We start from the raw sequence: 72,089 nt of genomic DNA, 5'->3' as shown, positions 1-72,089 counted from the left end.
CGAAAAAAAAATACTACCTAATTGAATCCTAGGATTATTTTGAGTGGTACGTATGCGGAAGCAACTATTATGTGATATAGTTCATACTCCATATCATTTGTATGACTTTCGTGTTTCGTCAGATAAAAATAGTATTAATACAATAACATAATAAAAAATATGTAGTGTAGAACGGGAATTTATGATTTTATTTAAATTATTATACTATATTTTATGCAACTGAATTTTACATAATATTATTATATCACACACACACAATTATACAAATTTCAAAATTAACGTGAAAAACATTTTCAATCATTCTGGTAGAATTTGTTGTTGCCAACAGTTCCAAAGTATGTAGAAATTGGAAGAAAGATGGTTTTTTTTTTAATGTCATGCCGGACAAAGTTATAGTATTTAAACATGAACTCAATTTGTATTAAATTTCACCAGACCCAATTAGTATGTATAGCTTAACCTAAGCGATCCGGGACTAAAATCGTTCTAAAAGGTTTTATTGGGACTCAGTTCGTTTGCAGCCCTTAACACATTTCACGCACCATATGCCAGACGCTGATCGGGCATTTTAGGATACTGGCTATATTTGGGAGAAAGCGGGGTAGTTGCGAACGGGGGTCAAAGTTTACGCAACATCGATTCGATGTACGAAAATGTTATCGATGTTTTTTTCAATGACCCTAATGTTATTATCATTATTACTATGTTAATTACCATCGATAATTGAAATAATACCCAATTAACCTTCTTGGTTATAAGTTACCGCTCAAATACCCACTATCACAATTTTTTTTAATATTTTGGAAGTTAAACATAAACATACTTAATTGATTTGTTTGATGTGAACGCAAACTGTTTTAATTTACCAAACATAAATGGTAGAATATTTAACTATAAATTATTTGAAGAAATATTGTTAATACTTTTCTTTCAATTACTGTTAAATATTAATGTAAACCGACTATACCGCTTACCAGTAAAGTGAAAAAACCGTTGGTGAAAAATCATATTTAATATTTTCATATTACAACATAATATTATTACATACAATTATTGTTTGATAAATTATTATATTTATTTCGAAAGTTGTTTATATTATGCAATTTAAAACAATTAAAAATGTTTTTTTTACAAATATTATGTCAATAATACAGAAACAAATCACATGTTTATTGTTTTGTTTTCATAAGTTTTCAACCTAACTTAAAGTTACAAAATAACTGTAACTATAAACAATAAGTATATTATATAATTTGAATAAATAATTACTAACATTTTTTACATTATAGTAATATACTATGCTTTGCAAGTTGTATATTGTCTGATATTTTAAAACTAATAACGTACTATACAGTTTTGGCTAGAGACTTAAAAATATCAATTTTTTTTATGCATACATACATGTAGCTATGTAGAACTAACTACAATTATTATCATGCAATATGCATTAAAATTAGAATTTTTGAAGGTCGTATTATACTTAGGAGCTATATAGTACGGTATTGTCCGGTTTTTCCCTAGGTATTATATTTTAGTGTTCGGATCATTACACGTTATAGACGATACTGACTAATATAGTAATACTAGCTGAATTACCCGACTTCGTCGTGTGTGGTTTTGTTTTTTTCATATTTACAATATATCCCCTTAACTTCTCGGAACAATTATTATCTACACGACGGCCAAAAAGGATAGGTTGCAGGCAGCTGGATACCCGGGGGCCGCCATGAGCCGGTGCCGTGCAGCACAATACGTATTGGCGATGAATAACTATAATTGTTAATTACTCCACTAAAACGCAACATTTTTGAAAATCCTTTCTCGTTACGACGGTGAAAATATGAGAAGAACCTCTATTCCAAATTTCAAGTTCGTACGTTGCGTAGTTTTTGAGTTACAGCGATCAGTGACTAAGTGGTATTTGGATTTCATATGTATAGATTTTCAATTATGGAGATAATTCGTCCTGTTGTAACGGCATAGAACCATAGTCATTTATGTCTGTCTTTTTCAGAAAAATGTTTTAAATGACGTTTGTTGAAAATAAGCGCACGTTGAGAACCACTGCTCGTAAACCGTTTATTTATCCGACGCCTTGAACCACGTACTGTATTTTATTTGTCGTATACTCGTATCATTATAATTGTAGGTATATTATATTATTATTACTATTATTGTTATATTTAATTTAGTAAACGCATGTTACTACTTGTTTAGACCTTGAGCTTTTAAAAACCATTACATCCGTAACACAATTTTGGAATTTTTAAAAGTTCAAACGCATTATAATAAATATCAGTAATCAGTAAGTGTCAAAAATGTTTTTTATTGAAATGAACATGTCAATTACAGTTACTCGAGTAATCATCGTACGGAATATAATTTGAAAACATTTAAGCATAAATGGTATTTAAACTATACAAATGATTTCGGTTCTTTGTTAATAAAATGTAAAAGTAACCTATTATTTCAGTGAGTTCGTTTTAGATATGAATTTCATGTATTTTAGTTTAGTTTTACAAAATAAAAATAGCAAAATTAATGATGTTATAAATTTGATTAAAATTTGCATTGAAATGGTAAAAGAGATATTAGTGGTTTCGTAAATTATATTGTTTTATTTGTAAGCCTTATATTATATTTGTAGATATTTTATCTAAATTAAGACAATAATTTCCGTTTTCCTGAAAAAATGTCGAATAAAAATGTCGAATATAAATTCCGAAACACTGTAAACAAATGGCGCATTCCCGCATTGGTGTTCCCCGATGGCTTGTGCACGCAATATTGTCTACAAAAGAAAATTCGACAATCAATTGTGTATTCTGATCCACTCTGTATACGACTTGTTAGTAAACTAATAATAATACAGACATGAATAGCTGTTGGTTATTTTGATAAAATCAGTCGTAATGTTAATATTGTTAATGCACTCGTCATCATATCATGAAAACTAAAAAACACTCACAGTGCATTAATTATTGATTAAATTTGACATTTTAGTACATCATGTTCTTTAAACTCGCTTTAACACATGACATTAATAATTAAATCTTATCATTATATAATTTTCATACAGCATTACAGCAGAATTATAATTATTTCAGTTTTCAAGGAAAAATAATTACTGTGGTAACAAATATGCAAATTGTTTCAACTGGTATCAATCAATTATATTGATGTAATCTAAGTACGTGATGTTTTTAAGATTTAATTATTAAATGAAATTGATGATTATTATTTTTTTTTATTATCATATCGTATTCACTCTTAATTAAATAGTATGGGTTCGTAATGTGGAATAAACAAATGAGGAATACTTTTAATATTATAATAATAAATATTTTGTTACCATTTTTTCTATAGACCTGTACAACACGTCATAAATGTTTGATATTTTTGTCTTTTTTGTTTTGAATCTCACCGATTACGTTATTGAGTACATTAGTTTTTAAATAATTCGGTATACTTTTTATAGCTACCGTCAAAAATTATTTAATAAATCAATTATTGTAATAATAGTATATATTGTGTAGTATTTAAGTGACCCATATATGGGTTATTTTCTTATAATTTCAGCAATTGCTAACGGTTCCATTATGTTATAAACAGCTGTAGTGCTTATCAGATGAATTCTGACACTTTTGATTCAGTACACCTATATCATAATATATTCGTACTTCATTTTCTAATATTTTGAATCTAAAAAGCTTTCTATTTGATTTATTATCATAAGCTCTTAGTTTATAAAAATAATGTTTTGATATTTAATGTTATCATATTTTGGTTTTTTTAATACATATAAATCCGAGCCCTAGTTATGATTTTTATTTCACACTCCTGTAGTAAATCACTTCACTAATAAATTAATTTATTAATGTAAAAAATATTATATTATTTTACATAAGAAATATTTTTTTATAAGCTAACTATAAGTAGGCTCATTACAATCATTCTACTGTTAGTTTATCAATAGTTATCAAACGACAGCGATTATATCAGTTACAAAATAACAAAATGGTGCTTATTTCTAGATTTTCAGCCTAATATATACGTTTTTGCGTGTTATTACATTTTTTTTCGTTTAGACATTCCAATTGTATTTTATTCAAATATATGGATGTTTAAATTACAAAAAATGACAATATTTTTAAGAAAATGTTACTTTATCGGCGAACAGTAAACAAATGTAAAATAATGAATAGTTTAATGACAAAACTATTCATGATAAGCCAAGTTTAAATTAGAAGTAGGATTTATATTATCTTAAAATGTATATTATGTGATGCAAATATTCTGTAAAAATACATTTTAGTAAATATAAATAAATATTTTAGTAAATTATACATTTTTCATTTAAAAACCATTTCATTAAAACTATTGATTTTTAATTGGTAATAATTATTTAAATTATTTGTAGTGAATCAATTGACTATCAACAATAATTAATGTATATATCTGTGTTTTTAAGTATAATAACTAATACATTTAACTAGATTATACAAGTATAAATTATTTTAGAATCTTCAAAAATATGATATTGTTATAATTTATGAAATATATTCTAAGCATTGCAAACAGAAATTATTGAGTAGGTGTATTAATTTGTAGAATCTTAAAGAAATTTAACTAATTTACTTTAGCTAATCAGCTTAGATGAAGCAGTAACACATAGTTTCAAATAGGTCTGTAGGTAGTAAAATAGTTGAATTATATAAAAATAAAAGTTACATTAAATTGAATTAAGATAATATTACCCTTCATGTATTTACGTGTAAAATAAATAACAGAGCTTTGAACATCGGTATGATCCCAGTCATCTGAAAGCTATAATTATTTCAACTTGTATAAATGTATTTACTAATTATATGTAGATACCTACTAAAAACTCGGTTTGGGTGACTTTATAATCATTTTTTTTATGAATCTGTATCAAAATTAATTTGGAGGTATTCAAGAATGTAGTTGTAAAATCGTCAATAAGCCTTAAGGTAATGTAGTAAAAGCATAAACTTCAAGTCACAACTAAAAATTTTCTATGATAATTTATAAAATTATACTATTTTAAAATTAATTGAAATTTTATTTTAAAAATGTAGGATTTGCAGTTGGTAATATCAATAAAAAAAATATTATTATTGAAAGCATGAGAATTGTCTACATAATCAATTTAAAACTATAATTAGAAGTATTTAATATTTAGTTATTGGATGTTTTAATTAATTCTAAGATAGATGATTAAATAAATAGTCTTAACATTTCAAGTTTGAGTTTAAAACCAAAATGTTAAAATTAAATATTTAATTTTGAAATTACTTATAATAAATTAAGTGTAGGACTTAAAATTCCATTTTCAATAAAATTAATTTGAAACTAAAAGCGATTGTCCTTAACGATTAGATGAATTTTCATTTATTAGTCTCCATTTCCTTTTGTACTTTATACCTAAACTTTTTGTTTTCCAACTTTACACGAGTGGCATGCTATTTCCGACAAGTGCTATTTCCGGAAGATTTTTATTTTTTATTTTTATACCAACTTAAAGTAGCAGTATTCCTGACAATAACATGAAACTAGTTCAGTCAATATTATCATTAGATTCCTAGCAACTATCTGTACTTGGACATAAATGTAAACATACTGCAGTGGTTTACCTTTGATAATTTAAATGAATTTCACGATGAAACCATTAATGTAATTATTGTATCTTCATAAAGTCTCCGTAATGCAAGGTATATAGCTTATAATATGTTATAATCAATAAATAATATTCTAATTATTTAAAGCGATGGTTGTTTACTTGGGAACGTAAAATGTAATCAGGAATAATAGATGCTACAAAATGATTAGCTATTTCTAAAACCACTGGGAACTGAGTGCAAATGAAGGCATTGCGTTACAAATTACATTCATATCCAAACTTAAGCACTCATCCATCAGGCCGCCACATTATTGTGAATATATAAGACAAATATCACCATCACTTCCCATCAATAAAATATCAATATTTTTTAGATACAATTTTTATATTCTGAGAATATTTTTAAGCCTGATAAATACATATGATTATGTTATTTGCCTGAAGTGTCATGATATCCATATCCATTTAATAAACATACTATTTTGTGTTACTAATAATGAATAGTAATAACATTTCCTCAGAAATTTAAAAAAAAATCTTACAATTAATTCATTCACGAACTCACTACAAATGTCATATCATTAGATTAAAAAATATTTAAAAAATGTATAAGATACATTTTAATGAAAAATCGAACAAAACAACTGCAAAAAATATATATGTTATGATGATAGTGATGATGCTTTTATTATTTTTATTGTTATTATACAGTTTTTTTTTTTTATTTTATACATTTAATAGTACAGATATTTTTAAATTCAATTAAATATTATGGATGATTTTTAATATGGTATATAAACACGTCGCATCAGGCCGGATATTGCAGCAAGAAAATAAAGTACAGTGTCTACGGCTATAGCCAGGTGTACCTAACCAAGTGGAAAGAAAAAAGATTTGTGCTTTGCTTTGGAAAAATACTATGTACACATTGTAGCTTTTAACAAGGGTTAAATAAAAAAATATTGCGTTTCAAACATGCCTTGGGTTATTACGTTAAAATACACAACATTTCACCATTGTACAATAGAAAGATTATAAGGTAAATAAAATAACTTTCCATTTATTATACATGTCGTTTAATTTGGATATTAAACGTCGTACAAAAGACTTAAACGATTTTCGTATAGATATGTAAGTAAGAGATAATGATGTATGGAAAAATAATAAAAACTATACACATGTCGTATTAAGGTAGCCCGACATGATGGAGTTATAGCTGATTGAAGATATTCAGCGATTGTTTTGAATCAATTGGTTGCCGAATTGTGGAGGGCGGTATTAATTTATATTACTAATCACTGCAATCATTTGAAGTCAGTGATAAATCATCAAATTTTGATCGATGATATTCTGATATTGGAGCTAACCCGGTTGACTATTATAATTATTTGATACAGGACTCTTATTTTTAGTTTCAAGTTACTAGTAACTAGTAAGGCACACCGACAATATTTAAACAACTTACGTGATCGTCTACTGTCTATGATTTCATAAACCATAATACTATATACTAGTATTAACCATTTAATCTAACCGTTTTTTTTCCAAATCAAATCTCAAATTAATTATTAATGTAACGAAAATTCAACAATAAATAAATAACAATAACGTATCGTATTCGTAGCCCTGCATGCTTATCAAAGATTGTGATTTTCATAATATATAAGCACTTCGTCTTACCAAAACTGTTTCCAAAAGTAATATTATAATTAATTACTTTATTTTCTATCATTAATATTATATTTAGATTTGTCAACACTGGGTACCATTCCATTCATCCTGTGACCTTTTGATGTCAGATTCGATTCCGACACCGTGCGAACTAATCAGCGTAATGTTACAACACTTGTAAAAATGGCGTATGACAACACTAATAATAAATAGACTCAATTAACAGTAAACATTAAAAACGGTGTTGGTGTAATTTATCGCCACGTTCCACGAGCAAAGAACCTTAAAAAAAATGTAAATCAAATTGCCACCCTCTCTCCCAGCTACATAATACATAACTGACTGTCTAATAGAATATAGAAAATAAATCAAAATTATTGTTTTCTTCACCAAAGCGCTTTCTTATCCGCAGGAGACGAACAAAATGTTACAGGTGAAAATAGATATTTCGACTAGACTCTCGGGTCAACTTAAATCCTTGCAGTATAGGTGTATATTAAGAATTTATTTACAATTATTCTAACCTAATCGTTTTTTTAGCACCCCCACTCACCACCCATGTATGTATAGTATATTTTATAAGCTAATGTAAACTATTAAAACTGAAGACAAATGACTGCAAATCTTTTATATTACTTATATTGTAAACAGTAGTACTAGCGTGATTGATTGTACCGAATGAATCTTACATAATAGGTATTGTTCTCCATGATGCCTTCAACATGGGCCACACTGACATTCATGTTCGATATTTTAAAACAGTTAAAAAATAGTCAGTTCACTAGCTTTTAGGTAACTTAGTGTGTGCGAAAGTATATGACACACAATAAATCACAATGTTGGAATAAGCATCAGTTCACAGTTGAGTGTGACACCTAATATTAACTGTACTTTCGTTTGATTAGTATTTTCTACAACTGTGTGATTTACATTACGCAGGTAATTTTGTCTAAAATACAAATTCTAGTGGTATTTTTTTTTTTTACCACAACTAATCAACCGATAAAGTTCAAAACGTTAGGTAAAACTGACGACAGTGTACATTTAATAAACAATCATTTACTATTACTTCTAATTCAAAACGGACATTTATTTTACTGAAAAACTTAATCATCCTCAAAACTTTAAAAAATATAAGTGTTTTGATCATTATAGCTGAAACAACACCAACCAAAAAATCCTTGTACGTTTATAACAATTAATACTTACTTAAACATGTTTATAAATTATATCAACTATTAATTAATTGCAATTAATTTGTTGATCCAGCATTATGCGTAATATACTTGCAATCCCGTTGATAGCTTATTTCCACCTTAAAGCAAACATATATTTAGTTCCGCTCTTCTTTACAAAAATATATATTTAATTTGGCCACCTTCAATTTCTTTAAAATCGTATGTCACCCTAAGGCATTGCATGGCTTGCTTGTGCTTGGGCCTGTATTTTGAGTACCTATATATTAGTTTTATATCATTTTATAAAATATTTTAGATATTTAATGAAACAAAGTTAGTGTGTTTTTATTTTTAGTTTGTTAGTTATTTATATTTGACCACTTGTTTGTGTTTAAAAAGTAATAACTAGGTAATAATAGATTGCTCTAATGTATACTTGTATTCCAATGGCCTATGTCACCGTGGGTTTTTTATTAATAATAAAAAAAAAGATTGCTGTAAAAATTGCACATAATAACATTTCAGAAAATCAGAAATTTTATATTAATAATATGCTCGTAAAACATATTTGGTCAAATTGTACATAACTACCTATATGTAGTGACACACGATCAACTAGCTTGTAATGTAAATTTAACCAACTCATGATTTGTAAGTTTTCCGAATTAAAGTTTGACATTTATCGATCTATATGAGTTTAAGTATTTGTGACTGTATCCAATTCAGATAAATTTATATTTTGTTACATTTTAAATTAATTCTCATAATGTAAAGATACAATCATACAATATTATTTTGACTTAAATTGACCAACAATAATAAAGTTATGATTACTTTAAGACCATACGAATAAATAAAATAAAGTCTTATGATTTGAATATCTCAAGACTTGCACACTGTCTAAGCAATGACTTGTATGTCATGGAACATCTACCAATAACTTATAGCGTTAAAATGTATTATTATTTTGTTATAAATCAGAAAATGATAATCCAATTGGTTTAAAATGCTATTAACCTACCTATTTGAAAAATTTTGTTTTTTTTTCTAAATTAAAACTTTTATTTTTAAGAAATGTAAGATTATAAGTAATTAGTTGTTATAAAATTAGGTCAAGAGTTATTCTAATTATAGCTTTAACGATTAAAATTGTATTAATTAATGTATGATTAGTTTAATATTTTGGATTTCATTGAAATTGATTATGATTCTACATTAGGTACTATTAATTGATATTTGTCGGTCTACTAAGAATTGTTGATCAGATATTATAATAAAATTAAAAGAGCTTTGAGTTTTAGAATAACATTTATAATTGTAAATTACTCCTAAATTTATCAATTAAAAAAAATAGTTATTATTCATATTTCATTATGATTTAATTTGCTTCTTTATCTCAGAAATTATAATAATATTACTAAAATCATAAATATAATGTGCCAATATTATTTATAAATAGAAATGTATTAGTCATAGTCCATGTAACACGTCAAATAATATTTAATTGTTTCTATAATCAAAATGGTATCCATTTAAAATAAATATGACATTTTTCCAAGAATTATTTTTATTTCGTCTGAATAATTAATAATATTACAATTAATAAACAATTAATATTAACTAACATAATTGTGTGTAACAATTCATACGTTGGTTTTGAGTTTATATATAAATATAAAATATCTACCTATTGATTTGCCCAACTTTCAAAAAATAACAATAATTTTGAAGTTCAATCGACCTTGTATCATTTATAACTCTGATTTTGTGTCAACCAATTAAAATCACAGCAAACTACACAAGGGACGGAGAATTGGCTCAGAGTCCCAGATACAATAAAATATAAATTGTACCTTTGGGATTTAGTTTGTTACGCGCATGGAAAATATATGAAATTAAATCTACCTAATGGATTGTAAAATTATTATTAGTGAAAGTTTTGTCAAACGAGTACGTCTATTATATTATACCTATCTGACGGGTAACATTTGAAAAAATGTGTACCTAAACACATTTAGTATTTAGTATTTTCTTTATTAATTAATTGAATTTGCTATATTTTATAACATCCAGAATGATTGCATTGATATTGAATTATCGTGATTTTAAATAATTAATCGCATTACCCAAACAAGTTTGTAGGTACACGTAAACAATAATAACAAGTAACACATAATAATAAACAGATTCGACATTTTAATATTCCTAGAGATACAATCATTTTTGCATTACAACTGAATTTAATTTATATTTTTTCATTAAAATATATTGTTACTAAGGACAATTGTCAATACATTATTATATTCTTTAATGACTGTAACAAGAAAGGATTTTCAACTTTTAAGTTATACAAAATCAAATAAATTAAAAAGGAAGTTATTAAAATATTTTAATCATAACAAAACTGTTTATGACGACACACAAATTTTTAGATTAGAAACGGTTAAATAATTGATTTAATTAAATCGTTTATTCGTTTATTAAATAATTAAAACAATTTCAAAATGTTCAAATCATACTTTAAAGTTTTATCGTGCAATATAAAATACAATATTATAAGTTATGAGATATTATAATATAAAATATGTACACATTGATGATTAAACACCTACAACAAATGAGTGTAGTATAAAATTAAATTAAAAACACTGGATCAATGGTGGAAACGGGAATGTAGTAAGGTTTAAACAAAATATAGAGTATACACTATACACATAAGCATTGGACATTTAGACACACAAATGTAGACTTGAGTTGATTAGGTTGAATGCACTTTAAGAGCATACCGGTTTTTGCTTATCGTTAATTTGTTAAGCTGCTATATGCCGTAAAATTATTTGAATTGTTTTACTGTATTAAAAATAAATAACGTATCATGCTTGTTTAAATCAAATAAATTATATCTATCAAATAAAGTTTAAATAACTTAAAAAACCAACATTTAATTCTCAGTTCTACCCAAAAACTAAGTCGCGACTTTATAAAATAAAATAGTTTTAACAGTGGGTACTCGGAATTCATCTATTCACTGCACAAATAATTATAAACATCACAAACTAACAGAATTCAATTAAATCATAATAATATACATAATATTATGCACATTATCCTGGTCTATTAACCAATAATCATTAATATATGCCAGAATTGGTCAACTCCATGTAAACATCGTAATACAAAGTTCATCTACATTATACATTATTGCTGTAATATACACAAATGATAAGTCCATATTATTATGCCATTATAATAACATCAAGAGTTAGTTTTTTCACACTTTGTTTACGCGCAATAAATGTTGTTAACGATACAAATTAAATCATTAAACCGAGTGTAGTACCTATATAGTACAATTATCTACACTATGACTGTAATTTTCTTCAGGGGGACCATTTGGGGTATCGCAGAGTATACTTTTGTGGCCCTATTTTACGCATACTGCATATTAGCTTGCCATCATTTTGCGGCGTATACATACAAAATAAAAGTAATTAATGTAATTTAGAAAATAGTCAACATTTTTATAAAGTATTGAGTTTTGGTAGGTCATTTAAAAATTACTTATCTCTTGCAAGGAGTGGTGTGTGTAAATACAAAAACTTATCATCCCACCAACGGCAACAACTGCCATAGTTGAATAGAAGAAAATAGTTTTAAAATGCGTTTTATTTCCTTTTTTAAAAATTTTACTATGACTTCTGTGATCTGGTGTGTAAAAAATTTGACACACGGAAAACATTTGGCAATCATAATATTTAAAAACTAAAGTGAAGACACAATAATTGTTACAAAAATAATATTCTGTTGTAACGGTTTTAAAAACGAAATAAATTATGGGATATATTGATTAGAAGATAGTATACCAGGTACATGTTCATATATTAGAATATTGAACAAGATTTTAATGGTTAAGTGTAGGTTACATTTTATACTACCTAATAACGTATTGTTCAAAATATATTACAGATTTAAAACTTGCCATCGCCTGACGTTTTGCACAACGCATATTGCATTTTAAATTAGTAATCAGTAACAAAATTTATTTTTTTAAGTACTTATCGATGTAAAAATCAATCATTGTAAAAAACATTACCAACTAAAAACTAATGACCCAGTTCGAAGTTTTTGCTCTACTTTTAAAATAAGTGTAACAAAACAAAAAAAACATTATTAAAGCACGCTGTTTATTACATAAAATCGTAAAATTACAAGTTACATTCACCTACCTGGTTACCTTTAAAATATTTATAAATTTTTTTTCTGAATTGCTTACTTATAAATTATTTAATATAAAGCCCTACAGACAATATTCCAGAATTGTGTGGAACAAAAAAAAAATACTTAAACGCGGAACTTCATACATTTTTAGATATTCATCGAGTAAAGTACCTTGAAATGCCCAGTCACCATACTTCTTATATAAACGCTTTGAAGTAAGTTACTAAAGCAAATATCTTATGCTTTTTGTATGGGTTTTTGAGTTTTACGAACAATAGGACTATTGTTTCATGTGACTCTTGACCACTAAAAAAAAGTTGTAGTTCTCAAGTTGTTTGAAAATAGGTATTAATATTCAATGTTTATAACATTTAAAAAATATAATATTAAGAATTTAAAAAAAAAAGTGATACGATTATGATAATTGAACAACCAAAGAAATTCACTGAAATGTCATCACATAAAATAAATACCTACATTGGTACAAACCTTCAATTTTCGATAGCAAGAAGCAAACCAGCTGCAAGGGTTGCAACTCATTAATGCAAAATGTAAACTTTTTTTACTTCTTTTAGGAAATATTTTTTAATCAAATGACAAATATAAAACTTATGGATAAAATAATACCAATTTGGCAATTCCCTACACATTAGTTAATCTAATTACTCGTGGTTATTCTTAAATTATAAGTTGTGTAACGTATTAATTAGATATATGTAGGTATGTATCCAAATGTAAATCGATATTGACATAGATTTAAAATATTTCCGTCAATATTTTGAGAACAGTGCATAAAGTTGCATTATCAATGTTTTCTTTTTTGAATTTAAACAGGAATTAAACTTCGGAAAGGGTTTGTCGAGTTATATGAAAAAATATATAATGAGCAAATGGATATTATTTATATAATAAACAATTTAACAGTAAATATTTTGATTCTATGTTTGAATAAATATATTAAAAATTCTAGAAATATCTAAATAAACACAACTCAATTTGACAATTTTTTAATATGTAGTTGAGCGTTTATAAGTAGTATTAACCTTAATATTTTTAACAAGTACACAATAAATAATGTAACATTAAATTTAAGTTTTGAAATAACTTCAATTGTTCAAGTATTTAAATCAACCAAGACACTTCTACAAAACGAATTATAATTTCGTGCCTTCATTTAAATAATATGTATAATAAGTTAACAGTATGATAATTTTTTTTTAGAAATGAAATTCCAATTATAGTATTGTGAACAGCTGCACTGTATACCTAACAAAATGTTCAAATGTATTACAAACCAATTATTATATTAGTGTGCATTCTTAAAGAACCTTTCAGTTACCTCAAAACAATTCAAACACTATTAATGTAAGAAAATGTTTAATATAAAACGTCGTGCACTTGATAAAACAGAAAAAACCAATGTATAAAAAGTTTTAAAAATAAATTTCTATATCAATTACCTTTTACAGTTTGTGGTTTCTTTATTTATACACCTTTTAATGTAAAACTCCCTAGTTTATTGGACAAAAATGGCAAAGGTTGTGTCTGCTTTCTAGCAAATTCATTCCTAATATAATATATACACTTCATATACATAATATTCTACATGTATATTTTTAGATTCTGAGCATAACGATGAATGTATTAGTTTTATATTGATGTGTATTTTTTTTGTGTCTGAATAACATATTTTGAGGAAATCGGCGGTTAAAGTAAAAACTTCCCGGTTGTTTTCACAATAATGTGGAAAAAAATTTTTAATATTTACTCAACATCAGTTTTTGAAATCAATTTTGTTTTTTTTTTTAACATGGTATATATTAAAAATATTTTGGGTTTCTAAGGTATTTAAAACTGTTAACTTTTTTAGTTTTTCTGCAAAATTATACTGTAATTGGCAAACGTTTTGTAATTTGTAAACTGAATGCCTATATGGTTTGAAAATGTAATACAAGATACCTCTTAAGTTGTTCTCTCTGGAATATTAAAAAGTTTAACTTAAAGAAACATTCATTTTATGAGCTTGTCAACATTTTGATAAAATTTGATATTCAAACAATTATTAAGACGTAGCTTACACTTAAAATTTTTTTTATTTCAACAAAATAACAAATATCTTTGTAACCTATAATGGTTAACTATACCAATTTATCCTTGTACAAAGATTTTTTTGTTTTGTTGTGATTATTAAAAATGTGTTAATTGTAGGAGTTATTTGACTAACTATTAGGTACTTAAATTATCATTTTCAGTGCATATCTTAACTTCCTAAACTATTAGTCTAATTATTTAAAATACTCATTTATAATAGACATTTGCAATTTTTTAAATTTTTTTTTTATAAATGTTGATGAAACAATTTTTGGTTGGTATGATTAACACCAGCAATAATGCGTAGATACATTTCCTCCAATCTAGTACGGATAATGGAAGTCACCATCATGCTTTTCGCTATTTTTCATAGTCATTATTATAGTCGCATAGACACGGTGAGCTAAACTGAATGTTTTTTGTCATCGTTTATACGCGTAACTTATAGTTTGTGGTTTGTACATTATACACCATTAGTACCCATTATATAATTTCATAACTTCAGAAAAAAAATCGAAAACAACTTCGATTTTGTTTTAACGAAAAATTAATAGTTATAAAATGATGCATTTAGAAAGAGTTCTCCCATTTTTTAATGCTTATCTTACAAAATTAATTTTAGATTCTGAGCGAATCGATAAATGTATTAATTTTCAAACTATATGTGTGTGGTTTTTGTGTGTATTTGGGTACATTAAATATAGTAAAATATAAAATATTGAATATTTCAACTGGGTGAAAAGGGGAGGGGGGTGTACCAGTAATTTACAAAATAATAAAAAAAAAACAAAAAATGTTTAAGGACATACAAACATTTTTATGCTAAACCAGTTTTTGACAGAGTCTATTTCTAATTTTGTTTTAATTCAAAAATTAATAACAATAAATTAATAACCATAGATGTCTTTGAAATTTTCACAAAATATGTATGTTAGAATTTACGATGTATGATCAAAGTATTTGTAATAATTTTGTATTCTATTACAGCTATTTTATATTTTTCTTTTTTTTTAAATGTTAATAAAAAAATTTTGTTTTTGCTCTGTTGAAAAGCTTGAAGATCGACTTCAAGTTCCTCATATATTTTTACTATAGTAATTTAAAAACATTAAAGATAGTTCTGGGATTAATTATTTTCCATCTGCGGGGAGGGCTATGAAAATATTTGGTGGGCAAGCTCCCCGCTATAGTATAGTGCCTATGGATTTATAAAATAAAGAGGTACACTCGACACTTACTATACAGCAGAACCGTAACCTATACTTTTTCCCTTTATTGTCATTATAATATCAATTGTTAAAATGATTTTACACAAAATATGTTTGACTATTTTTTATGAAAATATTTGTTTAGAAGCTATAAACATCAAACAATATTAAGAAACAGAAAAAAAAATAAAAAAATATATTCATATGCTCACACACTTTAGATAGGTTAAAAGATTGTAGACGCAAGTTCCAAAGTACGTACCATCCAATTTAAACCAATTAAAATGTTTTCCTTTAGATATTATATATCATTTTTATTTTGAAACCGTTTGAAAATGTATGTAAAGCATTAATTAAAATATAATATGATTTTTCATAATAGTAAACATAGTTTATATTTTTCTCGGAATTACATGTTTAATCGTTAAAATAATAGTCAAGTTTATTTCAAAACGATTAGATGTGAACATGAAATATTATGATAAGCATTAATAAACGGAAAATGATAATAAATGGCCAACTCCATTATATAAGGTAATGTTGTTTAAAAACTACACAAATATGTTTAACTGCAAATAGGCTGTGGTTTTTCTAGCCATATGGTTTTATCATAGCCATAATGGTATTGTTTTCAACCAAACTTGTAGGTACTCGCCATCCTTAGAATAAATGTACGATTAATCATTACTATCGAGGAATTAAAAAGCTCAAAATACTAGTAAAACAATTGCGTATATAAAACAGATATTTTATTAGCACAAACTTAACTTTCCCGGGAATAACATAGGTATTACACAAAAGAAAATATATTTTTTACTGCCAACACGCGAGAATTTATTTATAACAGAGTGCAAAATAAGTTAGTTGACAGCTTGCACTAACTAAGTTTTTAACCTAACTAAGTTAATTACACCCAAGGTTTGTTGTATAAATTGATGGAAATATATTTTAATATTACACAAAAGTATTTTCTCTCCCCCCGGTAAAATGAGAATTTTTGTACATGATTTATAAAATCAATTACTGCACCGTGACCGTTTTCTACCCTTAATGAGGCGACCGAAGAAAACGTTTTCAGGGGGGAAAAAATGTTGTATACCTACTATAACTTCCGGTTATTATTAATCGAGCAGTTACCAGCAAGGCAAAAGCTACAGCGCGGCAGCGGTATCGCATTTTTAATTTACGTAGGTACATAATATATATATATATAAATACACACACTTGTATATTATATATATATATACGCTTGACGAATAGCACACCATTCGCGTGCAAATGTAGGGCAAGTCGCAAGCGTGGGTACCTATACATACAATTTTTTTTTCGGACCCGGATTTCATTTTTGGAGCTGTTTAAAAACGAAATTGCACATTTTGTTCACCCCACTTCCGCCGTAGGTAAATGCGTTTGTGGGTTTGATTTATTTTTCCCTCTGCTGCATCATTAAGTTTAATAGTTCTCGCGATCTTAAAGAAAACGGGGTGGATCGAGTGACTACATTAAATAGATACTATACCAACGGCTCTTACGTTTAGGATGATAAATATACCACTACATAGGTATTAAAAAACTATTAATTAATCTTTTTTTAACATGCATTATGATATATACACTGAATGCTTGACATGGGGCCACGTGTCGTCGTGGAAAAAATCGTCGTTTTTTTTTTTTATTTGGTGATGGGTGGCAGTGCGAGATAGGGTCGGTGGCGGCGGTGTGCGGGTTCTCGACGTGCGGCTTCGGACGGGTGTGATAAAAAAAAAAAAATGATCATATGGTTAATACGCATTATAATATAATATTTATATTTATAAATATAATTAGCAAATCTCGCATCGCCGGGTAAGCTCGTCTCCGGTGCGTGGAGGGCGAGGAGAATATTATGATATCGAGCAACGGCAGATATCGACCGGGCCGCGTATCCGCCCGTCGTCGTCGTCGTCGTCGTCGTCGTCGCCGCCGTCGCCGCCGCCGTGGCTGCCACCAGTGGCGACTGGCTGAGGTGGTGGCGCGACGTTGCCAAAGAGTCGAAACACAGCGAGCCCGCGACGAGAGGGCTTAGCTTTGAAGGGATGTTACGACAACTCGCAATCTGGCTAAATTGTTCATTGTGTACCGAACCTCCGCCGACGACACAAGAGGGAGGGGGGAGAGGGACGATATTATATAGACATGCATATATATTCGTCCCTTATGTTGTGTATTATGTGAGTATGTACAGGGTGATTGTTTTATGGCAGGACTGTGCACCACTGGAAATCCCTTAACCTGTGTCCCAAATCTGACCTATCTTGGTGGTATAATAATGCAGACACTGTGTATAGAAACTAGACCGGATCTCGTTCAAAACTTCAGCCAAAGCGGTTAGGTTGGATCTGGTTAGCGTCAATCGAGCGTTCGTGTTATCTTTGGTACAATTATTATCGCTCTATATATATGCCTGATAACGAACAGAATGATTTAACAAGCAAGCTCATTGCTGTATTATCCTTTAATCGGACATTTATTCAAATTCTGTTTTTGGATATTTTAATCACATAATACTTAGGCAATATAGTATATTCGGCATAAACATTATATTATATTCTTTGACTTATAAAATTCACGGTAAAAAAAAGAACGGTTAACATTTGAACGAAATGTATCACCACGTGACGCTCTTTAAAATACCATAAAAAAATCTAAGTAAATGTTTATTATTTAGTATTTACTAGTAGAAAGGTACTATATAATATTAATAGTATCCCGAGATTCATAATAATTTTATTAAACGCAAATAATATAAAGATAACTCATGATGTGACCACTGTGGAGGGTGCAGTTAAGCGAATCACCCTGTGTATATTATATAAATTACTCTAACCGTTTGCACACGATATGGGAGAGACTCAAGCGGATTACACCAGTCGCAGCGCGTAAGGCGTATACGATAAAAAATATAATATATAATATTTTGCGAAAAACCGCCAACTCGTGATTTGACGTCCACGATGATCGTCCAAAATGAGGCGTGCCGTGTTTGATTATATTATATTTTGTTATTTTTTACACGTCTTTATGTGCCGCTCGTTTACGAACCACAATAATAATAATAATATAGACAAGGCGCGAAACGAAGAAGAAAAAGAGGCCGTTCTCTGTATAGACGTATTATAATGTACCAATTTGTATACGACGCTATGGTGTATCATCGCATTATGAGTGTTAGTAAAAAAAATACAAAAATATTTCCAAAAGCAAATAAATATTTTCTGAGAAGATTATACTGTGCAGTTATAGGTAATAAGTATAAAAGATTTCGCTCCGTGTACGTTTAGCAGTGTGTCTATTAATTTGCTATTGCAAGTATAATAATTATAGTACCATAATCGTTATTGCAAAACAAGTTTTAAGTAAAAGTATAAAGACTTCAGCACTCTTTTAGAGTTAAAATATCAATTAAGTACCTATCGTTTTTCTTAAAATTCAGAGTTGAAGTCGTCATTTAAAATTGGATTGAAAAAATAACGCCAATGGAAAATATAAACATATAACGAGTGTTCATAAATTATATTATAAATATATTATGCAAGTAGTAAAAATTGAACAATGTGCCCTGCAGTTATGTGCACAGTGAATAGTCATATGCATTTCACACGGTGAACGCGAAAAAGATATAAAAAGTGGAAAAATTATTTTTTAACCTTCAAAAATTAATTATATTACATATAATATATTACTTCTTCTCATTTTTTTATTCACATAGTAGTAAATAGTTTGGCAGTTTAAAAAAGTCAATTTTATTGTTTACACTGCAGCATTGAATTGTGCATTCCTGTAAAGTGTTTTTTTATTTTATCAACAATTGCATTTTGGTTTTATTTTAAGCGTGCCATGAATAATATTGTATGGTTTTAACTTTTAACCCAACACGCATTAAACACTATTTCGGATGAATAACTGGTAAAAGTAAACACTAGAAAAAAAGTGTTACATTCCAGGAAAGGTCATATAAAGCGATAATAACAAAATTAACGCGTATATACATTAATCAAAAAACCTTTATGTTATGTAGAGTCGTTCTCCGTTAACCATTTCATACGTTTGTTTATAAATTACTTTACAGCAGACATTAAAATCGGTGCCAACTTTTATGTCCAGCAAAGCTTATCGCTTTCTTCCCGCTCAATTAAACAACTTTACATATTATTAAACGTATATGAATACAAATGAGATAATAATTAATAATAATTAAAATTGAATCGAGTAAAAATTATGATTTATTTCCTAGAATACAGACATTTTAATACAATTTGTTATTATTGTTATTATTCAATAATTCGCAAACAATAATTGAGTCGGTTTTCTTCAATGACTCATTATTTTTGGTTTCAGCGAAGTAATAACATGCAATATGTATTTTAGAATATAGGTTGTTTTTTTAATTTATGTTTTTAAACAAATATTCATTTAGCATAATTACCCCAAATGTATAAAAATAAATTGTTGGCGAGGGAGGTTTGAAAGTTAGACACTTTTACAGAGTTATTTTTGCAATTTCACAGTAGTTTTCCCAAAAATGTTGTAAAACTAATAACTATTGAAAATATCTGGCAGTTATAGTTATTTTTAACTGGCTCACAAGTGTTCTTTTATGATTTTTCATATGATAAATTAATAAAGTTTAACGTATTATAATGTAGTAATCAATTTTACAGGGGTATTTTAATTAAAATATTGGTAAGAAACACGAACGAAAAAACAATAATTGTCGATCCATGAATAAATTAAATTACAAATATTTACACAGGGTTTATCGACAGAGCAGGGTTAAAAAGTACGGTAAGTACATTTCTAATATTTGATCTAGAAGAATATTTTGAAAACATGATAATGGATCAAAATTCTGAGTGTCAATTCGCATTACAAATCTCCTGTTATATAATATAAAGGGAACAACACTGATCGTGTTTTGATGCTGCCATTTAATGGTTATATAATAAAAATTGCTACATGCAACTATATAAGTGCTACAACTTTTTACCATCGTATACAACTATTAATTATGTGCACCCAAATAATTACGCACCGGATATGCACGTCAGTCAAACAAATTAGTCATTGCAAACTGCGCACTGACGGCTATGTGAATTTTGTGCCTCGTCCGATTTTCCCGCGAGATATTAAAATAATATTTTACGAACCGTTTAGTTCTGTAAAACTTTTCATTTGACTTTTCTTTATAAACTCTATGCAGATGACGAGGCGATATTACGTTGTAAGGCCCTATACTGTTTACGTTCGGCGTTAATGTATTATAATCGTATAATATTGCCAATTTGCCCGTAACCTGTGGATTTAAAAACTCATTATACAGGGGGCAGCTTGTTTTCATAATCGTTGTTGATAAAAAATTAACAAATGTTACAAATCAATAATACTAATAAGTAATAATATAACCGGTCAGAGGACGTATTTTTGATTTTCAGACCGAATCAACGACGGCCAGTATATAGTATATAATATAGTAGGGCAGGGAAAACGAGTGCCCAAGCATTCGCATAATATTTTTAGGTAATTATTTTGTTTTACCTAAAATACTTAATTAAACCGAGTAAACTATGAACTAATTTTGTTGTTACAATGTACAAAACTATCTATATGGAACAAATTATTTCGAAAATCCCTTTTATAACGATTGTTTATTATTAGAAACTAAAAATAATATTTGTTAAGCCCTTACCCTTCCAAAGGGATAAAAAAGTTAAAATGTTTATAAGGGTGGTTTAAAAAAACATTTCATGAATCAACATAACGCAAATTAAAAATAATGATAACGAATTATCCAAAATGTATTCATCTATATTTACATATTATTTAATAACTCCGTTGTACATTACCCATCGACACTAAAAAATGTAATAACATGTAATATTATTGTAATTATTATTCAGCTATCACCATGTACAGTGTACATAATATACCACTATATCCGTAATTATTATAGCAGTGATGAAGACAATATGAATAATAAAATATTTAATAAATATTGATCATATTGCGTAAAATAGAGTAACTAGTCTCGCTTTAATTCTTTGAGCAATAGAACAACATGTTATGAAGTACCTAATTGCAGTAATATTTAGATGATAACTTAAAAGCGTAGAATTAATCTACACAACTTCTACGTACAGCTTCAGAAATGACAAATGCGCGGCTACAGGCCCACACACGGCCCTAGGCTCATATTTTGATGGGCTAACAACTACCAATACTTATGGATAATTAATTGTAAAAATAAACTGATGAAAATTCCGTCCATCAACTTTGAAATAACATCAAATAATAAATTAATACAATTAAGTAAGTATACAATAATAATAATTTTTCTTACATTATTCATTTATTCTAATAAATTTAGTAATTTTTTTTAATTGATTATTATTGGTTATTATAATGCTGTCCGATTTTGATGGACGATATAGAAAAAATTATATTATATTGCCCTGTATAGAATTTTCCAGTCCCACTATGATTGTTTTATGCTCTTTATTTTAATATTTATTTATAATACTTAGTTTTAATTAAATACAAACTTTTTTATGCGTGATTTTTAGTTTTTAATGTTTTAAGTATTGTTCTTCCATTTTAATTTAATTAAACATTGCACAAACTTTTACAAATAACTCTACACCATAAACACGGTCATACACTACACAAAAACGGTACCAACGTTTCACATGTTACGTATAATTGAGTATTGTGATAACTGATAACTGATAACTGATAATCTAATATTATACAATATTTGAAATTCTTAAATTAAATGTATTATAATAAAACTATTTTCAATGCTGAAATCGATTTGCCTATTCAATTTATGATTAGGTACTTAAATAATCTTGACACGTCGATAATATCGAGAATGTGATGCAGGTAGGTAGGTAGGTAACTATTGTAGGTAACTATGTTGGTACATGGGTTTAAAAATAAACGTGAAAAATAAAGAATAGTAAACGTATGTACTATTATATTTATTTCATAAAAGTACGTAACCGACGCTATTCAATGCTTACTTAAACATTGAAAATAACTATCTGTAAGTCTGTTTATTAGGTCGAATACAAAGCCCAATTTACTATACGGGCAAAGTATTTTATTGTTATTATACTTTGACCGGGGGACGTATTACCCTGTCCCATCAAAATAGTATTTCTACGAGTTGTCCAATGGTATTGGACACTTTTGTATGTCACTGTGCGTCTGTCTAATATACTAATATAGTGTCTACGATATAGCCTAAATTATTGTCTTTAACATTATATATTATTATAAAAACTTGTATGTACTTGTAATGTGATTATTCTATAATATTATGTGCATTATTATAATTTATAAATTATAATATTATATTGAATTATTTATGAACAGTATACGATGATTATAATAGACATAAACTATATACTATTCAACTGTTCTATGTGCGGTATTGTGTAATATATTTTTTAACCACTCAAAATATCTAAATTAACTAATTTGTATTTTTTTTTAATAATATGTTTTAAGTCATATGCTGATGGCGGTGGTGGGGGGAGGAAAAAAGGAGTCGTTGTCGACTTAGTGCCAGGTCCGGGGTCACACTATGCGTTTTGTCGGTAGCCGAAAAAATTTATCCCGATAACTGTAATAGGGAAGACCGACTACACTACGCATTTTATGGGTTGCCGATTTAAAAAGTGCGGGAAATATTTAAATTAAAAATAATATGTTAATTCATAAATATCGATCGGTTGACTATTATCGGCAACTGACAAAACGCATTGTATGAGCCGGAACTTATTCCTCATACGATGACCATTTCACTGCTATCCAATACCACTGCATAGAATTGGACCACCTATATAATATCATATGGTGAAGGGCCGCTGGTATTCGACATTTGTGTCACGATACTCAAAAGCGGCAGAAGCTGCCTGGAAAACAATGTTAGGCCAAAACTGTTGTTCGTCCAGGTTACATTTTTTTTCGGACATATTCAAGTTAACGTGATACACACAATACGGATGATAAGGAAAATGAGCTAAGAAACACATAGGTATCAGATAGGCACCTAGCAATCAATTTAAAAGTCTCAAAATTGTGCCCCGAGTTAGGAGTATTAAATTTGAGTATTGATTAATTTAATACTAAAGCGATTGATTGATTAACAAGTTTATGCACCGTGCCACCGTATAGTTAAAATGTCCAAAACGAATACTGATTGTATACCTATTGTATACAAATACATGTAAATATGTGATATAATATGGCCCAGCGATTCTCAACCGGGGGGTCGCGACCCCTTTGGGGGTCGCCAACAATTATTTTAGGGTCGTCAATCCATGTGGAAAAAAATTGTTTCACTTAGAATCTTATAAGTTATAATTAATAGTAAGTGTTATAATATATATATATATATTTTTGGATAGTCCGGAAGTCGATAAAAACGTTCATTGAAGTGTACATAATATACCTTTTTTTGTGAAATATATATACACAAATAATTACAATAATAACAGTTTGTTCAAGTTTTTAATGCTTACATTATAAAAGGGTCGTTGGACATCCTGGTGACATTATAGGGGTCGCGAACTCAAAAAGGTTGAGAATCGCTGATATAGCCGACAGTCGTCCCGCAGTCCAGGTGATAGATTATGATACCAATAATTATAGATCAGGTCACCGGAAATCTCACAAGCGATAGCACCTAATGGTGCATAGAACAGGCCCAGCTTTTCGCAAACTGGAGGAATCTATTATCATGATACTCGTCGTTATATTTTGAACGCTGAACATCAGTGTAGGCTTAACTGACCGAAAGAGGTATTGATCTTAATAATTGGTCGTCAGCGATACTTAATAAAATACAAAAATTTACAAAATAAAATACTTATGGTCATGATATTATGCTCTAGCCTGTCCAACATGGCCAATAAACTCGCACGCGTTTCCGGTTTATCGAACTTTTTTTGTTGTTCGACGGCCATAGTTTTCCAGCTCGAATTGATGGGTGGGGTCGTCGGTTCCATGGTGGTGCCGGCCAGTTCCGCTGCAGTCGACTGTCGGCCGCCCTTATGTACGGTTTCTCTTATACAACTGTCGACAATCGTCGGTTGATAATATTTAAACATTCAGCCGTGTGCCCGTGTTCACCCAAATACTTTTAACGACCTCCATGGCTCCATTCTTCAGCATTTTATACATTTTATAAAAATACCTACGCCAAAAACACTCGCACACTTACTTACACAGTATTTGATGAGAGAATTTGAAAACAGCAATCTGTCCACAATTATAATTGTACCGAACCCTTATTCATGGAAACATTGGAAACATCTGGAACATTATTCAATATGCCTATTTTTTATTAATTCAATATTTCTTTCGAGCGTAAAATACGTTGTTCTTTCGAAAAGTATGTCCATAAATTAATTTAAAATGTGAAAGTAAACTTAAAATGCATAATGCGGAATAATACAACATAGAACATAATATCAGTGACGTAGTCAAAGTTGGAAGGGTCATAACCCTTTGGTGAGGCGCGTGACACCCTTCAAAATTATTTTTCGATAATAATAGATTATTTAGAATTATAATAACTAACATACTAACATTATACGTATTAATTATGATTGATTGTCATCTCGACCATGGTTATAGGTAACATTTTCAAGACAACTGTAATCATATTATTTCGTTTCAAAAAGTGTAATAAATTAAGTTGAGTTTAAATCAATTTTTGATCATGTCAGTGTAAAATCACAGAAAATGAGTGTTTACTTATTACAAGACACCCATTTTTTTTTTTATCCATACTTAGATACTTGTTTTCTAATTTTATTTACATGTAAATTTCAGACATTTTAACTTCATTAACTTATTGTCACCTTCTAAATTATGAAATTGTGCATTTGATAACGCCAAGCCGGTGCATAATTTTTATAGACGTGATTTAAATTAAATTTTATATACACTCTTACGATAATTTGAGTTATGACAAATGAAACTGAGGATGGAAAACAGCGCCGACGAACCCACTGAATGCATTAATATTATGTTTCCCAAGGGCTCGGGCCTGGTGATTTCTTTCCTATTTGATGTTAAAACATTATTTTTAAAAATGTGGACCAGTAGGTACAGGTCTGCTGTAAAGTAATCATCGAACACAATGTGTTCTATTTGAATTCAATTATAAATCATTGCATAGGTACGAAAAACGATTCTAAGTGAACACGTTGTGTCATTCTAGCGTACTTGTATAAATAATCTAATTTAATAATTAAAATAAAAAAATAATAAGTTCTCATAGCTATAAATACCACAAAAATAGTCAAAATACTTTGAAAACTTTACCTTGTGTGGACAACGCTAATATAAATATATGAAATTAAATTTTAAGTATCAACAGATATTATAACAAAAGATCAAAAACTGATTAATATTAGAATTCGTTAAATTACTGGTGAAAATCCAATATCATAAGCATTTTAAATTCAAACGTTCATAAAAAATTAATGTTTCGTCCCAGAAATCTTTTTTGTGGAATGAAGAAAAACTTGTGCGGAATCTCCTATTAAAAATTTTTAATGTTAGATATGAAAAGAAAAACTTTTACACATTTCTAACTGAAAAATCATTTATAACATTCGAAGAATTTCTCATAGCTCAAAAAGAATAAAAATAGTTTGAAAATTGTAACATATAACATGGCAAATGATAGTTTTAACATTTGGTGAAAATTTCGAGTGTCCATAGTTATTCGTTTTTGGATTAACACAAAATATCAAAAATCGTTGAATGGAAATTCGTTAATTTACAGGTGAAAATCGAACATCGTGAACATTTTTAATTTTTAACTCACATAAAAATCTATATTACATTCCGGTAATTTTTTTTATTGTTTAAGGAATGATCGAACATCGAAGTAAGTAGTAACCGACCCGGTCACTTCAGCTCCGTGCCCGCGTAGTCGATTCAACACGTGGTAGTTCCGTTGTATAGTTCTATTTACCGTTTAAATACGTCTTCAGGTTTAAATCTTTCGTCTCAACAGGCGCCTTCTTCGGCGATCAAACATACAGTATTTCCGTTATAGTTCCGTTTACCGTTGAAATCTGTCGTCAGATTTGGCTTGGCCGAGATGGCGGACGTCAGTCTAACGTACGCTTCATCAATCCTGCCTTTGGTTTTTCGATCCTCACCTTTGGTGTCCTTCAATAACACTTTGAAAACTTGAACTTTGAAGACGGTATCAATACAGGTAAAATGATTGTCAGGATGGATATGTTAAAGACAAAAAGCAAAAATGTAAGTGGACGACAAAAAGTTAGGATTTGGTCGACCATCGACATTGGAATTCCTTGTGTATGCGTATCGTTACGGACTACAGTTATCTAAGTAGATGTAATATACCCAATTTTTATCTCCTAGATAAATTAGGTTTATTATCCATGGTATCGATACAATACTTATTACAAGAACTTGATTCTGGAAGTTTTTTTAGTAATATAATTTATTAAAAAATAATGTTAGAAGTTCTGTATACAGTTATGTTTCATTATATAATATATAATTCAGTGGCACAAGAAGAAAAAAAGTTAAAAGTGGGCTCAAGCCCCCAGAATTTTTTTAAATTCAACACACATAAATATTTATTAATATTTGTGTCTCTATCCAAGGGGCTTCTAGAGATGTTTAGCCCCTTCAAGCTCTCCCTTATTTGCTCCATTCATAATATTAATTCAAATCTATAATTTTTAAACTATAGCTGCAATGAACAAAAGTATAAATATCAGACAATAGTAGGGATAAGTTTTCGAGAGGCAGATACCTATATAAATATTAAATACATTACCTTTACATATGTCTATAATGAATTTGATAATAAAGATACTTTGAAAAATAAAAATAATTCTAAAAGATAAAAATTGTTATTAAATAATTGTAAAGTTTTTATACAAAAGATAATCTAGTGAGTTACATGATACACCATTTTTTATTTAAAAAATCGGTATAAATTATTGTAAAAAATAAATATACCTATCGATTAGTATAAAGGTATATTATAAACATTTTTAATGTTAAGTTAGAATATTGTAAATAGGTATTTTACTTATAAAATTGAAAAAACTATGAATTTTTGTAGAATATTCTAAAACTATTTTTGTTGAATTTGTATACAATATGATACAGTAATTTTGAATTTTTTTATTAATATTGTATTGGTAGGTAACAACCTAACCTATCTTTTAACATTCTCAAGTTCCATGATGTGTATAAGAATTTAAATATAAAAGAGTAGGAGACCAACTTCTTCTAAATGAGATAGCTCTAGAAATAAAATTTAAAAAAAAAAACCTTAATTAAATTATCTTGTTATAAAAAAAAAACACTAAACTTGTTAACCCGAATCATTTAGAACCTAAATAGTACATATTACAATTTAATTTAAGAATAAATTATTTTATTTTCTTAAAAACATTAAATTATGCTTCTACTAACTCACATTTAATATTGACTTTCACTCTTTATTCAATATTTAAAACCACAGCTGTTATAATTATAATTAGGTACTAACTCATTATTCATTAATTAAAAATATATTACCTATCTATTATACAGACGTATAATTATGTAAAACATAATTAACTTCATTCTTAATTACTGTTATATCAAGTTTTTAGGCGTAGGTAATAGGTATTGCATTTATAACACAATTATATTTCATTATGTTATAAAAAGTTTAAATTAGTGATTTACAAAACTTTTGATGGTTATAAACTTTCTTTTTTGAATTTATTGTACTTGAAAATACTAGATTTAAATTATGAGTTGAAATTGTTTCTCAAAAATAGAATAATAATCTTATGATAATACCTACCAGATCCGGTTAGATTTAAATTGCAATGTGCAATAAGAAGTAAAAACTAAGTACAAAGTTTTGATTTACAACAGTGCATAAAATAATTTAATATTTTGAGTTCTGAGTAGTCTAAGTGTGTTTTAAGGACTGCCTCGTGATGAAATGTTAAAAGGATTTACAAAAACAATAAAATATGAGTTAGCTTATTAAAAATTAGCAACAGTGCTAAAAAAATGTACAGGCTTGTTAATTAATATTTATTATTATCTTCTATTTCTTGTATATAATGGTGATATTTCTTGTTTCATAATACCAAATATCAATTGGTAATTGGGGAAAAAAATTAAATAATAAATACTCATTGTGTTTTGGCAGTTCGTTATATCCATCATTTATAGTCTAATGCTCTGTTATACTGGTGTATTACAATTTACAATATTAGATTAAGAGTTATGGATACTTATATTGATACCTGATATTATATTTGTTCACTATTTTGCGTTATACAATTGTTTTAGAAAATTTCTTTTTGATGAGAAACCTCAAACCCTGCGGATCATATTTATTTTGATGGAATGTTAGAATGTTAGATCTTGGATAGTGTATATTGTAATCATAATCATATTCATTTTAATTCTATACAGTTTTTAATTCAATTTGAAGCTTTGGTTATAGCCTTGACATTCAGTTAAAGTTTGATATAGTAGCATTAGTAAATAGTAGGTAGGTATACCTATGTATTACTATTGATTATTATAACTATATGGTCAATTATTAAAAATATTTAATAATTAATTCTTATTGTCAGTACCTAATATTGTTTATAAATAGTCCTATACTCCTATTTCTATACATTCTATGTATAAAATATGATAAACTTTGTCTCGCTTAGAATTGTTATTTTTTTCATTCAAATTCATTATAATATTACACCATAATCACAGGCCAGGGTTTGCGAAGCGAGACGAATCGGTCTTTGTATTCTGTCGGGCTTTTTAGTACATATTTATAATTCGGTAAAATATGAAAAATGTTTTAATTGTGTATTGTGCTTTTATTTAGGAAACAAATAACGTTCAAGCACCAAGATTACAATAAAATAAAATATATTCAATCATCACAAACAATGGCTGTCCCCCTTGACAATTCACTAACCCTCATCCTTTACAAATGCAATTTTTTTTTTTAACACCATATTTTTGTAATGCGTTACAAATAGTCTGCATCAGATTAGAAAATTCAATTATAAGCAACAATCGATAACACTCCATTTATTAAAAAAATGTATGGTTGCACTATAATTGTTGTTTTCCAAAATGAAATACAACCATTTACGATGTACCACATACTTTACTAAATACTTGAATGCAATTCATTGCCCATTGGTGTAAATTCCATAATAATTACACAAAACAACAAAAGTAAATACAACTTTAAATGAGTTTCATTTAAATATTTTATACAATGATAGTATTCATTTTGAAATAAATGCATTTTGCATAATATATTTTTAGAGTAGCCCCCTACTATAATATCACACTGCGCTGGTAAGTGAAATCAAAAAAAATCACACACACTGTAAGGTTCCGTTTATGAATCTAGAAATTGGGAAATCGTATGTTATAATACCGTAGTGCTCGATTCTAAAAAATAATAAGAACCATATAAGTACTGCAATTTCAGAACATCTTTTAAAGAACTTTTATTTGGCGCAACCTAGTGGTGTATGATACGATTATATACAGTACTGTATATATCGTTTTTAGTAGTTAAAAAAAAAATTACCCATTTCATTTGGCTACTGAGTTGAATATATTAATATTATAAAATGTAATAAAAATCGATTTTGATTATGTGGTCGTAAGCGTTAGCTGACCTCTGTCCAGTATATTCTTTTTCAAACCAACGTTATGAAAATCAGAATTATAATCACTTTTATGCGAATATTAATAAATAGTAACGACAATAATGTACCACGGTAAAAAATTTTTAAACTTCATACATGGTACGTTATGTTTAAATCTAAACTATTAATTATGAAACTTGATTTCTAAAAATCATAAATAAAATTACAGGTAAAAGAAAAAAAATTTTAATTTATTATATATTTTATAAACAAACATTATTTTACAGTTTACCCAAATTCCATTCGTATAGGTATTTTTGTACATTATTTTTCTTGTATAGGAGTAATAGACAAGACTAATGGGTATTTTAGCAGAAAATAAAGTTGGCACTATAAAATGGAGAATTTGAAAGGGTTTTAAATTTTCTTAAAATTTGTATAAGATTATATAGATTATTTGCAATTAATATTCAGATGTAGGTACGTATTTGTTCATAAAAATTCCTATTTGACCTCCAACTGAAGAAAAACAGCAAATGTTATAACCATAATTGCGTCTTAGATGAGTGAGGGTCTTTGTCCCATGAATATTTTCATAAATCATCAGGATGCTTGTGTAGGGTTCCAATGATGTCAACCTACATTACATTGTGTATCTATTCAGTTTAAAATATTTTAGTTTAGTCAAAACGTTCATTTTATCATAACTTTTGATATAAATAATTTATTATATTGTTCAATTATATATTTAAACTCGTTTTGAGTTATAATAATTTTAACTTTAAGTATTTCTTTAAACTGAACTTGAAACATATTTTTTTAGAACAGGGTCTTAGAAAAAGTTGTAACGAAGGGAGACAATTGTGTATTCTATACAGCCCAAACCTAGCTAAAAATATATTTGAATTATTTACAGTAGGTATACGAAAACTCAATATACATTTTTTATTTTACATAATTTAAAATAATTGATCAAATTAAATTCATCGCATTAATCTACACTATTTAACATTTTATAATTACTTATGCAAATATACTTCAATTAGTTTTTAAAATGTATTCATGACATTTGGGAATATTTGAATAATAGTAGTGTATTATAAATGTAAAACCACAACATTATTTATGTAGGTTTATTTGAATTTCATTTTTCTTGTATGAAATTTGCAGATACCGATTTTACCAAAAATAATTCTTTAATAGTAGATACTTATATGATTGCAATTTTTTGTTGTGCTTAATGTTTTTCAATTATTGTTAGTCAAAATGCATTAGGTTATATACTACATTATATATTATACTAAACGATTCATTGAGCTGGTTTCACTATTTTTTTTCCGTCAATTTTTGACAAAAAAAGATGTTTTTATATAAATTAAATATTTATAACAATACATATCTTCTATAAAAAAAATAAATATTTTTTGGGGATTTTTTATCCTAGCTTATTTAAACTATTCACAGTGACAACCTATATTTTTAATTTAATAATCAGAAGTTACAGAATACTGTTATAGTATTAATAATACAAATTAAATAAAACATAATATTTTACTTATCACATTGTAGCAATATTATAATAATTATAATATCCACTTAAAATATATTGTTAGGTTCCTACCTAAATATTTATATCATGACGGACAGTGCAGTGATGCCCAATGCCGCTATAAACTTTTACAGTTGTATATAATAATATAATATCATGTTATAAAATGTTATCATTTGAGTACCATAATAATATATTAGCTGCGGCTACTATACTAGCTGCCAATATTGTAAGTAGAACCATAGAGTAGATTATTATTGACCATTGATTTCAAAACAGACCCATGACAAAATGTGGCTTAGATGATTCTGTATTGCCTTGGTCGCTGCCAACGGTGGGGAAACACTCTCACCCCCCTCCTAATAAAACCATGATATAATGTATATATATTATATAGCAATTAGGTGGATGGGACAGCGGAGCGATAAATTACCTTTTATTAAACGATGATGCGGGGCAGGGTTTCGGAGACGGTAGAGTAGCCAAATAACAGTAGTACCTAATAACTATATTGTCTATTATTATTCATTATTGTAAACTATCATAATGTTTAGTGACAGGATTATCTGTTTATTTTAAAATCAATGACACTCGATCAATATTCAACGTTGTAGGCAGGTACTCACCTTTGAGTATAGCGACGACGGCTATTTCAAGAGCACACGATATATTATAATTGTATGAGCGTAGGCGATCGTAGTGGCGCTTACAGGTGATTAGCTCACTCAAATAATTTCTAAGCTCTTCAAAAATATCTACGCGTTTAACGAATATTATTGTTTTATAGCTTGCAGTAGTAACTAATATTGGTGTTATGAAGTGTTCAAATACTTCGGGAAAAACATTTTTAGGAATACTCACCATGCTCATATATTATTATAAGGCATATTCCATATCCATACTTTTGCTTAACTAATATAAAAGTATATGTTTATATTTAACGTAAGTATAACTCATATGCATTAAATTGATATATTGTTCTTAATTAATAATTATCATAATAAATTACTTGGTATTAATTATTATGCTAAATATATTTATACACAACATAATTAAATAATACTATACACATTTGACTTCACACAGTCAAGATCCTCGACTTCAAAAGTTCAAACTCTTAACTCGGAAAACTATTTCTAAAATCCACAGTATCCGTGCCACTGCAGGATTGTAATTTACTAATACAATTTGGCATTTGTTAATACTTAATAGGTATTTATAAATTAGATTCAATTCTAGAATACTTTTGGAATCAAAAGAACGTTTTTAGTTTTGACCCGACCCATCTCAACACTGAAATAAAATCATTTTATTTAATTATATATATACATAATGTATACTGAATACAAGTAAAATTCATTTTTGATTTTTTTGTTGTTAAATAAATATTGTGTTTAATTATAATGAACTGTCATTTATATGATTTTCATAATGGTATCTACTTGTTATTGTTTGTATTATAGGCTACAGTGTACAATAGGTATATTATTTACGATGAAGGGAACAAAATTAATTAAAACATTATATGTGGTAGTGGTTCTATAAACAAATTTATTTGCTTAATTCAATGTAGGCTTTAGTTGAAAAAAATGTAAGCCTATCCCCCACTAAAATTTGACTTTATCTCAGTTTATGATAGGTATAGGTACGTACATATTACTCAAATAGTCTACACTATACATAGGCACATAGCCACACCTTGGCGTTAAAAAAAATATCAAACTATACTAGAGTGGTCCAAACATTCCTCTAAAATGTGCGGATGGCGGGAGGTCAGACACTGTCAACAGTGGAAAACGTTTCTCAATAATTCTTCTCGGAACAAAGGCGTGTTTATGCCAACTTAATGATTATATTATACAATAATGTGTACACCAGAATAATATTTACACGCGATGTGCATAGACAACATTGTATATTTGTGTACTTCGTAGTTAAAGACGGTTTATATTTATGTGCACTTTAGTGTATTAATACAATATTTTTTCGTGGTTTAAGCTTTACATTCTTTTAAAATTTAGACTTTATACCTACGCTCGTAGAACGTAACAAAAGTGTTTAGCTATAGTTCTATAGGTTTACTTTGCACAAATGACAGTTTATAATATTATATGTTTTGTTAGCTTAGCTTTCAGTAATTTATTTAAAAGAATATTTCTAACTTGAAGTTTGTAAGTATAATGATATTTTTATAATACCAACAGTTATCTATTTTTTTACAGCGATTTTTTATTAAATTAAAAATATTATGAGCTTAAGTTAAATCATTACAAACGAATAGAGACTAATTCTAATCCATTTTAAATGTTAAAAACGCTGTTCTCCCTCTCAAAAAAAAAGATCACTTAATCCAATACGATTATTTTGTAAAAACTGTGGGAGACATGCAAACATAATATGATATACTTAATATCTGTTTGTTGTACTTAGGCACTTGGCGCCCTTATCAATATTATACTACCTGTCTACCTATTTAAAATATTAAAATAATTAATTAACATAATAGCAACAGTATTATAAGTAGGTTATACTAAAAAGTAACAATAAATCTTTATTATAGTAATTTCTAATTGGATATGAATATAGGTTTGTGATTTTAATTTAACGAAAAAGTATTATTCTCCAATTATGACTTATGTTCATCGAAAAATACTAATTTAAAAAAAAAACATCATTAAATTATACCGAACTTATTACGAGTATATCATACCATAACTAACATCATTATACCTATTATTATAATACAAAATAATATAAGTGAGATTTTATAAAATATGACATTGATATTTGATAATATCATTTTTTAATTATGGAGGTATCCTGTTTAGTTAAATATAATGTAATCCAACAATTTAATAATAAATATGATTTTTAGATGTCTAATGAATTTATTTACATAAATACATAATGAGTTCTTTGAATTTAACTTCCATGTAAGTCATTTTCAAAGCATAAAATACTGCACAATTTACAATACACTGATATACACTATCTTAAGACATTACTGGAATTCAAATGTGTTTATGATTTTAAAACTATTTTAGATTAAGAATTCTTAATGATCTGGATATTTAAAGTGGTTAATGGTAATTGGGTATAACTGTATAAGTGAAAATTAGAGTAAATATTTACTTTTGTAAACTTTTATAGTAATTTTGTTTATTATTATTTTTAAAATTATGTTTAACGTCATTCACCCAACTTAAACTCAGCTCTAAACAGTCTAAACAGAATAAATATATTTTTAAAAAATAATTTAGTTTTCTTTCAAATAAGCTATATACAAGTATACAACTGAAAGCAGAAATTAAATTAAACATCCGTTTGAAAAAATAATGATTAGACATGGCCCTATAACCATTTAGAACACAATAATATGAATTATTTAATAGTTTCTTTTACATATTAGAAAAGGACAAAATCCCGACAGCAACTGTCTATTTTAAGCAATTCAAATTTATAATTTAATTTTAACTACTTATCCGTAAATTATGAAACTGAAAGCTTTCTTTCAATGTATATGCGACGCTTAAAATATTAAACCTACTGCGAAATTCAATCACTTTTATTGTTATTCAAGCTCAGAAACAAACTTTAACATGCATAAGAATGAGTACGTTTCTTAAAAGTTGTAACGTCGGCACATCGTATGCGGGTACAACTTAAAGCTTATTTTAATTATTAGTTAGACTCAAGTAGCATAAAGCACATAATTATACTTGTATATGATTATGAGTATATGCTTACATTATGTTTGTCAGTATACCCATGTGAGTTAAAATAAAAAAAATTCTAAAACTGTATGAATAATAATTTTAAAGTTAAAAGTAAAAACATAATGTGTAAAAAATACCTTACTGAAAAGTTTATATTTAGTTTTTGAAAACATCTGAGTGCTCGTGACATTTAAAAATAGATCAGTATAATACCATAATACTTCTATTTTTATACAGAAATTATCTCTGATCATCAACATAATATTATGAACTGACAGAAAAATGAACTCTTTAGAACTGATGTTTCAATATAATACAAATAATATTGATATTTTTGACCATTGATTTGTTAGATAATTATTCAGAAACAATTTTTAATAATAATAGGGATTTTCTTCAAGAAAAATAGGTAGGTACGCAGTATTTTCAGTTGAATGTATTAGGTTTCTAAATTATTAGGTTATTACATGTTCATACTTGTATTAACTACATAGTATAGATATACAAAGTTCAAATTTAATGAAAATCCAACAATCAATAAAAATAATAATTTGATTAAATAATCAAACTTTTATAATTTATGAATTTATGTGTTCGTATTTATAAGTTTAGCTTCTACAAATTTTGAAATATGTATTATTCACCGATTGTCCACCCAGCACCCTTATATATCTTTAAATAAGTTATGGGAGTTTTTCTTTAAAAATAAAAGTTGTCAAGTTCACAGCCTAGGTGATAAAACATTTTTAAGAAACTTTTAAAATAAATAAAAGTGAACATAACTTTTCTACTTTTGGATCTAATGCTTTACAGAAATCATCAATATTATTTCATTATAATTAAAGAAGAAATCTCTAATAAGATATAAATTCTCAAATTAAAATACTAATAAATCATTTAAACTAAATATTTTTGAATGATTTGGTAATTGTATGTATGTATAGTGTACAATCAGTGTATAGTTAGTGTATAGGTGGTAGGTTCATTTTTTTTATAATTTGAGAGTTGTTCTTCGCCGATCTAGATCCTACAAATAGGTTAGGTTGGCTATACCGACTAGCGATGGAGGGACATAAGGTTACCCCAAAAATGAGTACATATGACTGGTTTTAATTTTATGGATATAATACATATATTTTGATAGATTAACTATTCGAATGAGGTGGGCGCCCAAGGTTATGTATAATAATTATCGAAAATGATCGCACAATAAATTCAATAGTACAAAATATAATACAAAGTATGACCGGGCTGTAGCCTTCGTTCAGCGGGACTGCACCACTCCAACGTTCAGACTCGGCAGTCGCGGCCGGAAAATCTTTCCACACCTAAGCAGCACGCCCGGGTGAACACAAGACGATCTCATTGGCTGGATGGCAGGCACGGGATGTAGTCACACTTAACCACACGACAATCTCGTTGGCTGGATGGCAAGCACAGGATGTAGGCACACTTGTAGGCCAAAAAAGCACAACTCGGGGCGGCAAGGGACACAGAGCTCCGTCCAACTCGATCGTATTCGCGAACTACCCGAACGGCGACGGCCAGCGGCGGGAAGTAGGGGACGGAGGATGCTCTAAAGCTTCGACGCCGGCAGCGCGGCGAGACGAACCGGTTTTCAGCTTGCGTGGCGTGACAACTGTTCCGTGTTCGAACAAGAGTTGTTGAAAATATAATTATGATATTTCTTGGAAGTTATAGTAGGTAGAGAGCAGGCTCAGCTACATACCTAGATGTAACGACTAACTACTAACTAAACCTTAAAGTTATGAGGGGCTTCAGCCCTAGCATTTTTATAATAAGATTGTAAATTTCGCCAGAAATTAATAGCTAAAAATAAAGTATATGGTAAATTCCACCCGGGAAAATATCCAAGTAAAAAAAAATACACTTAAACTCCGCCCGAAAGAATATACAGGTGCAAAAATAGGTTTGTAAATTCCGCCCGGAGTGTTCTATAGACTATAGTATTTGGAAGTTCACAATTTTTGAACACTCGTATAAGACGACAATCGTCAATCATGTAATATCTTATCACTTTTGACTACAATATTGTGAACCTAATAATTGGTAATGTCAGATAGAAATAATATTAATTAAATATTAAATAAATTATTTGTAATAACTATTAATTAATTTAATATTAATCACCCGAGTTTTATTTAGAATCATGAGGTTTTTACGTTCAGTACATGTCCTAGGGTCTAAAGCAAAAACATTTTTTGGGTGGAATTTACATGCGCCTTTTTTTACCTGTATTTTTTGGGGGTGGAATTTACATGTACCTTATTTTACCAGTTCATTTTGGGTGGAATTTACCATTTTTGGGCGGAATTTACACGCGCCCAGATTAAGTGGGGGGCTCTGACTCCACCCCCTCCCCAAACAGGTTAAATTAATTTTCAACAAATGCAATTGTAAATCAATTAAAATTGTATTTTATTATAAGATATCCTGTGTCAGTGTTTGTATAATAATAGGAATCATAAAAAAGTGGAATAAGGTAAACATTAAACTTGAAATATACTATTTTAGTTATAAATTACATTTTTTAATTTTCTTTTGATAAAGTTACAGAATTGATATAAGTAACATAATAATAATACACTAATCATTACAGTTTAAGCCTTCGCTCAGTATTGACATTTTTTTTTTTAAAGAATATTTGATAAATCTCTTTCAATAGCTATACTAGTAGAATTAGTTTAGAATTACTTGACCAAAACCTAAATTAAGTTAAGTACTTTACATCCTGATTTGGTATGAATGGTAAATTTGGTTAAAAATCAAACAAACTGTGAATAAGAAGTGTCGGTTAAATTGGTTAATCAGCCAAACCGAAATTATGCATATGCTTATATATTTTACTGTTCAGTAAGAAATATCGAAAACAAAAATCGAATTTTTCATTTTAGAACTTAAGCTACGTTACTAATTTTGCTTAGTTTATTGCAAATAAAGAAATATTCCAAAAAGTTACACAGACTGGGGCAATTGTATGGTCAGGTAGCATAATAAAGGTATGCGCAAAACTTTGTGGCAGGGTGGGTTCAACAAGTTGCATTACTTGCATTGTAGTTAATATTTGTATAGTAAATAAATGATTGCAAACGTATGTATTGGTTTTTAATATAAGACAAATTATTGGATCTAGTAGCTATAGGGCAAATATGGATTCAAAACTTTTCATATGAAATAAATTACCTAAATTCTTGACTCGTATATCTGTTTGATTAATAGAGAGCCACAGAAACAGTAATTTCACCAATTGCAATTAAAAGAGTACCTAGTAAGCTTGTATGTCACTAATCTGTCCTGAACGACATACCCATCTGGTCGTGGAAATGGACTTCAAAGTTTTAAAACTTTATTTTCTTTACATTTGTAGAATTATATATACAAAAACTACATGGCACCTAACACAAATCCTTTTTAAGAAAATTATTATATCAACTAAATGTATCCAAAGATGTCAAATGTATCTCTATTACCATCCCCAATGGAGTCAACCAGAACTCAATTTAGGTAATGGCTATAATAATGTACAAAATATAATTTTGAAATTTTTTTGAAACTCAGCTTGTTCACCAGCAGACCTGCCTGGCATAGTTGAAATACCATGGAACTTCCATACCAACTTATCAATTCCAATCATCAATCATTTATCAGCTTTATTGTTGAAGATATTTAATTACTAAATTATTATCATTGAGTATTAATATTATTTTTAACTTTTTAAGGTTTTATGATAAATCAAAAAATCAACATAATTCCATAAAAATCCATAATTAAATACGACGTATAATACGAACCAAGTCACAATATACAAGTAATTGGCATTTATCTCGTATTTTAGTTTAACTGTCGACTAGGGAAAAAAATAGTGGTAGACAGTGGTATATATACCTATTATACTTCTCTCGGTTTTTATTTGTATATTTGTATACCGTATTACGATACAAACATCGGTGCCACGGGTTGCATTTATTACTGTAGCTATACTATTACCGTAATTGTGTTTTGAAAATATATTAATACAGTTATTACTTATTGTCCATCAAACGAAATAATATATAGAATAACCAATGTACCGTACAGATATTGTTTGAATAAATTAAAACATTGGTATAGAAGTTTTATCAAATTGATTTATACAACTAGATTGATTTTCATTTATCTACCAACATAATATACTGATTATCAGTAACGTTAGCCGTTAAATAATGATAGAGATTATCTTAGTTTAAAATAATTACAAATTAATATTTATTTTAGAATACGTCAACTTTAAATTTTAAAGAGCAATCCATTTATTTAAATTTTGACTAAAGCTATCAATCTTATTTTCGATTATATTTATGATTATAGCATAGGTACTCACTTTAAGTGTTCTACACGATATTTAAAACGATGCACGACATCCGTTTTATTTAACGCAGCAACTTATATAGTTTAGTTTCTTAAACCATATCGTCCATATCTAAATATTATCTGATAATAAATAGGTATTTTTTCAAAATATAAATGTCGTACTCCTTTATTTAAAAAAATACAATTTCATTTAGAAGACATGACGGATTTTTAATTAAACTCAGAACTCTCCATTCATTATTATATTTGCACAATATTCAAAAACTCTACGCTGTATTTTAATGCAATTTCATATCTTTATATACACTTAAATCGGTAATCCAAAGACACACAAATTAAAATTAAAAACCCCAAAATGTTGGGTTCAATGCCTACAAAATAGTCAATTCAACATATCATACTATTATAAAATAAGTAATAAGTATCAACTATACTATTATTTTAATAATAACTACATTTATGTATAATAATCATAATGAATTGATTATTTGATTACAATTACTTTGCTTACTAAATTTGAATCCTTAATTTTGGTGGTTAAGGTAATAAATAATAATTATGTTATTTGTTAATAATAATAATAATAGAAATCTGTAATTAACTCAGAATAAAGGTACCTTCTTATATTAGGTATATTAATATCGACTATTTATGAAAATATCTTGTAATTAATAGTTTATTTTGGATCATAATATTATTTAATGAATCGTGTTATCTAACTTATTTCTATTAATTTTAAATATTGTTGTATACAAATCTGTTTTAAGTTTTAGTTCAATTGAGCTTTTCACTAATTACCTACTATTCAAAATTTTAGCTCTATAGAATATATTACTGTGCGAGTTGTTTTTTAAATTGATAAGTACTTGTCTTATAATAATGTATTCGACTGTAGAGCTAATTTTGTTGTATGGTTCGACCAATAAATGTCTTGCCGAACTGCTAGACAGTTTAATGTTTTACAAACAGGTAAATTTAAATTAAACACATTAAATTATTTCAAAAAATGTATTGAAAAGCTTACGTCATTGCGGTGATACAAAAATTCATTTTTTTTCAATTATAAAAAAAAATGTTCAAAAATCGTACGTAAAACATCTTGTTGACAAGTTCTGTGAAACTGGTAATATCCAAGACAAAAAGAAGACAGGACGAACCTCAGAAGTTGAAGCAGATGAAAATAAAAAAATAACGGTTTTAGGCATGGTTTCGATTGATTTTACTAAGTCTTTAAAAACTATATCCAATGGGACATGAGTTAGGAATTTCCAAACAAAGTGTTTGGGGTGTGTTAAAAATCAAAATTATAAGGCATTTAAAATTACAATTGTTCAAGAATTAGGGGAAGGCGATGCAGATCGACGATTGGAATTTTGTGAGATAATTTTAGGAAAAATAAGGGATGATGTGGATTTAATAAAACATATTTTATTTAGTGACGAATTGTGACTAATCTAGAGTAGCATTGCAGTTTCGTATTCGGGTATTCCACATGGCATGTAGGTAACTCGATTCAGCCCGCCCTACCCCTTTGCATACAAAAATCACAACACGATTGCGCTTAACAAATTAGCACAAGTGCGCGCTCTTTTTAAATCTTTAAATACAGAAATCTCAACACGATTGAGGTCCGTGAAATATAGGTCTTGCTTTTTTAACAATTTTCCAGTATACTATTTTAAAATGCAGTCGGAGTGGTCAACTCAAAGTTGAAGTTAAAAGTTCTAGTTTCGAGCTGTATTTACATGGTAGGTATATTAGAAACATTTGTCATATTTTTTTTTCATAAACGTATACAACAATATTGTATTGTTAATTTATCTCATCTGTAGGTAGGTATGCGCCAATCGATACTGTTGTAGACTGCAGTATAGTCGGATTTCACATTTGAGCAGCAGTTAACCGTTGGTTGTCATCACTGTGTCACTAGAACTTTTAATTTCAACTTTGAGTTTACCACTCCGACTGTTTGAAGGGCAACACCTATATCTATTTCATGGAGCTCAATCAAGTTGTGTTTTTTGCAAGTAAAATCAAGGGCGCAATCGTGTTGTACCGATTCTACATCTTTAATGATGTATAATTGATAATTATATAATAGCCAATAGGTAACAGTTTTTGAGAAGAGTGGAAGACTTTGATTACCTGCCGTAGTCGGAAGTGTCGACTAAGTTAAGGTTTCTATAATCTATACTTATTACTTTTGTATTAAAGTATATTAAATAATTACTATACATTATACATATGTAACTTGTACAGATTTATATTTATATCTACATGATAGACCTAATTATTTATTACGTAATATAGCACGTATTCATCATTTTACTACTATAATTCTAGACTGACGGTGAGCACCTACATGCATAGGTAGCTGTAAGTTGACTGTGTTGGTGTCATCATGGACGAAACCCGTCGGGTCGTCGGTAAAATCGCGCGTTGGTTCCATCTTCCATGACGATGCGCGCGATCTTACGGGGCGGCGGCGCGACGATCAGCCGCTGCAGACCCGCAAATTGCTCGGCAGCTGCGGATGAGACGAGCCGTGCACACACACACACACACACACACACACACACACACACACACACACACACGCAAGGACACAAATCTACCACCGACCGCCCGCCTTGTGTCCCGTGGTGGCAGAGCGAGCGTGGCGCATGTGTGTGAGTGTATGCTTTATATTTGGCGAACTGTTGTGCGTGCGTGCGTCGGATCGTCTTATCTGCTCCGTGGTTGCGACGTACGCGTATTACAAGTTACAACAGTAGTTGTTGTTATTCAAATAATATATTAAATAATAATACGTCTGCGCCTCCTACGCGCTTATAATATTGCTCTAAGCACCTCTATTATTATTATTATTATTATTGTAATTATTAAACGCTGAGCCTTCATTATCACTAACCAGCGATAACACTATGGTCGACTGCGAATCGCGACTGTTGTTGTTATTGTGGGACGACAACGACCGCGACACGAAAACCTATCGCCCGTCGATAACTACGACAACAACTGTTGTATTCGTTTACCACCACTAAACCGTCGTTGTCCATATCAGATCGCGTCCGCCTCGAGCAGTCAGTGGCCGCGGTGGTGGTGGAAGTGGTAGTGGTGGTTCGAGTCAGCCGCGGACAGACAGACTCTCGGACTGCGACAGTCCGTCGCCGACGTGCACCGTCTGTAAGTGTACTCTCCGCCGTCCGTCGTGCGCCTTTGTCGCCCGTTACAGTTTGTATTAGTATTATGCGCCGTTTCAAAGTGTCCGCCGACGTACAGACGACACAGTGAACACTATGAAAACCGTTTTGTTGTACGTTTGCGCGGCGCTCGCCGTAGCCGCGTCCGGCGTCTGGTCGCTGTCCGTGTACACCGACGACGATCGTTTGCGCGTACCTCAGCCGTTCGCTAACCGGCTAACCGATACTGCTGTCGATCATGGTTACCGTTCCAGGAGCAAACGAGAGAGCTCGACGGTGCCGCCGCCGCCGTTGCCGTCAATATTGCCCGGCGTTTCCGACGGAAACATAACGTCCAAAGTGAGTGTGATTGCAGACATTGTTATTGGAACCCACCTGTCTAGGTAGTTGAAGCAGTAGGACCTGTGTAGTTGAGAACTTATTATTATTCACGGTACAGCCACAGAATAGATACTCTTCAACACATTATCCTTGATGATGATAAGATGATTTTATGAAAATTGATCTAGATATGTAGGAAGGTACCTACTTAGATACACATTAAGATGAAGGAAATTTTAAAAGAATATTTTCTTATTTAAACATTGTTAAGGCATATACCTGCAAATACCTAATATCGAGTCTATTACGTTTCATTAACTAATGAGTACCTCGGTGGCATAACTAAACTTTTTTTTAAGTAGGGTGTTAATTGTAAATATTATACCTAGGTACGTCGTATTTTAGGTACAACATATAAGTACAAACTATAACTTTGATTTTAATTAACTAAAATATTTATAAATGCATTATGCCTGGTAAAATCAATCAATAATGATATTAATAAATTAATATTCTTTTAAAGTTAAGTTCATATAATAATTTCATATAACACAGCTTAAGAGGGGTGTTATAAAAACAGAACATTTGACTTGTACCAAATGTTTGAACTAAGGGACCACTTATCAGTTACTTACAATTATTTACCCTTGAATTCAAATATTTTTATCTTGGGTACTTAGATGAAGATATAAAACATTATCATACATTCATTAAATATAACATTTTACTTATTGTATTTAAAACAAAATACATAGTTGTAAATTCTAGTAACTATATTGCTTTAGGTTTTTGGTAGGTACCTACTTTTTGGACTTGGGAGGTAGGTAGTAAGACTAAACATACAACTGATATGACTATAATATAAGGTCCATCAATATGATTTGTCGAATACTATTTAATAAGTTTTAAGTTAAAACAAGTAATAGTTACCTAGGTATGTCTATAATCTTGTTAATGTTGATTAATTACCTCGTTCATAGTTACCTACTCAACTGAATATTTATAGACGGTTATGTATGTATTTTTAATTATCAGGTCATGTGATTTATGCAAACATAGATATAAATTACTTAATCTGACTATCTAATAATTCTCATAATGTTTGACAGTAATAGGTAGTAGGTACTTAATTTTCTATATCTACGTATATTAATATCTATACATAACTTCAAAAATTATTTGTTTATTTTGGTAAAATAATTTACGTTTGTAACTTATTATACCAAATCTTACGTCATGACACCAGTTACTTTTCAATCTTGTGTTGGAATTGCCAAAAATTGGTTGGTAAAAATTTTAAGCGACAATGTTTATGTGATTATCTCAAATTATATAAGAAATTATCTTTTAAAAAAATATTCTGAGTACAGCATATTACCTATGTAAGCTATATATTATTGAGAGATACCTATTTATTTTATGTTTGATTAAAGTTAGTAATAATACCGTATTACCGTTACTGGTCTGTTATCACTCCTCCACAGACAATAGAAAATGTTATCATCCCACCAAACAGAAACAGTTAAAGTAAGAGGGTTGATCAATAAATCAACCATTTAATACTTATACTTTTTATAAAAATATAATACATATTATAATATACAGTAAATAGTTTTATTAAATTGGAAGTTTATACTCGGATATACCTGTTAAATAGGATGCTCGATAGGATGTCAGTGCTATATTTATTTTTCTCTCAGGCCTTCATGCAACATAGATAAAATGCAGTCACATAGGTACCTACATATGTATCATATGTAAATCACTTATTATAAAAACTATAGGAAATAATTTTTTTGAGGGTTTGACATATTATTAGTAAAATATTTCATTATTATTTGACTTTAAAAATAAATGTTGTACACTTAAGTATATATGCATTAAATTGTTTTGTGACAATATTTATACAAATAATTATAGTTATCATCAATATTATTTTCTTGTTATTTTCTGTAATTTTGGCAGTGGCTGATTTTACTCTTTAGAGTTTAGATAAATCAAAAACGTACAAAAAAGTTATCTGATGTGGTGGTGTTTTGTCCATGCTATGTGTGGGACAGAGAAAGAAAACAAACAGTGTGCTTGTGCTGAAATCCTCTTAAAATGTTATAAGTATCAAAATTACCTATAATATTATAATACATCTATCTATTAATAGTACAGTATATCTGGATTGAATGTGTGTAAAAATATAATATATCTACTTATATATTTATATAAAATACGATTAAATATAAACCTTACCTGAGCCAGTGCCTACCATAAAATTTAAGGAAAGTAATAAAATTATTATTGTTTTAATTTATAAATTTAGGTAATACAATTGTTAAGTAACTTACTTCATAATTGATTAATTACACAGTAGGTATTATATTATGTTTATTATATTTTCAACTATTTTCTTTATAATAGATAACTAGTCACATAATATAATACCAATCTCGAGACCTGTCTTAACATTATTGGTATTTACAGTATTTACCTACATTTTTACTCGATTTTTGTTGTTAAATAATTACCTAAATAAGCTATTTTACTTGATTTGAAATAATCTGAATCTTCTAAGTATTTAAAATTTACAAAAACAATAAAATACCAAATATTTTTTTATAATATATCCTCATAGGTAATAGATATTACTGTATTACCTAGTAGTAATTATTATTATTAGTTGATTTAGAAATATGCTTTCAGTTGATAATAATAACAAATTCTAAAAATATAACATTTAACTACTTATCTAGGTACCTAGGTATTTGTGTCATTATTGAGCAATAGGTCTTCAGAGATCTAAAGAATAGGTACCTACAAACTTTATCTTAAGTATTTACCTATGTGTAAATTATTCTGAATGTTTGATTATGGTTTTTTTATATAGGTACTTGATGTAAGTAGTTCTTGTGTAATAATAATGTATGCAAGTTAATATTTTAAAAGCTTTGTCAAAATGTAGGTGCCTATTTAACCCCTTTTATAATGTTGAGTTTATTATTTTAACTATAATTCGCCCACACAGTAAATTTACTTTAAAGAAATACAATTAATTAATTTTAAATTTATCTAAATTAATAACATACATTAATATCATATGCATTTCGCGTTTGAGCTGAAAGATGTTAATTTACAGTTAGTAGCACATATTTCATTTTATGCTTATTATTTATGTATTTAATATGTATATATTGTTTAATAATAACCATATATTGAACAATATAAATACAAGTTTTCTGTAAACTATTGGTTGATCTATCTTCCTTATTTCTTATCATCTACAAACTAATAAACCAACAATATATCAAGCTACAGTAACTAAATATCTTAATATCACAATTTGCGTTGTGTAAGTGAACAGTAAGCAATTAATGTTCATTTGTATTAACTTTTTGTTCATCCTACCAATCGATCTAATAATGCCATAATATTTCAGAAAACTGATCTAAATTTGCTATAGGTAATATATTCAAGCTAAATTTATAGTTGGGTGGGGGATGAAATTGTGAAAAGTGTACTGATGAATCTTAAGTAGATATAATAAATTAAGAATGAATTCAAATCTGTTTTTAAAAGTATTATCACATTACTAGGTCGATCAGTATGATCAGTATGATCAACCAAAGATTGGTATGTTTTGGCTAAAAGGCTAAAATACTAAAATAACTGTCCGTTGCTGATCCTTTTAAATTAATATACCTTAAAATCACAATATTTTTGACCATTGCTTTTTTTTTATGTTAAATCATTTTAAGATATATCTTTGATCCGCAAAATATGATTTAAGTCGGTAGTAACCTAGTAAGAATTTTTAATTAAACTCTGAGTGCAAAAGAAAACTAATTATTACTAATACCTATAGGTATCAAATTATTTACAGTTATTTTAAAAATTAAAATGGTACCTATTTAATCTTAATATTACTTTTTCAGGTTTTTCATTTAAATGAAACTCGGCAACAGTTGATGGTACACTGGGTTGGTGAAAACTCAAATGTTATCATATGCTTGGCTCGTGAAGGATCTCCATCTTCATCTGTATACATATCATATGATTATGGAGATACTTATGTTAATAAGACGGAAGAATTTAAAATAGATGCTACTAAAAATCTATATGCTTCTATTGACAAGTTTTACATACATCCTGCCTTTAAAACATATGTAATTTTTATTATTTAACTAGGTATGGTTTGTATATATTATATTTATTAACATTTTGTTTTCCTTTGAAGTGTGTGTACACAGATGTAATAAACCGTAAAATATTTACAACGACTGATCATAGTAAAACTATCAAATCCATTCCACTGTCATTTGTGCCTAGTGAAGTGACTTATAAACCTGATGCACCGCTTGTGTTTATTGTCCATGACAAAGTTAACCCTACAAAACTAGTACGTACAGTTTATTTATAAATACTATTATACTATATTTTATATTATTTTAAGGTCATATTGAGATCATCACTCATATTTTATCATTGCTATGTTGTTAAAACTTTTTTAGTACTATTATAATTTTAAATAACGTTGGTCAGCATTTATGTAGGATGTTGTGTGGTACCCATATCTATATTTTTCGTTTCCTGTCCTTCAAATTGAATTGATTGTGGAGAAAATGTATTAGGACATAGCCGGATGTTCTAATATATATATATTATTATCAGGGACAGGAACCTTTTAGTATTTTCAGTTCTGGTTTTGATTTTGATACTTGATACTTTTTTAGACTTTGATTTCAATTCCGGTTTTGAGATATACAATCTAAAGGTTTGCGTGTTGGTTTCAAATCAATTGTAATTTTTTTTTAGTTGAGTTGAGACTGGTGTTGTCACCCCTTTCAAAGAGAGAAACAATTTACTCCCACTAACCTACTAGAGTGATGCTCGCAATGAAGCTAGTATAGTTTAAAATTAATGACATTTAATGAAATGTGTCGAATAATAGCAACTTATATTACTAGTATTTCAGATCAAATAAATATTTTTTAATATGGGTAATGTAACAAGTTAATTTTTAAACGTGAATGACAGAAATTTTTATAAAAATTGATTTATTATTCCTTCTATTATAATGTAATAAATATTAATGTTGAAATAAGAACATAAAATAAGGAAGATAATTTAAACTCAATCAACCAACTTTTCTATTTTTAAATGTCTTCTATTATTTATTATCTACTACCAATGAAACATATTTATCTTTTTTGGTTCTTTTTGGTTATCGCGTCAAGGCAGTCAATTGACTATTATTGTACTATGAATCGTTAAGTATTTATCTTGGGCTTATATGTCTTCCTCACAAAAATACTTATTTGTGGATTTTATTATGTCTCTTGTAAGTAACTGTCCCAATCATCAGTTATGGAATTTTTAATGTTAGTTCATCTTTATAAATTCTTATTTATATCAACTCTTTTAATAACCAAAAAATTAACTTGATAATTTTTTTAAAAAGGTAGTCTAGAATTATAAACCCATATGTTTTTTTAAATACCTTAAATGTCCTTGCACTTAGAAATGTTTTGTCACCACAAAACTTTTGATCTGAAACTCGAGTTCTTATTGTGACCAAACTTTGAATTATTATACTGAAGTATACCACAATTTTTCAAAAATCATACTACACTTTCTTTGTTATGGTTACACCAAACATAACATATTGTAGTTAGAACAAGTCATAGTGAAATTATAGTTTGTGATTAAAAATGTACTTGAATACTTACACTTTGGAAAACGATTGTTGATAAGGACATAAGCTAAGAATATTGAGATATTCACTATGTATGTTCTTTATGAACAAATAATAAATATAAACCCAAATTAAATACTAAAAAGCTTTGAGTAAAATAACAGAGTTTATTATTAACCATGTTTAAGCAGATTTGTTCTGAAGTCCAATCGACGCTATTTAACAATATCCTAAATCCTAAAATTTACCAGTCTTTTTATACATTTAATTTATATTAACCAACCATATTAAATTATTACTCAAAATTATTCATGGGTATATTGGTGCATCATTGATCTTAACATACCTATGATGCATTAGTTACACAAACATTAACCCAAATTATCTAAAAACAACTTTTTAATATATTGTTTTTATATTTAAACATTAGTGATTTGAATTTTAAAAATTGTTCAGTTAGAATAATATTTCATATAATATTCACAAAATATGCAGTGCCCAGAATTATTGTAGTAAAAAAATGCTTAATTCAATGTTTCTTTATTTTTATAGTTATGGATAACTCATGATTTTGGTATCACGTGGACTATGCTTGAAGAGCGTGTTAAATCATATTTCTGGGTTCCAACTAAATGGGATTTGTATAAAAGTGGACATTCATTGGTTATACAACGCGAAGAATCAGCTACTACATCCACTGTAATTGCTGTTTCGGAAAATATCAATTCTGGTCAAAATAATTTATCTACTTTAGCTGTAAATGTATTACAATTGAAAGCAAGAGATGACTATATGTTTGTGACTGTTCAACTTTCAAAGGTATTGTATAACAGTTTTATTGATTAATAAAATAATTTAAATTGTATCCAATACAATAATACAAGTTTTTTTTTTTTTAGAATAATTTAGATCTATTGATTAGCTACAAAGGAGGAAATTTTGTTCGAACTCGATTTGACACTGAACTTGACAGACGTGATTACCATATAGCAGATATTACTGCTAATAGAATAATGGTTGCTGTTGCTCATACTCGTACTTTGTCAAACTTATATATATCCGATGTAATACAGTCTTCTAATGAAGACACAGTATCATTCAGTTTGTCACTTGAAAGAGTAGTCGCATATTTCCCTAACATTACATGGACCGAATCTTTAATTAGGTACTTATTTTAGTTTTTTTATTTAAGAGATAAGCCATAAGAGGGAATTAGAATAAATCTATTATCTTCAAGTTCTTAATATAAACCTTCAGGAATCATAAGTTTTAAAAATTCCTCTTTGTCTCACATAAGTGGTAATTTACCCTAATTGTTGTTCTGAATGCTCTTCGCTTGCTGCTAGTTCCCTAATCACAATATAACTACTTTACATCTGTCTTTATAACTGATAATTTTTTTCTTACAGATACCCTAGTAGGGCAACATAAGATTTAATAAAAAATATCAACAAACAAAAAACTGATGCTTGTAACAAATTAAGTTCTTACTTTTAATTTTGATAATATCCATGGCGCCTGCAGAAATCTAAACCGGGGGGATGGAGCAAAAATAATATTGTAATGATGTAAAAAGCACATACAACTTTTTTGTTATTAATGTTAATACAATTAATAGTACCTAAAATAGCGTGGCCCACGATCCCCCTCCCCCCACCCTGCACACCCATGCACATTCTAACCTGACCTTGATAATTGGTGAATTCACGCTAGTATTAAAACTTAAACACAAATAGAACTGCTGTACTCATAAATTTACTTCTATACATTATGTTAGTAAAATTAAGACAACATCAATCAGGATATATTAATTTTAATTCTATTTTCTTACAAGTTAGTTTTAATATTTAATACTCAAGAGATTATTTCTCTGAGAAGTAACTAATAATGTTATGTTTTAGTGATTTGTGGGCTGAACCATTTGCAGATATACATAAAGTTAAAGGTCTTCAAGGAATCTATATAGTTTCACAGATTTCTTCTTCAATGCCATCAGGAAGTGTGGATATAGGCCCAGAACATATTGTGACTCTTATTAGTTTTGATTGGGGTTTTGATTGGAGACTGCTAAATGTCACACGTTCTTTCTCTCATTGTGAAAAGGTTATTTATAAATATTAAATATACTTGACATATAATTTAATGTTTCATAATTTTGTATTAACATTTTTTTTCTTTTACTGTAGTCGGATAACTGTTCTTTACATCTTACTCAAATGTTTGCTCATGTATATCCTGTTACTAGAACTCATACATTCATTTTATCATCAAAGTCTGCTCCTGGGATTATTATGGCTACTGGAGTAGTTGGTTAATCATTAAAAGGGAATCCTGGTGTTTTTGTCAGTAGAGATGCTGGACTCACATGGCGACAAGTATTAAAAGAAATGCATTTTTATAACATTGGTGATCACGGAGGCATTTTGATTGCTGTACGGTACTACAAAGGTGAAAAAGAAGAAACCAGTCAAATTCTGTATTCAACTGATGAAGGAGAAACATGGCTGGAGAAAAATTTCACCAACAGTCAAATAAAAGTTTATGAGTTAATGACTGAACCTGGAGAAAATACTACTGTTTTTACTATGTTTGGCTCAGTTATGGAAAAACATGAATGGTTAATAGTTAAAATTGATCTAAAGAATGCGTTTTGTAAGTATTTCATTAGTATTATTAAATAGAAAGTAATAGAAAAATACATTTAGTTGTTATAATTAATTAATAAGCAATAAATATTATAATTTTATTATTCTACTATTTGCAAAATTATAAAAAATTAAATCAAATACTTAACAGTTGTAGTCACATAACTGCTGCCTGATGACCAATTGTTTATTAAATCCAAATTATTTTTTACAGCTTATAACTGTACCAAAAAGGATTACAAATTTTGGTCTCCTACCACTTCAAAAGATCATTTAAAAACATCTTGTGTTCTTGGTCAGACACAAATATTTCAAAGAAGAGCGCCTAAAGCAAATTGCTACAATGGAATGAATTATGATCGACCAATTCAGACCATGACATGTGATTGTGATATTGAAGATTATACATGGTAAACTTATTTTTTTCCTAAATTGATAAGAATATTTTACTTCTTACAGTTTATAATAAATTGTTGTAAAAAATTTGAATTATAACTATTATTGCGATTTAAAATATTTATATTATTTTTTAGTGATCATGGGTTTACATGGTTTTCAAGTTCTAAACAATGTATTAGGAATAAAACAAGTAGCTTTGATCCTTATCTAATTCCGTCATTTTGTAAGCCTGGTTTAATGTATAACCGTACAAAGGGTTATCGTTTAATACCCGGAGATATGTGTAAAAATGGACGTTCATTAGAATTTATACCTCAAGAAGTTCCTTGCCCATTTGAGTATGTTTGATTGTATACATATAAAAAATAACTAATTTTAAAGAACTATTTTTTTTTTAGGGAAAAGTCAGAATTTATTTTAGTTGCTCAAAAAGAGCGTATTCTTAGGTTGAGTGGTAATTTACCATATGAAGTATTGCCTGTGCGTAAACTTGAAAATGTCATTGCTGTAGAGTTTGATGTGAAGAATAACTGTGTTTTTTGGGCTGATATTGTTACTGACACCATTGGGGTATAATAAATAATTAAATATTTATGTTATTACTTATTTTTTTTTTTTTTTTTGTTACTCATTTATACTATTTATATTTTTTTAGCGACAATGTTTATCTGACGGCAAACAAGGTCCTGAAATTTTGGTGAATTCTGGTCTTAGTAGTGTCGAGGGAATGGCATATGATTGGATATCTCAACATCTTTATTTTGTTGATGGTGCGTTGGCTAAAATAGAGGTTATACGCACTAACACCAAAATTCCTGGACACATGCGCAAGACTATACTCGGTCCTACCTATCTAAAGAAACCTAGAGGGTTAGCAGTTCATCCTAGACTCGGGTATGTAGATTATATCAACTTCTTGTTAACAGTTGTCATATAAAATTTATTTTCAGTTATTTGTTTTGGACCGATTGGGCTGTTGGTGAAGCCAAAGTAGCAAGAGCTAATTTAGATGGATCTGATGTGAAGACCTTAATTAGTAATGATTCTATTGAGTGGCCTAATGGACTAGCTGTGGATTATATAGCTGAACGATTATATTGGGTAGATGCACGCCATGATTATATTGCTTCTTGTGATTTGCATGGAAATAACATAAAAAAAGTTATAAAAAATGATGTAAGTATTGCTATTAATTAATTAATATATGAATACATTCATTTGCATTCAATGCAATGACATATTTTTGATTTTAGGAAAAAGTTTCTCATCCATTTGCTGTAGCTATTCTTAAAGACTGGATCTATTGGGATGATTGGAAACAAAATTCTATATTTATGTCAGATAAAGATCATGGTGCTAAAATACAAACAATTTCCTCACATTTGCCTGGATTAATGGATTTAAAAGTATGATTGTGTAGTAGTACATACATTTATATTGTATATTAACCACATGTTACATTATTTTTATATTTACTTCAATATGTTTAGGTATATTCTCATATGTCACAAATTGATACTAACGAATGTTCAAATAATAACAAATGCTCTCATTTTTGTTTTGGTTTACCAAATCAAATGTTTTCTTGTCAATGTCCAGATAATATGAGTAAATCTGAAAATAATTGCCTTTGCCCTGGTCTTAAGGAACCATTTGCAAATGGAACTTGTCCATCAGGTAAATTGATTATTGTTATAATTTTGATTTTAATACCATTGTTCTTACTTGATTTATTGGTATTGTCTATTATAATTAACACCAATTGCCTGTATATGTTTTCTCTATTTTTAACTATAATAATATTCTTATATTATTACTAACAAAAGCAGTTACATATTATAGGAGGGCCTTACTCAATTACAGTGCTTTTCAACCTGGGAGCCGCGAAACATAGTTTAAGGGTCCCCGAAAATGAAGAACAAATGGTCATTCATATCAAAATGTATTAATTTAAAAATCAATCTAATTATTTGTTCGTTTTATTTAAGTACAAGTTTTAAAAAATTATTCATGTTCTACCAGGACAAATATAATCAGCTGCTGACTATCAGCGGCACCACTACAATTGAGCTCCACCTTTCAAGAGCTTGGTGGGGGATGCTCAGAGCTGACCCATTCTCGTAATCGTACAGCCTCCCCTTTCCCCCCAAATTACAGTAATTAATTAAACAACAACATATTTTACTATTTACAAACAAAATAATTACCACCATCTCTAGCGTATGCATGGGACGACTGACAAAATTCCTATATAGAAACTTAAATATTTAGTCGCCTTTAAGTGCTAGATCACTTGGGAGTTGGCCATTCTGAAAACTATTTCTATATACTCCTCTGGTAGAAGGTAACTTAGTAGTTTGGTCAGTAATAAAAAAATACTCCAGTTTAATTAAATTATGAAAACCTATGAAAAACACTTACGGCTATGGCAACTACTGATTTATTTAGTAAATTGTATAGTATAATAATAACTAGGGCTAGGGACTTCATGCCCTTAAAAACCTTAAAATATGCATGCATTTATGCCCTAAAGAATCAATAAATATGCATTTAAAAAAAATGATATTCTTTTACAAAATTGTTGAGCCGACCATAAGGTTTTGGTTTAGGCATTTTTAAATTATTTTATTATGGGCTCATTCGAAAGAAAAAACACTTCACGAAACCAAAATACGAAGAACGCACGGCACCAACTGTCAACTATTACTATTCAATGGTTGTCTAGCCTCTATCTACAACTAGTCATAGTTTTTTTTGGTATTATTATTGGCTTAATGCCTATCGGGAATCACGAGTGTGGTATACTGATAAATAACAATACAGTTATAAATTTATAATGATAGGCAAGAAAAACGCAAACATTAATTTTTAAATATTTCTATCCCGTCCAGGAAATCTATTTAAAATACAATTTTTTTTATAAAACTAAAAACTTACTCCTCGTATAAATAATATTGTCAAATATGCTCTAATAAAATGAAAAATGGTCATATATGCAAAATATGCAACTATACATTTTAAATATAAACTTGTAATGCTATGAAACAAATTTCTATTTTACTAGCTATGTTTTTAATGATTATTTAAAACCATGCAAACTCCTAGAAGTCCCGAGTCCTAATAATAACTAATGAACATTTATATTTTCTTTAATAGCTGGTCAAACTTGTTCAGTTGATTATTTTCAATGTGCTAATGGTAACTGTGTGCCTAAATATTGGCAATGTGATGGGGATAATGATTGTGGAGATAATTCAGATGAAGTAAGATTCTTTATAAATAATTAAAAATTATTATATTATATATAAACCTATATTTTTTAAATTATTATTATTTGTGTTTTTTTTGTAGTAATATAATATCTTTTTCTTTTTATTATTGTATAGTTAATTTTATAAATACATGCTGGAATTGTGCATAATGCCCTTAAATAATTTAAATAAATAAATAATTAAAAATTATGTTTCTTCTAGAATTTTTCAATTTTTTTTAAAAATAATAAATCAAGTAGGTAACTAAAATTATTTGTATTAATACTAATATAATAATAGTTATGATAAAATAAAATATAGTTAATAGGTTTTTGGTAGCAATACTATTTATTTATTAAATTATAGGCAATAAATTTGATCAATTCTTTGTTTTTTGTCTGTAGTATTTATATATATGTTACCGGCAATAAGTGAAATTCAGTCATTACATATAATGCCTAGGTAGTTTTTAAAATACCGGTTGATTTTAGGCAAATTATTTTAAAAAATAATTGTAGTATGAAGAAGTGCCCAGGCATTATATATATTTGATACTTTTATTGAGTACCTAAACAAATTTAGGCAAAGTATTAAAATAGTTGTGATTAATTTTATGATAGTATACTATATTAACATTATAACATTTTAAATTATATAATATGTACTATTTGTTACAACATGTTAAGCTGGAATGACAACGGGAGTTACACAATATTTTGTTTTTAACACACAAACGCAAAAAAAAAAAATTATGCCAATATATTTTTAATATTTTTGAATTTCAGTAATAAAAAGCGGGTAAGTGGGTACCGGTCTGCTGTATATTAGGTGTCTTATGGATCACTATTATATGTTATGGGAGTGTTAAATTTGAATGCAATGATATAAGGCAGGGATCCATCAACCTAACCCAAAGTTATTAGAGGGCCAATTTTTAGAAATTTAAAATCTAGCGGGCCAGAGCATAGATAGCAAAAAAAAAAAAGGTCATTCAAAATATACATTTCAATTAGCATTTATTTTGTTTATAATGAAATAGGTAATACAATAAGCGTTATTGAAAATAATTGAATTAAATATTTAAATATAAATAGTTATTTGCGGTTTAGTGAGAGTTTTGAGGATGTGTCATGTGTGGAAAAATCGACTTGTATACCTATGCCTAATGCAATTTGAAAATGTAGTGCGAGCCAGATAAAAAAGGCTCGCAGGCCGCCAGTTGCCCACCCCTGATATAAGGTATCATTTATTTTTGAATTAGAACTGAGATGTATCTTAGTCCGTGACTATAATATTGTACACATGTGATAGAGATAATAAAATTTACTTTTTTTTTTATTATTATTTTAATCTGTGATAAATGATTTATTAATGAAAATGCCAATATTAATAACTGGTGAAATTTTCAAGTATCTACGACTTATACTTTTTTTAATATTAATGAATATTTAAAATCGTTTGAGGATAAATCGTAAAAAACTAACGAAGTTTGTATTAAATTTCTAATCTAAAATTAATTAACACTTATTTACTGACCTTTTTTGCAACCAAAAATCCCGAGGAATTTTTTTTGTTTTCAGAAATCTCAGCATTAGGACTTGCTCTACCAACTCGTCATATCGTTCATCGGATAATAAGGTGTTATTTTTACCTAGATTTGCCTTTATTATATTTAATTCTGAATAAAACCATTCCATTATGAACTAATATTATAGTTAACAAGTGAAGTGAACACTTTACACAAGATTAAATATTGAATAACGCTATCAAGAAATGAAACGTATTACAGGCTATAGAAATATTACAGTAATAATTGGGAAAATATAAAATCGGTTATCTTCGTCAATATCTGTGGGTATTTCTAATTTAAGCAATAACATAATATTATTACCTAATTTTGATTAGGCATTATACATAACGACTAGGGGATATGTGTATTAAATAATTTGCCTGGTCATTTCAGTCATTTTATTAAATTTTATAAACTACCTAGGCATTATATGTAATGACTGAATTTCACATATTGCAGTTAACATATATATACTACAGAAAAAAAAAATATATATGTGTAATAGCTATTAAAACTAATTTAATCGTATCTAGGTTAAGTGTACCAAAGTTTCATGTGGTCCAAATTCATTCCAATGTGATAATGGAAAGTGCATTCCATCATACTGGACTTGTGATTTTGATCCGGATTGCGAGGATAGTTCAGATGAAATAAATTGCAGTAAATATTATATTTTTATGTATTTTTTAATGTAATCAAAATGTTAATTTTCTTTTCTTTTTTAAACTAATGAAGTTTAATAAAGATTATTTAAATTGTCTTCTAATCTTATGTACACAACTTTCATAACACTGATAGTAATATAAAAACATTTTTAATTGATTCTGAATATCATAATTCTAAAATTACATTATATTGAACATTTTCAGAGTATACAAATTGTTCAGTTGGACAGTTTCGTTGTAAGAATGGCCGATGTATTTCAATGCACTGGCGTTGTGATTTAGAAGATGATTGCCATGATGGTTCAGATGAAGTTGACTGTTTAAATATTTCCAATTTTTCGTCAACTTGTCCACGTTAGTATAAAATACATTATAATTAAAGTCTATTTGTATGCACTAAAAAGCTTAAAATAGTTTAATGTAGTCTAACAAATTTTTAAATTTTTTGTTAGATAAAAAAATGTATAGTAAATTATTACTTACTTTCTTTAGATAAATAAATAATGAAATAGTTAAGATATAACTAAATTATAAATCAATTTAAATATATAAAAACATATCTCTACCAGACAATAAAAACATCTTTTCAAATAATTTACCTGAATGGTAGGTTACAGGTATAAGGCATGAATTTGTGTACAATACATTTTAATTGTTTGTTTCAGAAGTTTTTTACTATACAAAAACAAAAATTATTATTACTCCGAACTCTAAAATATGCATTGTAAACTTTTTTGATACTCCCATCCAACTATATTCTCTCAAAAATCATATAAAATACAAATCCTGATTTATTATAATTAACCAATACCAAATATTAACATACTGAATGTATATTTTTATCTTGTAGCAAGTAGTTTTCATTGTCCTGGTACTTCATTTTCTTGCATTCCAGCCAAATGGCAATGTGATGGTGAAAAAGATTGTCCCGAAGGTAAAGATGAACTTAATTGTGGAATTGCAAATTGTGAATCTTGGCAATTTGAGGTTTGTATTTATTACAAGTATTTTATAGATTACATTTTACTTTACTTTTTAACATTTCTACCAAAAATTTTATTAAAGTGTGCCAACAAGAAATGTATATTTGCATCTTGGAAATGTGATGGAGATGATGACTGTAATGATGGACTTAAAAGTGATGAGGTTAATTGTTCATCTACAACTAGACCTATTCCTGTTGAACCAACTACTCCATCTTTACCATTTATCACTAATGTTAGTAACAATATTTTAACCAAGTATTTTCTGTTTTTGTGACTAAGTTATTGTTATTTTGTTTCTAATTGTCTAGGGTACATGCAGTGAATGGTTATTCCGTTGTACCAATGGAAAATGTATTCCTTATTGGTGGAAATGTGATAATGTAATGGATTGTGAAGATGGTTCAGATGAAGAGCAATGTGGAACTTTAACTCCTACTAGTACTAAAACAAATACCTCAATAGTTACCCCTAAAAATATGTGTCCTCATCATTACTTCCAATGCAACTCTGGTTTGCTTTTTTTTATTTCACATTTAATATACAATTCATTAATACGATATTTGTTTAGTAAATGATTATTTTTGACTTAGGTTTATGCATTGAAGACTCGTGGGTATGTGATGAAATTTTTGATTGCGATCAGGGTGAAGACGAAACTAACTGTAAAAACAACAATTTTGTGGGTCGTTGCAAAAATAATAGTAGAGAATTTAAATGTCGTATATCTGGGTCATGTATTAGTATTGAAAAAGTTTGCGATGGCACCCCACAATGTCCAGACGCTAGTGATGAAATGTTTTGTACCAACAATAACCAAAGTAAATATTAATAGTGCAATCAATAATATAAATATATTTACTTAAAAAAAATAACTAATAATGTAGCTCCTGGAACACCAAGTTGTGGAGTGGGTCTATTCCCATGTGATGGCAGCAGATGTATACCAGCATCAAGACGATGTAACCAACATAAAGATTGTTATGATGGTACTGATGAAGAGTATTGTGATACAATGAACAATACTTTAAGTATACAAGTGAGTATTGATATTTACTTATTCTAAGTTATATTATATTGTATTGTCACAATTATTTAATGCCAAAAAAAAGACAAATTTAATGGATTGTTAACTCCAAGTAAATTAATTTATCTATAATTCTTTAATATAGTATACATAAATGTTTCTCTCAATTACATGTAGAAAAAATTCTGTATATTTCAATTGCAGTTAGTACTTAGAATATTTCATTTTTCTATTTTCATAATGACATAATATATTTCCATAATATATCTAAAATTATATGAAATGATTAGGTACATTAAAGATTATTTTTAGATTATTTACAAAAATACCACTGTTCTACACCAAGCTGAATGAATTTGGATTGCCGCCTGTCAATTGTTTTTTGTATTCTTTCAAGCCTGATTTATGAATTCAATTTCTGTACTTTTATTTTTGTTTCAATTTGATTGGATTATAATGAAATCATTAAATGTTAATTTTGGTTGTATTGGAATACTGTGTATTTAATTTAATAATTGAAAGTATTTGCTTGGGAAGGATTTCTTGTAGAACTGTGTTAAACTTTTTTTAATTTTTCAATTTTCCACTTTATTCTGTGATATTTTTTTAAATACTTTTTTGAGAATTTTTGAAAATATTAAGTTATTAACAATTTTTAATTTTTCTTATAGGTGTCCTTAATGTTTATTGATGAACATGAAACAACTTCAAATTCTCTTTCTTTATATTGGGCATCACCAAAGAATTTGAGTTTGGAATATTTACCTTCTATCAGTGAATCTCGTATGCCAGAAACATGTGTTAATAAGACATGGGTGTCTGCAACTAGTTATAAGTTTACGTCACTCAAGCCATACACTGCATATAATATGACTGTATTTGTCCGTCAAAAAGATGCACCTGATACTATCTATCCACCTGCTTTTTTCATACTAGCATCAACTGCTGAAGGCGGTATGTTAAATTTAATCATTTTAAATATAATTATGTAATACTTAAAAATATATTTTTTATTTGATTTTATAGTTCCTAGTGCTCCTTTAAATGTAATAGTTAGACAAGTAAATGCTGAAGAAGTTTTGGTAACTTGGACTAGACCAGAAAATCCCGCTGGTCGCATTTCGTCTTACAATGTTTATGTTGAGCCACCTCATCCAGCTATGGTTTTATCTGTCGAAGCTGATTATAATAATGTTACACAATCATACCCTGTCCGATCATCATTATATCGTTTAAATATTGAATATAGTTTTTGGGTAAGTTTCATTTATTTATTTTTTTTTATGTAGTGATAATATTATTATTATATCTGATTTGATTTTTTTTTATTAGTTTGCAATAAATAAAAACAAGCAAACTAAAAATGTAATTTAATTAGTATAGTATAACTTAAACAACTGGCGTATAAAATAAATATTTAACATTTTTAGCTACTTACCTGGAGATTCTCTTGCTTAAAAATGTGTACATTGATGTACATATCAAATCTGTTAAGAAATTATTTTAAAAAATGATCATCGAGCATTTCAAAGAAGTTTTTCATATGAAATTTAATTGCTGCTGTAATTCTTAATTGCTACATTAATGACTCCACATTTAAATGTGTTGTTTCCATCATAAAAACTTTCAAAATATCAAATTTAGAGCAGCACATTGCAGATCACTAAATACATGGTCTCATTAGTCTTTGTAGTGTCATATTAATATTAGTTTTAATAGACATTCGTTATTATATTATTTAAGCTGGTTTATCCTTAAGGTAAGAACATTATCTGTGTATCTTTTTATGGTATTTAAATTTCTAAGCGAGTTATGGATATAACACATTGTAAAAAAACAAAGTATAAAGATTGACAACATTCTAAGTTCTTTAAATTAAGTTTGATCATAAGTCAATCCATTTATATTAAAGCTATCAATAAAAAATTAGTTCTGCTGAACAAAAATTTAGTATGTGTACGTTTGTAGAACAGGGATAACATGTGCGTGTGGCGTTCTCTTTAATTTTATTAACTTGATTATTGTGTCTAGGTTACAGCAAAGTTATCAGAGTTTGAATCTGAACATTCTGCTGTAAAAAGGTTCCATTTCGATGAGGATTCTTTAGTAGATGTCAATTTAAAATTAAATGTTACTACAAGAACAGAAAATAGTATCACTGTGTCTTGGGAAAGTGTTGAACATGCTGATGGTTTTACTATTGTTTCTTCAGCACCAATTAAAGAAGGGCCATATCCCAATTCTATTCAGTCATTTAACATATCGAACAATAATAATGTATTGAAGTTTACAAGTTAGTACCATTAAATTTTACTAAAATATGTATTTTTTTTGATCTTATATTTATTTTCAGTTACTAAACTGTCACCTTGTGTAACATACACAATAAATGTAATACCATACAATAAGCGATACATTGGTATGAAATATACAATTGTAACAAAAACTGATGGTAAGAATATTGAATCTACTTATTTATTAAACGTTTTTAAACAAATATTTTAAATTTATTATCTATTTAGGTCAACCATTACCATCTGTGACAAATATAACTGGCTCTTTGGTCAATATAAAAGATAAGAAAGAGTCAACAATTAGAGTACAATGGAATGCACCTAAACAGTATGGAAAGACCAAGTGGCTGTATGGAGTTTATTGGGGCACCAATGCTAATGACCTTCTTAATGGTATGCTAAAATCCTGAAGCTCTATAATATTATTATTTAAATATTAATATACATAAAAAATTGTTTAGGGCCAAAGTATAATACTTCAGCAACCATAGCCATTCTCATCAACATCGAATCTTGCACATCACTTATGATTGATGTTGGTGTCATTGGTCCAAATGGTATTGGACCACTATCTAAGAGACCCTTCACTATTATAACTCCATTCGATCCAACTGTACCACCTAAAGACATAAAAATTGAACAGCTTGAACACACAGCCCAACCAAAGATTCTTATAAGCTGGAAAGCATCTTGTCACCCAGTTCAACAGTCGTACAAAGTAAGACCCTTTTAAACTATTTTTTAGAACAATATTATTTTGATTAAAATTACAATATACAAATTGTCTTCTTCAAGGTAAGTATTTTGGAATCCAACAAAAATAAAAATTTTGAAGTCATTGTTCCAAATGTGTCTGACACCGAAGCTTCATTGTCATTTACTGTTAACTACGGTGGAAATTACTTTATTCGTATATCAACCATGACACCAAATGCTGTCCCATCATCATTAATTAATTATCGGGCACCAGAATTGCCTTCTCCACACCAGGTTAAGGTATTCAGCATGCCTGATGGTCATTATGAAATTTATTGGCATAAACCTAATATATCTTTTCTACTTAAGCTATCGTGAGTACATAAATAAACATTAATATAATCATAATTTAACATAAACTTACATAATATTTTATTCTTCTAGGACTGTGCATTATTTAGTGCATATGTCTGAGGGTAGTGAATTGAATGTCACAACTGCCAAGACGTATCAGGCTGAAGATAGTCCATTTATTATCATTGATCCGCCAACAAGTAACCAATTGTCAGTTGCTGTTCAACTGGCAACAAATGATGGTTATGTATCTAAAATGTCCGAAGTGTTCTCATTTATACCTCAAAATGGTCAGTATGATATTCAAAACAAAATGTACATGTATAAATAATTATATTATTTTATTAATATTATTATTATTCTTATCAATGTTATTACAGTTGATAGTCTATCTTCAGAAGTGGTTGTTGTTGGTGTTAATACCGGGTGGATGTCTATGATTTTGGTATTACTAGTTATAGGATTATCTGCAGGCCTAACATATTTTGTTGTTAGACATCGGAACCTACAAAATAGCTTTGTGCAATTTGCCAATAGTCGATATGATACTCGGTCAGGATCAGCTACTTTTACTGGAGTTGATAGTCTTGGTTAGTATTTTGTTTTCATACTTTTTAGCCATTTTAATGATGTGAATATAATTTTAGTTTATACATTTTTAATTGAATTTGATTATTTGTTCATGCTTTCGTAGGTTTAGGAGTGTTTAAAGGTATACAACTGAATAGTAATATTCACCATATTGTTCATAACATACAATCATTTGATAGCTTGCTTAAATTTATTGTACTATTGGCACAATTAATTTTTCAGATGATGAGCCAGCAGTTCAAGGCTTTTCAGATGACGAGCCACTAGTCATTACTTAAAAATTATCAACTGATTGTTCCGTCATCTGTGATAAAGCGTAACCATTTATCTCAATTTCAAGTGACATATTATTTTATATTAGAATGTAACATAGAAGTCAACTTCTTTATATATTATTACTTACCTTAAACTATAATGCTGTAACTGTTTATTTTTCACTTTAAAATATGTAATTTTTTATCCCCTATTTTATACTTTTAATTTAATTTTTCTTAACTGTCTGCTTATAGTTTAATTTTATTATCTATGAGTGAACATTTACAATTGCATAATTTATATTTAAGGCTTAAGCCAAAATCATAATTATCCTATTGCCTAAATAATTGTGACCCATCTCAAGTGCCGTCAAAGTGGAAAAACAAATGTAGAACAAAATATCATAAATCCACCCACTCACTACAGCTAAAACGGAAAAAAATTCAAAATGTTTTCTTTTAAGAAAAACTAAAAACTTGAGAAATAAATTGATAGAACAAATGTCCAATAAATGAGTTACGGCGCCACTGACTTCAATATAGCTACCTGTAAAATCAAAAACTTTGAATTAAGTAATTGGTAATATTGAATTTAAAATTAGTAAGACGTTTAAAATAAAAATATTGTAATTTCACTATGGTATCTGGTATCAATAAATTATGTCCTGAAAATTAACTATGTCAATACTCAATAATCCATTTTGTTACCATACACATGTTGTAAATATAATTTTAAAAAAAATTGTTATTATTTAATTTGAAGTGACTTCTGTAATTCTTTAAAAACCTTTGCTAAACTACTGAATTTTATGTTTTTATATTCAGTTTTTTAAATTTTAATTAGTCTATCATTTCATTTCTTACATTGAGTTTAACAAATCAAGTTTAAGAACTAAAAATAATAATTAATAACAAAAATTACAAATAATAGCTTTTAACTTGAATTTTCGGCATATACTCTTTCTTTCAACTAATACATAACTTTCTATTTTGAAAACAAACACAGCTATTGTTTAAATATATTACAAAAAAATCTATTGTATATTATTTCCTTGTGAATGGATATTGTTATTTTTATTTAAATTTTGTTTAGCATTACAATAATTTCCCTTTTAATTTGAATAATTATTTGTGCTCAAATATATTTTAAATATATTTAGTTAAAGCCTAAGTAGATAGTTAAAGTAATTTTAGTGGCATATTATATCTATATTTAGATTTTGCTCATAACTGCATACAATTAGTCAAAAGCCATACAAATTTTGTAATAAAAACTGCCCAATTTCTACTTATCATACATCCCTATTGTTTTTATGTGTTTTTTTTTTTAAATATAAAAGTACAATAATGCAAATATTCATATAAAGTAATAAATCATTTTTCTCTATTTTGTAAGCTGACAAAGCTACCAAATTTATATTTTAATATAATTTACTTGTATAAATATTGTAATGATTTGCAGAGGTAGTCGTGTTGCAATATCCATGTAATTTTAAATTGCTTTCACAGCCGCCAACAACTTTAATACACAATTAGTATACATTGTTGTATAGGTTTATTAAATGTTAAATGCGTATATACCTGAGATCAAATTTTCTTGGATTTGGTTGTTAATCAACTATCAATTCCCTTGTTCTTTAAGATTTTATTCAAGATTTTTGCTACAATTGTGCTGTTAATAATTAATCACTCACAAAATGAATATAATTTTTTATTTTCGCTTTAAGATTCAAAAATCTAAAATTCTGAAGTCTATTCTAAAAGAGAAAACATTTGGTAGACATTTGAATACAAATACTGTGTATTGAACTTATTTCAGGCAACCAGCCATGTACAGGCGAGTAGTAAACATTCTAACCAAACGAGATCATTACTCATGTTTTGTAATGAGTAAAATTGATTTTTTTTAGGGGGGGGGGATCATTAGAGATATTATAATACATGTAACATGACACAATATTATTCGATTTGTTTTCATGCAATTAAATGCATTATTTTTTTTTCATTACTATCATATCAAATATATTATGTAAGTCTATATAAGTGTTTGTGCCCTGTGTATAGTTTTTAGAATATGTGTGCAGTTATGGCCCATTGTTGTATCAAAGCAACTGCGCTGTTAATGGAAATTGCAGCTATTTATTGTACTATATGGTTTTAATTTTACTATTAAATTTACTATTGGGAAAATATTTGGTTGAATAGCATTGTAGTAGGTACCAAAGTTAGAAATACTGTAAATGTAATGTAATGTATTGTTTTTTTTTTTTTTACTATCATTTTAGTGAAGTTGTGAATAATTTTAAATACAATGTATTCATAATATAGGTTGTGAAAAATAAATTATCAAAATATATTTGTCTGGTTAATGGAACTATAATATTATTATCATGAAGTTTTTTTTATAAAATTTTAAGTTATTGTTTAACTGCCGAACAATATTGTATTACTATTGGTGACTTACATTTTCAAAATCATATTAAAAATATAAAATATATTGTTTAATTTTCAGCCAATCAGTAATTAATTTTGTTTTGCTGAAAAATATTATTTAATATTATTTAATACACTTCTGTGGGTAAATGAATAAATGTCCAGCACATAAAACATATTTTTCATGGCCTATATCAAAACAAAATAAATGAAAAAATATATAACTTTGTATGATAAGCTATAATTTTTCTACTACCTACCTAATATATTATATTATTTTTTCTATCTATATATATTATTATTATTTTAAAACGAGATTAGCATATTTTAATGTTTAGATCTGTAAGGTCTATTCATGCAAATTAATCATGCATATTATTATTGTTATTTTTATTATTATCATTATTATTATTTATTTATTACATATATACATATATTAATATAATATTATTGTCTTTCAGTTTGCATTATGACTGATTATATTATAATTTAAGAAGTGTGTTTAGTTCAAAACCTTTGAATATTATTATGCTTCCGTTTACTATTATCGTATTTCTATTTATTGTATAAGGTCAATGTATCCCAAATAATGTAATACTAGATTAAAGTGTTTGGTCGTTGATGTATAAAATTCGAAGTACTATACATATAATCTTATGTTTCTTTAGTAATTTACGTTTTTTTTTTACTTACCACATCTATATTTATGTTTCTACTTTTATGTCGTCTGCTGAAGAATCGACTTATATAATTTGTAACTTTTTAACAGAAGCTTATGTAGACTGCAGATCTCCGACTAATTATTCTGTAATATGACAATATACTGACATTATACATATATCGATTTGCGTGAAACACTAAAAAAATTATATTCATATATTGTAGAAGTACTGGGCAAATGTAAACTGGGCCCGAAGTTACCTTTTTTATTGTAAACTCGGCCCGAGAATTTTAGGTAATAAAAATAGGTAGATTGTAAACTCGGCCCGGAAATTTCAGGTAGTAAAATAAATCGATTGTAAATTCGGCCCGAAAACATACATAGAAGAAGATTCTATGTTTCCGCCTGAAATGTACTAAGAATCTCCTTACCTATGTTACCCACTCGTGAGACAGATATTAACTAATGCCTGTATTACGTCCTCTTAAATGAGAGTTATGTCTTAAAAACTGACGCAATTAGGATTTTATCATAAAAAGGCCATCAAAGTAGAATCCGCATTTGAAATATACGTGAATTAGTTCGATGTCTTATGTAATATTGTGAAAAATTTTTATTATTATAAAATAATTTATAATTTGGTCCATTTTTTGAGTAAGCTAATAGTTGTGATTTTTGGACCAACTAGCCTGCATTTCGAGAGTAAAAACATTTTTTTCCACAAGACATAATAATATAGTTTGACTTTGACGGTTTCAAGAGTACAGCCATCTGGAATAAAAACAAAATGTCATTAAAGGACTCGAATTTAAATGCCCTAAAAACTACCGAAAAATGCATTTTCAACGCAATAATACCCTTATAAATGATCAAAATTATTTTGATTGGCACGATAGTTCGGGTCTTAACGTGTTCAATTCTTTATACAAAAACTAAATACAAAACTATTAGGCACACACAATCCGATAATATCGTTGGATTTAGATAAGGACGCTACCTATTGCTTTCATTTATAGAATGATTGATATTTGGTACAGATGAAAAATACTTAACAACCATTAGAGCTAGTATAAAAATTAAAAATATTCCTTGATATTATATTTTGATAACTAATTAAAACCTAACCTATCGTACCTACAATGTATTAATTAGGTATGCACTAAAAATGCAAAATACAATTTTCACCTTCATCTGTTAAATGAAACAAATTATGCAGGTACTTGGAATTCATTGTCATAAAGTACCCAAAAAATAATGCATTTAGCATAGAAATTTGAAATTTTGGCCTAAATCTTAAATCATAATTGTATAACTCTTATAATATAGGAGAATCATAGTTAGGTATGTTTTTCGAAGTTTACATATAAGTAAACACCATACAGGGATATCCGTCACTGCAGTTATGTATTTATGTAGGTATAGGTAAAATTAGAAAATTTTATTAGGGCAGGCGAAATGATAAATATTAGAAAATAATTCTAATTACAATATAAGATTTTTATTTAAATTTTTAATTTTATTAGGTCCATCCGTGACTTGAATGGCCTGACCCGTAGTTTCACCTATGAATTAGTATTACAATATATTAGCTATACGGCTATCGCTATACGGAGGTACCTACCCAAGTATAGTTAATCTACGATTTAAAGGTTGGCCACTTCTAAGTTTTAGGTCTGTGGTTATGCAATATTGAAACAACTTAATCTTCAATAGGTACCACAAGCTATTTTACAAATCCATAGTCACATGTAATATTCTTATTTTTCATTTTATGGTAGGTGTTATATATTTATATTTCACGAATAGTGCAGTTAATTTTAATCTTCGTGGTACCTACGACCTACCTCTGCAGATAATAAATAGTATACTTGATATTCATAATTAATAGTAGATAGCTGGTACCTACTACCTATAATATTACTATAATTTACATTGTTTAGGACTGCTTCAAAATTATTTAGATTTTATAGTATCTATATCTACTATAAATTAGCCATGTAGGTACCTATCCAGTATTGCAGCTATAATATCATACTCGAAAGAAAATAATGAATCATAGTTGTGGTAGGTAGGCAATAGGATACCTAGTGTGTGTGAGTGGGATGGAGGGTGAGTGCTGTCCATAAACTATCACGTGCTGTGTCAAAAACATTTTGTGTTCTTAACAAGTGATCCGAGATAATGGAGTTCGATTTCGCTGCCAATGACATTTAGCCTACTCAGCGCGGCGACCATTAATCCAATATTATATTGAAAAGAACAATGCGATGAAATCAATGCATTTATTACCTCGACCAACACAATACCTACGTATATTATCGTCATCCGCTTATACTAATAATATAATACTATATAAAATGGTACGTAGGTTTATTATGTGTGCATATCCGGTAAGTACAGGTGTGTCACCGCAAATTTGCGAATTGGCTTTTTGCGAACGATAAAGAAAACAAAAATATGCATAGGGGTAGGAAAATATCACGTAGCCCACCTCGCTGCCTGTTATATCGGCCATTGTCGATTACTAGGTAGTAGGTACTGAATAGTGAATACTGATTATTATTCTAATGTATTTTAGATTGGGAGCATATTACTTGCGTCCAAAATTATTATCAGTAGGTGAGTTGCGGGGCGTATGTAATTTGCGCCAAAAACAACCCCCCCCCCCCCAAAAAAAAAAAATATATGCAATTTGCGCCACATCTAAAATTGTATGTTGGTAATTTACGCCAAATAAAACTAAATAAAAAGGCAATATGTAATCTGCGTCATCGTTTACCTATAAAAATTGTAATTTGCGCCATAGTTCACCTTATTGAAATTGTAATTAGCGCCATAAGTAACACGAACTCCATGTATATTAAATAAGTAAATTTTCTATTTAAAACATATAAAAATCAGTCATATTATAATTATAAATAAATGTATACAAGTAAAACGAACTCCATGCATATTAAATATAATTTTAAATAAATGTATAAATATACATGGATACATGTTTTCCAAATTGTCTTCCCTTAAAACATCATACGAAATATTACGAACACATACGTAACATGTTGTTAAGTGCCAAACCGGTCCTGCCGGTCTCGATTGGTTGCCAACGAACAACTTTTATTTTTAATGTAGGTAGGTAGGTATAGAAAGTTTAGGTAAGGTGGGTATGAACTATGAATGGTCCTGATCCTAAACCTATCATACCTACTCATATATATTATAAAAGTCAAACTCATCTACATTTGGATGAAATATTATTGGTTGATTTTCATAAATTAAAAAATCCATAAATGACCGTGGGGTAAAATACGCCTGTTACCATAGGCTAGACATTTTCACCTCTCCCCCGACCCGGTGAAATTGCGGAGGGTGAAAATCAAGCCTTTATTATGATTATATGTGAACAGAGATTGTTGTTTTTATACGATATCGGCTATAACAAGTAAAATAAAACGAATTACATTAACTACCTTCCGGTTACCACGAGCCGATCGCTATCTTTTGGCTATTATTTATTTGCAAAGTCCAAATGATGAAGAAATAATCAATGTTGTCACGTCCAGTGATAATCAAGTTGTATATAGATAGGCCCAAAATACTTTTTATGCGATCCACAGACTAATTAAAAAAGTAAGTAAACTTTTTTTAAATTTAATTAAGTAAGTTAATATTTTTTCCATAATAGGTATATTAACTTAGAACTATTGAACTAAGATGATTGTGTTAAATTTATTATTTGTTAACAATTAACTTCTAACTTACGTACTTAACTTAAACGTTGTGCTAATTTAACTTACAATTCAATTCCTTTTTATAGATGTCTTTAAGATTTATAACTGCCGACTACCAACAGCCAAGATACATTTATAATTATTAATTAGTACTGGATAAAACAATTTTCAAATTTATCTAATACCTTATCAAAATCCTTAAATAGGTATCTTGAAATCATATTGAATTCAGTTAATTTGATTTGACAATAGGTAAAATAATATTATATATTACAGAACAATTTAAAGATATTATTTTACGTTAAAAATTGTGTTTTAAAGTTTTCAATTCAAACAAAATCACACATTTTTAAGGTATTACCTAGTTAGAATTCAAATACAAAAACAACATTTTGAAACAAAGACGCGTGTTACCTACTGCGTTAATATTGCTGTAATATAGAGGTATAGTTCTTATTTTTATATTGAATCAATAAATATATACAATTAATGTCAAATACCTTATTCATTGTCAGAAAAGTCCGAGCAGAATTTGTTGGGAGGTTTTTGGAAAGTGGCAAAAACTTTGAAGTGCCAATTTTACGTACTTTTCAAAGTTTTGTGCTGTGGAAAATAAAGTCAAAATACTTTCTTGCACTTAAACATATTTATTTTGACAAGGTCATCGTCGTATTTTTGAATTTCTCAAAATTAAATACTTAAATATTTAAAATTAAAATTATTATTATAATTCATAATTAAATATTTTTATTCGTGAACAACACTGCTTTAGATCTATAAGATCTTTGGTAATTAATCTTGCTACTTTCCAGTCTTATTTATTGAGTCAGTGGAATCTGGATTTCAAGTTGATGTTGTATAAAATACAGATTTACAAAAGCCTCGAAAGCCTTCGACAGCGTAGGTAAATGATACTTTATTATCTAATTCATAAATTGCAACAACTTGAGGTATCTGAT

The 72,089-nt window shown here is 28.3% G+C and overlaps 1 protein-coding gene across 1 annotated transcript; it reads left to right on the top strand.

Annotated features, from left to right (window-relative positions):
* The first annotated feature begins 43,110 nt into the window (after positions 1-43,110).
* Positions 43,111-66,615, top strand: LOC111042145 (sortilin-related receptor-like). The gene is given in 32 exon segments (XM_022326669.1): positions 43,111-43,914; positions 47,820-48,050; positions 48,122-48,283; positions 50,132-50,398; positions 50,479-50,744; positions 51,481-51,682; positions 51,766-52,231; positions 52,439-52,634; positions 52,758-52,961; positions 53,022-53,193; positions 53,279-53,517; positions 53,574-53,799; positions 53,877-54,029; positions 54,114-54,300; positions 55,780-55,886; positions 57,978-58,104; positions 58,314-58,463; positions 58,960-59,096; positions 59,175-59,327; positions 59,404-59,605; positions 59,686-59,913; positions 59,980-60,131; positions 60,791-61,073; positions 61,146-61,375; positions 62,151-62,412; positions 62,473-62,571; positions 62,642-62,806; positions 62,875-63,131; positions 63,209-63,483; positions 63,554-63,753; positions 63,844-64,053; positions 64,277-66,615. Coding segments are annotated over 32 exon segments (6,507 nt in total). The 5' UTR covers positions 43,111-43,671; the 3' UTR covers positions 64,333-66,615.
* The last annotated feature ends 5,474 nt before the right edge of the window (positions 66,616-72,089 follow it).

This window comes from Myzus persicae, unplaced genomic scaffold (assembly GCF_001856785.1).
Source record: "Myzus persicae strain clone G006 unplaced genomic scaffold, MPER_G0061.0, whole genome shotgun sequence".
Lineage (NCBI taxonomy): Eukaryota > Metazoa > Arthropoda > Insecta > Hemiptera > Aphididae > Myzus > Myzus persicae.
Note: the sequence above shows the minus strand (reverse complement) of the source record. Positions and strands in the feature narration are given on the sequence as shown.